Genomic DNA, 72,089 nt, shown 5'->3' with positions numbered 1-72,089 from the left:
AGGAAGATGTAGAGGAAGAAGATGTGGAGGAAGATATGGATAACGAAGATGTAGAGGAAGATGTGAATGAATAAATATAATACTCTTCATTATTTATGTAGATAAGTTCATACTGATAATAGTCTTTAATTTAATTGTTAAGAAATATAATACTTTTTATGTTTATTATAGATGTTAGACATCAACCCTAAAAAAGGAACATCCTCTGATAGAGGCCGTCCTAGGAAGCAGCAACCTTCCTCCACTACCTCACCACCATCCTCCACTATCTTACCATCATCGTCGACTATCCCACCACTATCATCTATTATCCCACCTTTCACCATTCATATGGCACCATACTGGACTCCACCACCTTCGATACTAGGTGTTTATTCACCACCTCCTGTTGGATCACCATCAGATGCCATATATTTACCACCTTTCTATTCTGGGGCTTCTATTCATCCTGTGGCTCCTATCCATCCTGTAGTACTTCTTATCTATCATAGACCACCTACTATCTATTCAGGATCATCTGCTGCCCATTCAGGATTACCTACTATTTATTCAAGATCACCTGCTATCCATTTAGGATCACCTACTGCCCATTCAGCATCTCCACCTGTTTATCCTACTGATCTTGAAGCTAGCTATTTTTAGGATACTGTAGAGGTACATTCTAACGATGGCATGCCAGTATTATACCTTGATGGAGATGGGTAAGTGATAACTTTAATTTAGAATATATTTGATCTATGCTGGTGTTATATCATAGTCACTTTAGCATGTTGAATATATTTGATCTATGCTGACTAATGTGGTTCATAATATTTAAAGGTTCTTGCCTTCTCACCTAGCTATGAATGCCATTGTTGAAATTATGAGGAGCCACTTTGATGAGTCTTGGGTATCATGAAAAAAAATACCTCCTACTGTTAGAGATATGTAGTTTGCTGAGTTCAAAGTACGTAAGTCATGATATTTACGTATTCAGTTTATGGTCCATATATTTTTTTATGTCATTTAATTTGTTTGTCTATATTCATTGTAGAGGAGGTATCGCTTCGTGCTACCGAATGATCAATGGGCGCAAAAAAATTTTGAGAAGTGTGGTGCAGCTCGATTGAAAAATTTGCTTGCTAATGCTCGTAAGAACATGGAGAGACTATCTTAAATTGGAGATGCTGTATAGGATAGATTGTGCCAACATTAAGGTACTGTACAATATCAGTAAAAATGTGAAAACGCTAAACAAAATCGTGCTTCTGATTATGGTGGGTTTGGCGTTTCTCTTCACATGGGTGGCTCCATCACCATCTCTTAGCATAGGCACAACATGATTAAGTCTAATTTTTTTTTTATTAATCATATTTGGATCATAGTTATAAATTATAGCAGTTTGTTTAAGAGTTAATATTTATATCTTTTGAAATATTGCTGACTGTGAAGACTAATGTTGTACTATCTCCATCTGAATTATTTATGCACACCCATCAAAAGAAAGATAAGAGTTGGGTGGATAGGAGATCACAACATATTAGCATAAATAACATATTATATATTATCTTAAATACTTACTTTATACAAACTGAGACAAATATGACAGGATGAATTTAGATGCAATATAGAGGAGGTACAATCTCAAAGAGCATCTGATCCTGGCCAACAACAGCCTCCACCATCAGAGTTGGATGTGTGGGTTCACACAGTTGGTGGAAAGAAAAAAAGAAGGAATTATGGCCTAGGATTAGAGTCTACTATATTGACAGGCCCATCATATGGATATGGCCAAGCTTCATCATGATCAAAATGGATGCAAAGTCAAGAACTCCGAGAGAAAGTGAGGAGATAGGTTGAAGCTGAATGGAATAGTCGGGGGGAGGCTGCTGAACGAGAAAGGGATGAACTTAGGAGGGTGGAACATAATGAAAAGAAGATTGATGCGAACAATAGATTACTGTATGAGTTGCTTGCAAAGATAAACTTTCAGGCATCTTCTAGTTTTTAGGCATCTCCTAGTTTTCAGCCATCTCCTTCGTAGCCACCTGCTTTCCAGCTATATCAGACTTATCAGGCACCAGTACCATAGGAGGAGGAGGAGGAGCAAGACAATGACTAGATTTATTTACTTGCTTTCTTAGATTTCTATTTTGTTCATGCTATTCTGAAGATTATTCTCAGGATGGATATTTTGTGAATATCTAATTATTATTATCTTTTAGCTTTTTGATCTGTTTTTAGCTGATAGTAGAGTTTTTTTATAATCAATCGCAAAAATACACTCTCTTATTACCTCACTGGCTTTATATATTATATTGGTATCTGTTATTTTTGCTACAGGTAATACTTTAGAAGGTCTATCGATTGAGTTGTCTAACAAAAAATTTAGGCTGCCTATGATTATGATACATTTGGCACGAGGTATACTAAACAATTGATATATTTTGCATGAGGTATGTTATGGCCTTTTTTTCTTCTTTCTATATAATGTCTTAAAATTGATGGGTGTCGATGGATCTTGGTTGCTATATTTCTATTATTGTCTTCTTATTTTTTCTGATGATGATCCATACTAAATGGATATTGAAAGGACTAGCTCCACAGATTGCTATGGCATCTTTTTTTTTATCCATATGATGTCTTAAAGCTGATGGATGCCGATGGATTTTGCTTGCTATATTTTTATGGTGTTCTTTTTATTTTCTATGATGATGATTCAAACTTAATTAATGGATATTGAAGGGAATGCTCCATGATTGCTATGGATTTTTTTTTTGTTTCCATATGATGTCTAAAACCTAATGGGTGCCGATGGATTTTGATTGCTATATTCTTATAGTTGCCTTCTTATTTTTCCTGATGATAATCCAAACTAAATAGATATTGAAGGAATTGGCTCTACTGATTGCTATGGGCTCTTTTTCTTATTCTCATATGACGTCTTAAACCAGATAAATGCTAATGGATTTTGCTTGCTACATTTTTATGCTTGTCTTCTTATTTTATCTGATGATGATCCAAACTTAATTAATAGATATTGAAAGGAGTGGCTGCATATTTTGCTATGGCCTCTTTTTTTTTTATTTTCATATAATGTGTTAAAGCTGATGGGTGCCTTTGGATTTTGCTTTTAGCTTATAGCAATAGAGTTCTTTATAATCAAAATTAAAAATGGCACTCTCTTATTACCTCACTGACTCTATATATCATGTTCATATCACTCCCATTATTGTAGGTAATACTTTGGAAGGTATGTCAGCTGAGTTGCCTAATAAATTTGAAGGCAGCCTATGATTATGATACATTTGACACGAGCTATGCTAAACAAGTGATACATTTGGCATGAGGTATACTATAGATTTTTTTTCTTGTTCCTATATGATATTTTAAAGCTGATGGGTGTCGATGGGTTTTGCTTGCTATATTGTTATGGTTGCCTTCTTATTTTTTTTGATGATGATCCAAACTTAATTAATGAATATTAAAAGAAATGGCTCCACAAATTGCTATGGGCTCTTTTTCTTATTCCCATCTGATGTCTAAAAGTTGATGGATGTCGATAGATTTTGACTGCTATATTCTTATGGTTGCTCTCTTATTTTCTCTAATGATGATCCAAACTAAATAGATATTAAAGGGACTAGCTCTACTGATTGCTATGACCTCTTTTTCTTCTTTTCATATGATATCTTAAATTTGATGGGTACTAATAAATTTTAATTACTATATTTTTATAATTGTCTTCTTTTTTTCTATGATGATGATTCACACTTTGGCCTATTATGGTTTTGTTACTTTCTGTTTCAAATCTATGTTATTTATCTTTAGTATTTGCAGGCTGTGTGATTGTTGCTCTTGTATTTTATATTCATCACGGTGGAATTTGAGTATGTTTTAGCCTTTTTCATATTGAACTCTGTTATTTAGGACATGTTGCTTGATTTTGTATGATGGATGCTTGACGATGTTGCTCGATTCTGTTATTTTTCAATAAATTTATAGATATTGTATCAAAAAAAATTAATATCTTTAGATTTTTTTTGTTGACTCAACTTTAGTGACTAATTTTACGATCGTTATTTTAATTAAAAAAATTTAAAAATAATTAGCGATCGATTTTCAAATAGATTTTAAATTTCTAATAAATCTAATGACCGAATTTGCAATCGGTATTTTAATTAAAATATTTAAAAATAATTAACGATTGATTTTATGATCAATTTTCTTAATAAAAATATTTTAATAAAATTAGTGATCGATTATCAAGTTGCTTTTAATTCAATAATTTTTAATAAACTTTAGCGATTGATTTTACAATCAATATTTTAATTAAAAAATTTTGAAAATAATTAGCAATCAATTTTACTATCAATTTTGTTAATAAAAAATATTTTAATAAAATTAGCGATCAATTTTGTGATAGATTTTTAAGTCAATTTTAATTTAATAATTTTTAATAAATATAGCAACCTATTTTGCAACTAATATTTTAATTAAAAAAATTATAAACATTTAGCGATTGACTTTGCAATCAATTTTCAATCTAATTTTAATTTAATAATTTTTAATAGATATAGCAATCGATTTTATAATCAATATTAAAAATAAAAATAGTATAATAAAATTTATGATCGATTTTGAGTTCGATTTTAAGTTAATATATTTTAATAAATTTAGCAACCAAGTTTACAAATGATTTTAAGAATTAAAATATTATAAAAATTATGTTACGATCGCTTTTGAGATCAATTTTTTCAATAAAAAATATTTTTAAACCACTACTGATCATTTTTTTTAAATTTTTGGTTGGTAGATCGGTTGCAAGTCTGAAAATAGTATTTTACTTTCGGTTGCTAAATCAGTCATAAAATTTTAAATATTTTTTTTTATCGATCACTAAATTGATCTTAAAGTTTTAATTATTTTTTTTTAGTTTTTGATTGCTAAATCGATCGTAAAATTTTACGATCGAAAAAATTGATCGTAAAATATTTGTGACCAAAGTTTTTGCAACCAACTTTAATTGATTGTAAAAAATATTAGCGATCGATTTTTGCTATTTAGCAACTGATTTTTCGATTGCTAAATTTTTATTTTCTTGTAGTGTTTAACATCCATCAAAATCCTTCCATAAAAATCATGCAAGACTCTTGAAATCAAATCTCCTTACAATATCAAATTTTTATCAAGGACCTCAATAACAACGACAAAGAAACTCCAACTCAGTTCAAAAATCTAAAATTTTGAATTACAATTTTACATCTATCCTAAAATCTCGATTACGATCTTTTATCTTGATCCAAAGATAGTAATCAAGAATTTTACTAGTAACCTCAACAATAATGGTAGAAAATTTTTTCGATTAACTTGGATATGTAATCTTTAAATTATAGTTTGATATATATACCATATAGTCTTCAATAGACATATATAAGATCTATCATTTAGATCCGAAGATGATAATTAAAGATTTCACTAAAACAAATATTCTACAATCTCATAATCAATTTCTTCCATAAAATATAGATTTTTTTGCTGCAACTATATTTTTTTTCTACATGCAAGCTTCATACATGATTTACATTCTAATATAAACTTCTAAAAAATATTCTAATCAAATATCATAAAATATATTCTTTGACCAACCTAAATCAACATTTTATCAACAAATCTTTATCTTGCCAATAAATAATTAATTTCAAAATTCAAAGTAATATCACAATATTCTCACATATCAAATTTGAGCTTGTAATTTAGTCAAACTATTAATGATCAAATTAATAATCGCAATGCACGATAAAATTTCATGATCGATACTTTTGTAATTCCTTTAGATCAAAATCTAATTAATCATAATATGATCCATAGAATATTCATAATATATCAAACCCTTTGAAGCATTATTCCTAAGTGATCTTTTCATTCATCTCAAGGTTTAGTCAAAAATCATAAAGATGACTTATACCGCAATCATTTAAGATCAATATCCTGAAGTCTCTAATGTCTATCCACCTATACTCATTTTATATCCAATTCTATGTGTGATAATTTATCAACTTATATTCTGATACTATATTAATACTCTGATATTATATAAATTATCGTATCTCCGAACCGAAATCATGAGCCAAAAGTAATGGTGCAACTACCGTAAACTTTTCATACATGAGTCTAATAAATATATATGGGTCCTATAAGAGGAGGGACCATATAACACATACTTAATCCCAAGAGAGAGAAAGAGACGTGTGCATAAGGAACATGACCCACATATAGGCACTGAACATTAAGATACGCATATATGACCAATGGCAATGCGAAAAGTTGCCCCATGGAAGTAAGGTTTGCATTGATCGATGTGATTTAAGGCAAGGAAAAGATGGCGAGATGACTGGGTTTACATAAGATGGGGAGAGAGGAAGGGAACCACATTGCAGAAAGTGGGATGTTGATGTCGCATGATAGGGTACTGATTAGATGTTGGTGGACTCTGACTCCCTTAGCAACTATACAAGATATAATGGGTGTGAGAATATAAATCATACTTTTTAAATGAAAAGAGAGGAAGTTGGACACTTTGACCAAAGATATAATTATAGTTTGAGAAGGAAAGATACCAACCAAAGATAAGACGGGAAGAAAGGCCCAGGTTTGGGTCATGGACAACATGCTAGATATAGAAGGCTTCACAGAGGGACCTACAATTGTCCGTCAACTTTGCAGAGTAGAGATTTTTTTGAGAGTAATTGGAAGGAATGAATAGCTTTGTGCTAGCTTTGCTTCTAATTAAGAAAAATTCTTGAGTTTCACCCATGCCGTATTTGTCAACATAGAATCAATAAGAGCATGGAGTTTTGGAGGCCAACCAAGATGAAGATAGACAACTAGACCTAGTAAAATGGCATTTGATAAGCAGGCGGACAATTGTTCATTTCTACTCCTAAGCTAGATAAAGGACAACTCGAGCTGACCGTCCGACCTTTTTTTAGTAAGGATCTCTCTTACATGCAATCTATTCTTCAAGATGAGCCACGCGAGTAGTTTAACTTTCTCTGGTATTGTCACCTTCCAGAGAGGTGTAATAAGAACAGTCAAGATTGTCATTATTGATGGATTTGTAGTAAAAATTATTTATACCTTATTTAAATATTCTGCTATACCTTCACATAGATAACTTATTCTAGCTCCCACATCTAAATATAGCATATTAGGCTGCCCTTCTCACTTGTGGCATACCTTGTGTCTATTAAATCTCATACTAAGACATTCAAAGCTGAAAAATATACACTAATTACTTATCAAAATTAGAAAAAAAAAATGCATTCATCATTAACCTTGTGTAAGCATTTTTGGACTTGATTTTGCTAGGACATTGTTACATTTATGATGCCACTGGGATTGGGATTGGCTAAAGGTTTTGAAAAAGGAAATGGAATCATTCAAAATGAAATTGAAGATCGAAACATTCCTAGGACCTTCGATATTCGGAGGAAATTAAGGTTGAATAATAAAAAGAAAAACTCATGGCTGGTTGGGACTTGGATATGGCAATCTGGTGAAATAATTTGGCCAAACTGGAAGAGAAAGGATATTCAAATCTTCACCTTCTTCTATCGAAATTATAATCAAGAAAATTAAGCCAGATTGGAAGGCTAAACTATCTAACGATATTTCTTTTTCTATAACAAATATATGCCGGAATTAGTTGCTTTTTTCTTCATCTTAATTGCAATGCCTAGATGAAATGAATGAATGACTCTAAAAAGGTCCTAAGAATCGTTTCTACCAAAGCATCGTCATGTAGACAGTGGCCTCCAATTAGGTATGCGATTCATCCCCTTCTGTAGTCATTGAAATGATTATTCGATTCAAGGCTGGCCCTGGGGCAGGTCGAACTGGGTGACCGCCCCAGGCCCCAGACCCTGCATTAATATTCATGGAATGCAAGGATAGTTTTCTATAATATTATAATAAGAAAAATAATTAAATAAATTAATAATGGGTTTTACACGTTGCTTAACGAATATATCTATAGAAAATTATTGCATGTAGATTAATTTTTCAATGATAATTAATGTTTAAAGTATATTAATTTTTAATAGAAAAGGCTTCATTTTTTTATTTTGCCCCAAGTTTAAAAAATGTCAGGCCGGCTCTGATTCGATTCATGCCTTTTTGTCATTTAAATGATGGTGGTTTGGTTTTTGTTTATATTATCTACTTATGATTTGGAATCGCACGAATTAAAGATGATGCGATCGCATTTCCATTAGGTTCTAAGCACGAAACTTACCACCGGGCCTCCTGCATGCCTTTTTCAACAAACTCAAAGCATGCCGTATCTTGTGCATGGTTCTTTCCCCCTCATTTAATATGATCAAAGAATATTATCTCTTTACCACCCAAAAGTTCCAAATATAATGCACATATTCTTTTCGATGATGTGACCATAATATTTAAAAAAAAAAAAAAAAAACCAAAAAATGCATAATTTCTTTTCCAATTTGAACTTCTTACTGCCTTACATATCTAGCAGAATCTGTCAGCATATTCTCTCCACCAACAATCTCTTATAGGATTAAAATGAGCTCGAGGACGTTAGATTCCTTTATAACGCTCATTTATTGAATTCAATTCAATTCATGGTCTTGCTGGAGGGAAAGAAACTCAACAGGACTCTGGTCTCTTCCTTCAAGCAATGAATGATAATGGAAGACAAATCCTAGTCATTTGAATTGTTGAGTTATTAACTAAGCTGCCAGAAGGAAATATTCTAAAAGAAATGCCAGAAGAAAAGCAAAATATAAAAAGTTAATAATCACTACTTGAGTCACTCTTCTAATTTGTAAAGCATTTCTCAACTCAGACATGTCTAGGAGAGCACATTCTACATTTTGGTGCTCCACAAAGGGAACCTTTGGCCTACCAAATAGAACTTTACCGTAAAGAAACACTCCAAAATAAATTAAACTAAGATTCTAATCCACCACTTTACCACCACGATTCGGTGGATTCAAACCTCATTTCCCAGACATTATGAGAAGGCAGCGTGGTGAGTCCACTAGCAACAGGCCATGCAATGGGGCGTGATTCACCTACAAAGGAAAGGAAGGAAGAAAATATAAGGAAAGAATGAAAGGACCATTCTTACGTACGCATTGAGTGGCTGCAAAAATATATATAAAAAACAATAAACTTGTTGCACTTAATTTTGTTGTCCAATTACCATTTGAAACGCCACTGCGGCCAAATGGAACTAAAACTTTTGGAACCCGTTCTCTGCGAGCATGAGAGGCCAGTTACCAGTGTGATGGCCAAGTGTTGAGATTCTCAGAGTATCCTTGCTTTCTGTTCTCTTTTGGATTAATATATAATACCCCAGTGCTCGTCCTTGTAACAACATTAACGGTAGTGATGTCTAAAAAAGGAGTCAAAAGGAAAGGTCGCAACCCCTGCATGTAGAGGGAATCACACATTGGACGGGTAAGATCTATATATATTTTATCTCGATCTGCAGTAGTTGTTGTATTCAAATAATTTTACAAAATTTTATTATCTTGATCTGCCATTAAGGGCCTTGCTCAAGTACTTGTATGCTTCTCTCACAACATTTAGTACAGGAGCAAGAAGGGCGCGTATCGCGCTATTGCTTGATTCTGGAACAATAATGAAGATATCATTGTTTTATGCGATTCAGTTTGTGAGACGTTTGGGGCAAAATTTCAACTCAGATCTTGTAAATTTAAAATTCACGGGATAGGATTTGTGGATCATTTCAATTTACAACAATAAATAGAGAAATCAGGGGCATGCTAGAATTTTTCAGCAATCTAGCTATTGGATTTTGAAATTTATCTATTAGATTGGATTTTTAGTGGTATTAATGTGTGAGGATCTGTATGGATGTGTATTTAATTTCATTTCGATGATTCACTAAAAAGATTTTGGATACTTATATAAGGTCAAGAAATTTGAATAATACCTCCAGCTTGTCTTTTTGAGTAAGGTTTTAGATTGTTACAAATAGTATCAGAAGAGATCTAGTCCATAACTTATGTGGAGTAGGAGATACTGCAGCATAGGTTTATAGGGGCTAACCATAGGACGGTCATGATATTTATGAATGGAAGTATGGATTGGAACCCTTAGTCTGATGAGATTATTAGGATTTAAATGGGGAGAGTATGTGAGGATCTATGTGGGTATGTATTTAGTCTCCCATCGATTATTCACTGAAAAGATTTTGGATACTTATACAGAATCAAAAAATCTAAATAATATCTTCCAACTAGTCTTTTTGGATGAGGTCCTCGATTGTTATAAATGATATCAGAGCAGATTTGACCCATAACTCATATGGATTAAGAGATATTGTAGCACAAATTTATTGGTCCAACCGTGGGCTAGTCATGATATTTATGAATGAATAAATGATCTTAAACCCTTAACCAAGCAAGGACGCCAGAGCTTAAATAAAGAGTAGATGAGGATCTATATGGACGTATATTTAGTCCCACATCAGTTATTCATTGGAAAGTATTTAGTCTCACATCAGTTATTCGTTGGAAAAATATTGGCTAGATTGGATGAGGTCCTAAATTATTACAAATCTAAAAATAAAAAAATATATTTTTCATTCAAAAATTTATACGGGCATAAAACCATGGGTTGTTACATACTGTTCACAAAGCATGGGGCGGCCGAGGCTATTATATAATCACCATAGTCGATCATTCGTTTATCATCCAAACAAACCATTTTCATGTATATTTCAATGCACGTATATAAAGTCAAAAAAATTGAGCTGTTGAGAATTTAAAAAAAAAAATCATGTATGTCCGGTGACATTTCATCATCATCATTTTATTTCATTTTTGAGTAGTGACGTAGCTGTCTCAAGCAAGTCCACTTTACGGCTCAATCCACACCATGATGGGATTCATTGTTGCTCCAATAGTAGGCTGAATCTTGATACACCTCGCATCTACAAGCTTTGGTTGCTCTAAGTTGTGATAAATATGCCATCAAATGTTGCCCTTTTTTTTTTTCCTGATCCAATTGCAAAAAAAGAAGTAGTTCTCATTAATCTGCTCAACTCGAACCTCTTAAAAAATAAAAAAATAGAGAGAGAAAAAAAAAAGATGAAAGTAGGGTGTAAGTTTGTTTTCATCAACGGTCATAATTGAGTTACGTCGCTTTTATTTATACTAATAATATCTGTCTTTCTATAATTCAGATTGACTTTCTCTTTTGATTAAAAAAAGATATGACTTTTTCCAAATAAGCATAATTAGTGAAAATAATCATGGGAATGCTAAAATCTTACAAGATATTGATCTTGGTTTTAATATTGACTTCATTTACAGTTACTTTGCCTAATCTTTTTTGGATTAAGAGATATGTCTAGTTAAAATCTTTTTCTAAAAAAAAAAATTTTTACTTTGATCAATCCATTTTAGACCTAAATAATAAAATTTGATCTCGATCGTCTAGTGCACCACACACTTAGGGATGGCACCATATTATAGGGCTCAAAAAATTATTCAATTTCAAAAAAAAAAAAAGAGAGCACCTCAATTGGATATTGTAATAGCCAGTTATAATGGCTTTCAAAAATTCAGTACATGATTTAGCTTCCAATATTGTGAATCTTACTCACGGTCCTGTCTAATCCTCTCGTCGTAGCTAAAATGATCCATATCGAGTATGATAATCATCCTATCTCGTTCTCTCATATAAATGTGTCTTCCTCTTTCTTGTAAGCAGCATGGTTTTATCGGTTGTAGGGGCACACTCAATATTATTTATTGCATTGGATGGCATGGTACCCTTGTTAACGCTATTCTCTCAGCCTTGCCATACTACTATAAATGTCTGTTTTCGAAATTACCAAGTTGGGTGGCAGTCATAGAAGCCTCTTGGGCTCCTTACCTATCGTGATGTAGTTCACTTCCTCCTCCATTTTAGCTCAAGTCTTTCTGATCCATTTTCCTTTCGTCTTTCCTTTGTATTTCTCATAGTGCTACAAAAAACACTTCACCTTTCTCCTTTAATGATAAATCTGGTGGAAACTTTCCAGTTTCCAGTTCCTCCATTTCTTCACTTGAAAAAAAAAAAAAGAAAGAAAGAAAGCCGAAATTGTTGGTTTGGAAATCTCTCATGTAATCTGAAGAGTATGGTTAAATTATGAGAAACTGGAGGGTCTCATATATACCAGGTCCCAGTTTCACCATGAATTGCAGAATAATCACTTTGATTGGATGGTATCAAAACCAATAGAAGCTCAATCAACCAGTGCTTTGGAGCTCGAAAAGGTAAATTTTAAAGGGATATGATTAGCACGGATGTAGCTTAGTTCATTATGACATGCCGTTTTGGGTATATTATACCCAAACATGGGCACGTTACGTACAATGGATTGGTTGATGAACACCCCGCTTGAGCCAATTGCCAGAGCAATCATGGCTTAAAGTTGTCTTCCTCTCATGCTTGGACGAGCTGGAAATTGTCAATTGTCTGTCGATTGGCTGGTTGGTCGCTCTGCCACCTTTTTTTTCCTTTTGTTTTTTGGGACTTGTTCCCCACTTCTTTGGCACCGAATTTGTAGAATTCCATGTTTGTTCCGGAGCAGAACACATGTTCACGCCAAATGGATTTCTTCACACAAGTTTCAGCAATGCGAAACTTTTTGTGCACCGGGTGTAAAAAATTTGATATGAAATACACCATCTCATCCGATTGATCTATATAATTATTATTTTTTAATATATATTTAATATTTATAGATCGATTTTTTTATTTAAAAATTTTATATGACAAAAATATTTCTAACTTTTGAAAAAATTATGATATTTTATATTCATATTATGACATTTTGTGTTCATAATTTTTTTTTAAAGAACAGAAGTATTTTCGTCATTCAAAATTTTCAAATAAAAAAATTGACCTACAGATATTAAATGTGTGTTGGAAGGTAGTTAGATAAAAATATTTCTCTCATATTATGTTACCTTAGGCTATATTATGACATCATGGACTATATTATGCAACAGGATGTTACAATTTTTTTAAAAAATAAAGATATTTTTGTCATATAAATTTTTTAAATGAAAAATCTACCTACATGCATTAAATGCATGTTGGAAAATGATGACTACGTGGATCAATCGAACGAAACGATGCACTCCATGTCGGATTTTCTACACTACCTACGGTGTGCAAAGAGTTTCTCTTTGGACAATGAATCAGCAATTGCACCTTCTTGGAGGAGGCTTTTGGTTTAGATCTTGAGATGTGTTTCCCTATATATATATATATATATATATATATATATATATATATATATTGATGGAGGTGTTTCCTTAAATATTTTGAGTTTGGATAGTTTTTCCCTACATTCCATAGATGTGACTAGTAACTTAGAGGCATGCCAAAACTTAATAATTACCTTAAGAACACACTTGGTTGGAGAGAGTTGGACTCTAAAATAGAAATGAAAATGAGTGCCTTCTATTGCAACCGATTGGTTCAAGATATTTTTATTTTCATTTCAATTTTAAAAAAAAACAAGAATCTCCCAATCCTCCAAAACTCCATCTTTACTCTTCTCTAATATTCAAATTTTATTTTGATTTCGATTCTAATGGAAATCATGAACCAAATATGTAAGGATATATGGTCACTCTGATTCCAATTACAATCTATTATGATTCCAATTTTGATTTCAGCAATCAAACTATTGCCACTAGTCTTCTGGTTGATATCGGATTGGTTGGAGAGAATACATAGGCAGGTGCTTGGTAGTGGCAGTCCGATCTATAAAATAAATTTCTAATTGGAGTTAGCTCGGATGGGATCCTCTGATCTTAAAGTCAAAAAATTAGGGAATAGATGGGAAGAATCATGTTGTTGGAAGAGAAGTGTTATATACCTCAAAGATCCCTTATAGGTATCCATTTATACATAGAGACTGAGGTGCCGTGAGGAGGAAAGAAAATTTGGCCATTATATTTATCTTATTGAGCGTGATATTTTCATTATTTTCTGTCTTATCTGGTGAGATGTTTATTATCTTCCATTTTATCTAGTAAGATGTGTTCATTATTTTCTTCCTTATTTGCTCATGATAGTTGTCATCTAGGATTTTCTCAATTGGTGTAAATAGGGCAACAACATCAAATATAATACCTTCCTAAAATGCCAATTTGAGTCGAAGATATCTTGGATCGGTTAGAACTAAGGTCAGATCGGACTCTAATGCTCCAATGAGTATGACAAAATGACGATAGATTTTCATATGTACTACGATCATAGGTTTTCGTATGTAGACATCTCAATGGTAAACGATGGCAACCTTATTTTATTGTAGGGCACATTAATTTCGCAGGATAAGATAATAGAAAACAATGTATAAATTACACCGCTTCTTTGTTTGTGTAGAAGAAAGTTGATGATAATAGATAGGGGTAAGCATGATCTAGTTTGGATCGGTTGCATGCTCAAATCTAAATCAAACCAGTCCTAAATGGTTTGGTATTTTTAGAAACTAAATCGAACCAATAGAAGATTGAAATCAAACCAAACCAACATGATTTAAACAGTCTGATTTGATTTGGTTTACCGGTTTATATTATTATTAATATTATTTTTTGTGATTCATGAAGACTTATTTTTTCTCATATAAGAGTACCATCAAGAGAATTTATCAAGTAAAATAATTTAAATTAATATAAGATATTATAACTCAACAAAATAAAATTCTTAGACAAACACCATCATTAAGGATTAAGATAAAGATCTTCAACACATTACAAAAAAAAAAAACAATCCAGTAAGTCACTTAGAGTTTAAGGCTAATTAATACAAAATCAAATTGATAAACAATACTATAAATCCAAAATTATTTTCTAATATATTAATACTCCAATATAAATAACATGCTAATCAAAATGACGTCGTTTTATTAAAGCTGGTACAGTTTGGTTTGAGAACGATTTTATTTACTGACAAACCTGAATCGATCCAAACTTTTATATATATATATATATATGTATATATATATATATATGTATGTATATATATATATATATATGTATGTATATATATATATATATATATCAAAAACCAACCAAACTAAACCAAATAAAATTTTAAATCAAACTGCACCTGCGGTTTGTTTCGATTTTACTAGTTTGATTGGTTCAGATTTGATTTTTGCTCACCCCTGATAATAGATACATGTCAGCGGTCTATCTTTACCACGGTGAAATTAAAATTTTCGCTCCAAAGACATGACACAAGTGCTATGATTTAGATGGCGACCATTGGAAATGGGCTTTCCAATCACATTAGGAAAAGCAAGGAATTCAAGTATTCCTCATGGGTCTACAAGACATCTGAGATGACCTGGACCCGACCAGATTGGCCACGTTAGATGAATCCAAAGTTGAAAAATCATCATGCATGTTTTTATTAGAGTAATAGGATATGTGGCTGCATCTCACTGTTCTCAAATTCCTTTGCCGGCCACCGGAGAGTGGATACGGGGATTGCTAAAGATTCTCTACCTTTGTCCGCGAATAATTGAGCACAAGAATAATAATGTGACGAATAGGAGTGTAAGCTTCCATTTATTTCAGGGTGGAAGCGCAGCTGGAGCCCAACCACATCGTACACCAGCAGGAAAGGAATTCGAATCCAAAGTTGAGTGCGGGTAAAAATAAATCTCCGTCTTAGTCAGCTTTTCTTTTCTTTTGTGTTTTTTTTCTCTTTTTTTTGCTCCAAAGACATCAAACAAAGAGAATATTTTTAACTAGAATGGAGAACTCGCCATGCAGTAGGAACAGGATGAATGATTGTGATGTTGAGATTAAAATTTCAAGAGTTTATATTAACTGATGGACTCATTCCCGCACTTCTGATTGGTAGTTTTTGTTGTTTTTTTCTTTCTTTTACAAGGGAAGAAGAGAGAGAGAGAGAGAGAGAGAGGTTAATGTTGGATAGGTTTGGTGTAAGTCTAAACTCGATGTGGGATGTAGAACTTACTGCTTGCTAATTGTAGAACTACTGTTCTTATCTTGGATCAGCTGAATCAAAGATATCCTCCAGCTTCTAGCTGTCTTGAGGATTGGTTAGCATAATTCCTACACGTAAATCAGTCTCCATCAAAATCAAGCAAAAGAGACTGATGACTTCCACTACAAAATTCACCTCAAACGGGCAACAATGATGGAATTGCTGAAAAACATCAAATCATGAGCCATTCAAAATTTATTTAAAGAACAGAAAGCTCAAGCATTATAGACAAACTTGATCAAATAATTTTTTTTAATTAAACTTCCTACTTTACATCAAGCAGCACCCCAAAAGTAGCCGCCTTCCTGTTAGCCTCATTGGCATCTTTCGTGCAAAAGAATCATTAATCTTCTTTTATGATGCGAACCATTGAATCACATTTTATAAATTTTTTTAAAGCGCAACGTTTGCTTCTTGAGTTATGCTGTGGATGGAGAGAGGAAAGCTTGTTATGTTTTGAAAGCTGTGCAAAATGCGATCAACAGTTGACATGGTGGAAAAGATCAATTACTTTTTGGCATGAAAGATACAATCCTAATATTTTGCTGTCCCTCTGCATGACAGTCAAATTGGGCTGAACGAAGGTTTTATTCCGTGGCACCCACCGCTTGGCCTGAGGCTGAAGTGAGCCTGGTTGAATTTTAGAAAACATGGATTTTGTAGCACCATCTTAAATTGTACGTATAAATACCGGACTGTTTGATAGTCATCAATATCTTCCAATCTAACTGATACCCAACTATATGATAGCTCTTTCAACTTCTAACCACATACAGGTTTCAGCACCCTATAGTTTAGAAGCAGAGCTGTCAACAGACCGAGTCCAGACCCGAGACCCATAGGTATTTACCCAACAGGTCTGGGTCTGGTACTAGTACCGGATCCATTTACTCAGATCCGAATCCGGACCTGATAAATCATAATGTAAACGGATAGGATCTAGATATTTAATATTTAGATCCGATAGACCCAAGATCTGAATAATATAATATATATATATATATATATATATATATATATATATATATATATATATATATATATATATATATTAAAAATATTTTGAGCTATTAAATTAGAGATCCAACGGCCTAAAATTTTCAAAGAGCAAAGAAGCCCTAGTCTGAGCCCTAAAATTTGCTCCCATCCCTCTCTCTGTCTCCCTCTCACCCTCTCTCTCTCTCTCAGTCTCTCTGTCTCTCAGTCTCCTCGACGGTGCCTCTCCCTTTCCTCCTCTCCCGCTCTGGGTGCCCTACCTCTCTCTCTCTACTGTGAGATCCGCTCACCGACGGCTAGACCCCAACACCAAAGCCGCGAATGGAGGAGATCCGCTCCGGAAGGAGATCCTCTCCCTCTCTCTGTCTCTCAATCTCCCTCTCCCCCTCTCTCTGCTCTGAGAGGAGATCCTCTCCCTCTCTCTCTCTCTCAGTCTCCCTCTCTCTGTCCCTCAGTATCTCGCTCTCCCTCTCCACCAAGATCCGATCTCTCCGACGGCGCTGAGCCCTCCCTCCTCTCTTGCTCCCGACTTCCTCTCCCTCTCCACCAAGATCCGATCTCCTCTCCATCTCTCCCCCTCCACCGCTGCCTTCCGCGGCTCCACCGCTCCATGCCCCCTCTCTCTGCGGCTCTACCTCGTATCATCTCCACCGCCATCCAGGCCGCCTCTCCCTCTCCACCGCTGCCCTCCATTGAAATCCAATCTTTCCATTACTGCCCTTCGCTATTTTGGCTTTCTCTCCCTCTCTGCCACTTGCTGAACCCCGACACTAAGGTCGCCTCAGCTTTAGGTATTTTTTTGAGACTTTGAATATGAATTTCGGATCCCAGAACCGGATCCGAATACCCAAGACCAATTAAGGTCCGGGTTTAGTACTTCAAAGCCAGATCTATCGGATATTCGAGTCCGAATTCGATACCAATAATTAAGATCGGATCCAAGTCTAGATATCCAGATTTCGATCCGAACCCGATCTATTAACAAGTCTACTTAGAAGCATCAAGATTGAGGTATCTAATGTTAACAAGCAAATTCAAAACAAGCAGATGGTTTGATAGCCATAAATTAAAGGAACAAAATACTGTTAATCACCTTCGGACAAAAATGATCACGTTGAATGGTGTGGCTCCAAGCCTATGCAGACTCCACTTTTGTTTACCACCAACTATCCTTTTACATTATTTGATGGATAAATATCATGAAAAAATTGATCAACTTTTCTATCGATCAATTTATCCATATTCTTACACTTTTCAAGATGGATAAGTTACTTTTACATGGATAACATTTACTCATTAAATTGAGAGAAAATTTTACCCACCTAGAAGATGGCTAAGTCATTGTTTCATCAACCAGAAAAATAGATATTTATTTTTATTTTTAAGATATCCCACCATCATTTCTAACTCAGTCATCCACTTTCTCCAAATCTATAAAGTATAAAGGATATTATGAAAAATATGGATAAATTTTAATAATTTATCCAGAAAAGAAGTAATGTAGAAGAATGTAGGTAACATAATTTGAAGCTATTTTTTCATACGTAAAAGAATATAGATAAATTATTTTTCTGTCTAATTGTTATTTAAAAAATATTTAACTAAAAATTATATATTTTTAGATAAATTTTTTATCCACAAAAGAATGGACCCTTAAAGAATTAGCAGCCCTCCTAAGGGCTTGTTTGGATAGTTGGATCTAAAATTTCAAAGAAATATGAGTTTGGACCAATACAACCATTTAAATAAAATTGGATTACGCTTGTCTTTATAAATAGCTAAAGAATCACTAAATTGGGCCTGCCCCAATCCTATAGGCAGACAAAAAAGACCACGGCATATCATTTTTTTCTCCCTATGGGATTTAGGCTAATCCATTGTGATGGTTCCCTGGGAATATCAAAACAAGTTGGACTAGACCTTAGTTAGATGATGTATTGACCCAACTCATGATTTCTATGAGATTTTAGGCCCAATCATCCAAATAGGCCCTAATTATGTATCTAGAGGAGAATATACTTATTCAAAAGCAGGCTTAAGTAGGATGCTCGATCATTTCAAATTGGGCCTAACTTTGAGCCTAGCTTAATATTTACATCGAGTTGGTCTAAGACCGATTATTTTTATAGCACATACAAAATTCTCTGAGCACTGCGGCCCCCCCCCCCAACATAGAAAACACACACCACCCAATTACATTGGATCACATAGCACAACTAATAATGTGGCAAATATTTAAGACTGCTTAGATTTTTTTTCTCAAATTTTTTTCCATAAAAATATCTTTTTCCTTAATAGAACAAAAAAAAGAATAATATATATTCCTTCCTGATGTCTTATATGACTTTTTATGAATGTACGTGACATCATGAATAATATATATGACTTTTTATATCTTTATATGATACCTGTTGGTTATTATGATTTTCTGATATCTTATATGACTTTTTATGAATATATATGACATCTTGAACCATATATATGACTTTCTGTAAATATATATGACATCTTGAATATTATATATGGCTTCTTGATGTCTTATATGATTTTCTATGATATATATGATATTCTAAATAATATATATGACTTTCTGATGACTTATATAACTTTCTGCCAATATATATGACATCCTAAATAATATATATGACTTCCTATGAATATAATAATCAACATGATATTATATAAAAATATAAAAAATTATATATATTATTCAGAATATCATATATACTCATAGAAAGTTATATAAGGTATCAAAATATAATAATATTATTCTATCTTTGTTATATGAAAGGAAAAAATATTTTCGTTGGAAAAAATATTTTCGTCAGAAAAAATTTAAGAAAAAAAATTGAGTAATATTAAATATTTGTCTCATTATTAATTGTGCTATGTGATCTAATCGACTGCTGTGGTGCGCTCCATCTCAAATTTTCTCCAATACCCCTGATGCACAAAGTATTTCTCTATACCACATATATTATGTGTTAAAAAAGTTTAGTAAGCTGAGCTGGATTTTGTAAGCTGAGCTCCTCTCTTGGCTAACACCCTTGGCTTCGTCCCCACATCTTCCACTGCCCCTTCCTGCAACATCCCTCTACCCCTCCACACCAATGCCCTCCTCCCCCCTTTCATGCCCGTTATTGCCACCACCTGCACAGGAATGACCCTGCCATCCCCATCCCCTTTCTCAGTTGACTCCGCCACTGCCACCCTCTACAACTGAGGCATCTACATAAATCTCATCGAGGTCTATAGCTATCACGGCTTTCACTTGGCTTAGGCCAAAATCAACATGGTCTACATTGTGCTCCACCCTGAAGGCATCCTCTGACCATAAGGCAAACTCTTTGTGCACCGCGGGTGGTATAGAAAATCCGACGTAAAGTGCACTATCTTGTCCGATTGGTCCACGTAGTCATCGCTTTCCAAGCACATTTAATACCTACAGATTGATTTTTTCGTTTAAAAATTTTATATGACGAAAATATCCATATTTTTTGATAAAATTATGACATCCTATATCCATATTATGACATCTTGCATCTGGAAAGCCATAATTTTTATCCACAGAATGTCATAATATAACGCAGGATGTCATAAAATGCACAAGATGTCATAATTTTTTTCAAAGAATAAAGATATTTTCGTCATTTAAAATTTTCAAACGAAAAAATCAATCTGCAGGTATTAAATGCGTGTTGAAAAGTGGTTGGACAAAAATATCCCTTCTATAATATGATATCCTCGACCATATTATGACATTCTGGACTATAATACGCCACAAGATGTCATAATTTTTTCAAAAGGCAGAAATATTTTCATCATATAAAATTTTTAAACGAAAAAGCCAACCTACTAAAATTAAATGTGCATTGGAAAGCGGTGACTATATGGACCAATTGGATAAGACGATGCGCTCCACATCGGATTTTCTACACCACCCATGGTGCACAAAGAATTTCTCGATCAACCACCCTGTTGCACCTACAACCCCAACATCAATCAGGCCATTGCACTTTTTGAGGCCCTACTGCCAGCAGTGGATCCTCTCCTCCATATCACTCCACCATTGGATATTGACTTAAAAAAAAAAAAGAAAAACCAAACACATAAATAGAAAGCCCCAAGCTCAATAAATAGCAGGCTCAAGCTTGGAAAGTCGGCCCGAAAGTCGAGGTCAAGCTTAATTTAATGACGTGGTAATTTCGACCGAGCCCCATGCAAACCCAGTCGAGGAGAACAACTCCCCACTTAAAACGAACATTCTTTTATTTTCCAACAGCTGATCATCAAGCTCCATCAGATCACTAAGGCTGCAAATACGTCAGGTTAACCCATGACTCGATCCAACCTAACCTGCTTAGACCCGATCTAATCCGTTTTAAAGGACCCACGGGGCCGGATTGGGTTCTAAAATTGGACCCGTTCAATATTTCGGATCAAGTTTGGATTTACTGAATTTGGACCCGACCTGATCCAACCCGACCCGTAAGGACTTTGGGGTTAATTTGGATCTTGAGATATTTTACCCGACCCAACCCGAATCTAATGCTAGACCCGAACTCACCTAAACTCGAACCCATCCTCGCATCCTGAGTCCGGAATCTATCTCTCATACCACCATACACTCTCTTAAAACAAAAGGATGCCCATGTCCTCTCCATCCCTAATATCTATTCTCTCTATCTCCCAGCCCCCAGGCTTCTTCCCCGCTCCTGATCAACCCCTCTCTTTGGTGTCGGCACGGCACAGCCATGCTCTGGCTCAAGGTCCCCAAGCCGGCATCGGCTGTGGCCGCCCAGGTGGTCTAGACCCCGATCAACGTCGTCAGCCAGCGCCTAATGGTCTAGGACGCCGGCGCCGTCACAAGGTACCTCAGTGGCGTGGATGCCTTCAAGAAGATCCTCTGGTCGGACAGCCTCTGCGGTCTCTACCAAGGCTTTGACATGTCGATCCTCACCTATACCCCCTCCAATGCCATCTGGTGGACATCCTACTCTACCTTCTAGCAGTTCACCTAGGGCGGGCTCCGCCGCCTTCATGCCATGGAAGGCGGGGGCAATAGGGGGTCGAGGCCGAACAATGGGACAGTGGTGGTGATGCAGGAGGTGAGTGCGGCGATGGTGGTGGTGGGTGGAGCGATGGCGGCGGTGACAATGCCTCTGGACACGATCAAGATGAGGTTGCAGATGATGGACTGCAGAGATGATGGTCGGATGACTGTAGGAGGGACGATGAAGAAGTTATTGAGGGAAGGGAGGTAGGGGGCATGCTACAGAGGGCTGGGGCCGAGGTGGGCGCCGATGTCAATGTCAGCGACCACCATGATCACCACCTACGAGTTTTTGAAACGATTTTCAACCAAGAAAAAGTCCATCTGAGAGGTATGAAAATGAAAAAAAAAATTATACATGAATCCGAACCGATCCAGATCCGAATCCAAACCGAACCCGCATTTCATAGATTGAAGCAAGGTTATACATAAATCCGACCCAACCTAAATGATCTGTTGGATCAAAAATTTAATCATGGACCTAATCAAACTCGATCCGATCTTTTATTGGGCTGAATTTAGATCCAATATTTAGACCCGATCAAAAAACCGATCGAATTGAGACCACTCATGATTCGATCCGACCCGACCCATTTACACCCTTACAGACCCGACCCATTTACACCCTTACAGATCACGCCTTCCACAACACATCTTCACATGCACCGCTGCTGTCCAACTCTCGTTCATGTAGCCCATTGCTTGCTTTCTCCCAAAATAGACTTTCAGCACAATATCGATTATACCCATCATGCAAACTACATATCATATGTTAGTCAACACAGAGAACTATCACTAGGTGAAGTGCTAGACATGCGCGGGCATAGGCTACCTCTCTTTCAATGTTTTCAATTTAAGGATTAAAAGAGTTCTTTAAATATTTTCGATACCCCTAAAATACAAAATCTAATACAAGACAAGGAAAATTTTGTGCTTAGAAAACAGGGTATCCGACAGATCTGCAAGCATCAAAGAGCAATCAAACCAAGTCCCATAAAGATAAATTATCCATACTGTCTCCTCTTTAAGGATACCAAAACACATACAGAACAAGCTAGCAGCTACAAAAATATCAAAAAGATGGCATAGACAATGATTTGCTCTGGGCCATCAATTCAAATGGTTCCAGTCCTTACCACTCAAAATAAAACTTGTAGAAGAATAATCTTTGGAGAGAGCAAAAAAAAAAATCTAGAAGGCATTAATATTAATTACCATGCTACGATTAAAGATTCGCTTAGATAAGGTCAGCAACATTAGATGGGAGCTCCTCGATCACCACGTTGTAAAACCTCTGAATATCAAACAACATCCTTTCATCGTCACGAGTGACAAAGTTGATCGCCACACCCTTCCTTCCGAAACGTCCACTTCGTCCAATTCGGTGAAGATAGTTCTCTGGTTGGGTTGGCAGATCATAATTTATGACCAGCGAGACTTGCTGAACATCAATACCACGAGCAAGGAGATCAGTGGTGATAAGAACACGGGAGGAACCAGATCGGAATTCACGCATTATAATGTCCCTAGTGTTCTGATCCATGTCTCCATGCGTGGCCGAGACTGTGTGATCCCTGCTCCTCATCTTGTCAGTGAGCCAGTCAACCTTGCGCCTGGTGTTCACAAAGATGACACTCTGAGTGATGGCCAGAGTCTCATAAAGATCACAGAGAGTCTCGAGCTTCCACTCTTCTCTCTCGATGTTGACATAAAACTGTTTAATACCCTCGAGGGTAAGCTCATCTCGCTTCACAAGGATCCTCACAGGTTTGTTCATGAACTTGCGAGTTATCTCAAGGGCCTCAGGAGGCATTGTGGCAGAGAAGACTCCAACCTGAATTTTGGAAGGAAGAAGTTGAAAGATGTCGTAGATCTGCAGTGAAAAGTCAACTGTTAAAACATAAAGAAGCAGAATCCCCTTGTAACCATCAAGTTAAGGACATCAGATTGAAGGACATCAAAGGTGAAGTAAACAACTGATCACATCACAAAAATATAATACGAATTCAGCTGCCAAAGCACACACTCAGGCATCATAAGTTGAAGGCGACATAATTTTACATAAGCCACTGATAATCTAGCAGCGGAAGCAACACATGTAGACTGAGCATTAACAACATAGTATTAAAGCAAATCATATCGTGGTTAAAGTACTGTGGGCTACCAACTTCCTATTGAGCCACAGGCAGCATAAGGTGTAGGCATTAAGAAATGTGGTCAACAAATCTTACAAGTCAGAAAAGAATCGCATGGAAAAGAATTCGGACTTTCTGTGCAACTACTGATTTGAGTGAAAGATAATACTGTTCAAATGTAAAAATTTCTTTAATTACCTCTTTCCAGTGATGAACAATATTAAAATATACAAGCATTCAACATAAACCTCAGAGGCCAGCATACCATCCCAACTATCAAAACCATGACCAGAAATCTAAATTTCCCAAATTTTGAGTATCTCCACCACCCATGCATAACTTCATGTTTCTATACATGAAATTACCACAGGTGTGAATGTGATTGAGATGAATCTAATATTGAAGCCGACATACTCCAAACATAATGATCTACAAGAAGACCTAGTCTGCATGCTGAGCAATGATGAATTCACAAGCTCCTATTATTTGAACTCATCCAATATATCCTTAATTGTCCACATGAAGAACCATATTTTTAATTTTGCAGTGCCTAGGACAAAGGCATGCATTTGACTTAGATTCACTTATGTAAGCAAATTATTTGATAAACAAATTGAACATTCAGAGTTATGGGAGTCAGCTGTTGAGAAAGCACTTTCCACCCATCAACTCACAAGATTGTTGCAATCTTAAAGTTGCAACATCATCGGCAATGAAAACATAATGCCAGTAAAGAAGTGAAAATACTCTAGAGCACCACAACAACTCAAGAGATGCTAACTATAACTGAGCACAAAATTGTGTACTCCAATAGTAACATACTACATAAATCAAAAAGATATAACGACATATATATATATATATAGGACAAGAAAAAAGGACCATATTCCAATTAAGAATTAGCAACCTTGGAATTTTCCTCATGCATCATTCGTTGTCTCAGTTAAATAAAAGCAAGAAACGTTCAGGGAAACACAAGAATGGTTGAAAAGGAATACACAAAGAGGGCACCTGGTCCTTGAAACCACGTGAAAGCATTTCATCTGCCTCATCCAGCACAAACATCCTAATGTAGTCAGGACGGAGTGATTGTCTTCGTAACATGTCGAACACACGACCTGGGGTACCAACAACAACATGAACCCCACTTGAAAGAATCCGTTGATCCTCACGAACACTGGTTCCTCCAACACAAGCATGAACTTTCACACCCAGGTAGTCACCAAGTGCTCGCATGACCTTCTCAATTTGCTGTGCTAGTTCTCGAGTTGGGGCAAGAACTAAAGCCTGGCATTCAACCAACCCATAATCAAGCTGCTGCAAAATTCCAGAACAGAAAGTTGCAGTTTTTCCTGTTCCTGATTGCGCTTGCTGTATTACATCAAGTCCCTTGCAGAAGGGAACGATTCCTCTCTGCTGAATTGCAGAGGGCTTTTCAAAACCTACAGATACACAACACTTATCAGTCCTAAAACCAAGTGTGTTATTAAATCCAAAGTATGAGATGTTAATTATATATGTCTCTACCATAAGCATAAATGCCCCTCAGAAGATTTTCTTGGAGCCCCATAGCATCAAAACTATCATAAACCTCATCGTATGATGTAAAGAAGTCCTGACCATCTGTTGACAGCCTACACTCACGGACACACAACAAACCCAAATGTGACTACAATAAGAAAACATTGTGAGAAGTAATTATGATTCGAATACACAAGTAGTCATGGGAAAGGGCAAAAGAACCCTATAGTAAAACAAAATACAAGGATTGTAAGAAAGAGGCAATACAGCTCAGTCATCTTGGCATCATATTGACGAGCATCAAATTGAGATCCTTCTGGTGCTGCTCCTGCCATGTCTGCAAACAAGAGGTAAAAACTAATAACCATTTCGTTTTGACAATGAAGCAAAGACAATTTCAAGAGCAGATTAAAAAAAAAAAAAAAAAACTAATTATGATTCTCATAAACAGCAATCCCAAATTTGCTTAAAGAAAAGCCTGGAGCAGAAGCATTAGGTCTCCATGATGCCAGATTATTACTATGGTGATCAAACAGAAGCACAATATATTGTTAGTATTCAACAGTATAAACAGAACAGGATCAACAAGTACAAAGAAAGAAGTGTCAAGCAACGTTATAAAGCAACTAATGTCAACACATACAATTTGCCTGGAAAACATTCGGTTGAGGAAAACAACTGGTAACAGGGCATGGCCAACTATAACCGATCAGATGAATACCAGGGTAACTTGATAGAAAAGGGACCGCAGGCACTGGGCTACAAAGCAGGGGGTAGCCCTCCCACAAAGACCACTATCCCCATAAATCCTGGTGAGTGTAGGATTCAGTCCCAGCATTTGGTGCAACTGCCAAAGAATTTACTCACTTGATAAACTGACACCTTGTTCCAAATTTGCTTGTGCTAACTTAATCAATCATTAATAGCAACAAGCTAAACAATCTGAGTGGCCCAAACATTGAACGTATAAATTGGAATTGTTGGCCTAAAGTATAGCAGGATGTCATAACATCAAACAAATATAGCATGAAGATGAAGTCAATACATTACAATACACATGATCCATTTCAGTTCATATATTTTTTCAGACGACTATACTTGTGTGTTGTTCATTTGAGTCCACGTCTCAGATAGTTTAAAGCGTATCATATCATGAGCACCACAATGATACCATGTTTTTCAATTTTTTGAAAAAATTGTTAACTTATGGTTCTCGATAATGAATTTTACCTGAAACCAAATTAGTTTTCAAAAGTGAGAAGGGTAGCAGCTCTATGGCAAAACGAATACAGAATAAGGGGTTGAAACAAGATATGCCATTTAAGAGAACACAAGAAAAGCATAATGCTTGCAAAAGAATAATGAACAATATCATAGGAAACAAAAAACTCTTGAATCTTGGGAAAAAAAATAGTCCAACTGCAAGCAAGCCATAAGATCCTTGAAATTACCCAACCAAATGAACAACAATTGGGCAATCAATTTAACATTGCAATCCACAAAGGCATAAAAAACATAACAAGTTAAAATGGGAACATACAAAAATAGCAAGTCAAAGTATAATTTATGAAGTACTGTCATTCTGTTTTAAACATTTCACTAGATCTAAGACTCCTTTCTTATAGTTATTAGATAGGAGATCTAGGGAAAAACCTAAGCAATTCAACAACAGCAAACTCTTGCCATGTTAAAATTGGGCTGGCTTTTTGGAGAAAACCCAAATAAGTTAAAAAAGGCTCCAAAAGACTGAGCATAATATTATGGCTAAAACCATGAAGTGCTGGTCAACATGGTACAACAAGCATGATATACATCATGCTAATGCCTTACCAACATGCAGCATAGTACCGGCTGCATGCTACCACTTGACATACAGTCATGCCAATACATCAAGCATGACAAGAATTAGCAATGACTTGTAGGGGTGAAAATAGTATAGATATTATCCATCCAGATCCGTTTTCATATCCGAATCAATCCGGATATGGATAGAAATTTGATGATCCGACTAATATCCATATCCGTATTCATATCCGTCAAAGAAAAATCGATATGCATATGGATAGACAACTATCTGATCCGTATCTAAATATTCGAATCTATATGTAATTCTATATAATTTTATATAGTACTTATTAATTTTTAAGAAAAATATACAACTATATAAACATGTTATTAACTTGATTTATCATCTATTTAATAATATCTTTGATTCTGTTGTCATAAAGTTTAATTATCTAAGTAATATATGTAATTATATCCATATTTTCAGTATCCGAATTGTATCTGTATCCATTTAAAACAAATATGAATACAAATTTTTACATCCGAATAATATCCGTATTTATATTCGTCAGACAAAACAAATATGGATATGAATATTGTGGCATCCGATCCATATCCAATCCAATTTCAGCCCTAATGACTTGACATAGCACAGCATGACACCATACATACAATCAGAGGCCAGCATGCCCCTGAATTGCAACACCTAAATCCTTCTTAAGAAGCAACATTTCATAAGCACCCCATGAATCTTCTCAATGAAGACATTCAGTTGTTGGCATGCAAAAAATGACTAATTTTTGGTTAATAGTGAGTGGCAGCTAGGAAGTTCGTCTTGGTACTTTTGTTGGTAGTAGGATTTTGAGGCAGTGACATAAAGATAAACCCAATCTAGGGCAGACAAACATCATCAACAAGCGCCTTAGCTCATCCAATCATGGGCTTAGGAGCTCAATGCTGCTTCCATAGTTCATGTGCTGCCTTCCCTGCAGTCCAATTTGATCTGTAAATCAAATCAGGATTCCATAAGTTGCCTCATATCACCCCCTCCCATTTTTTGGCATCCCCACTCACCAGATCTCATGAGTTGCCTTAGCCCCTCCTGCCTTCTAGAGAAGGCACATCACCCTTTTCGAAAAGCACCAGGGAGTGGGTTCATTAGTATTCAAGGTTCTGTTGCTCAAAAAATAATCAGTAGAAAACAGTGATATAGGATCGTGAATATTACAAGAAAATCTTTTGTTCTAATTATAAGAAAGAAACAGGAAAAAAAAAGGACACCAATTAACTAAATGGATTAGCATGCAAGTCTTCATTATTAGATATCTATATAACAAATGGTAAGGTTGTGTTATAAATCACAGACTGCTTTCTTACACTTCCATAAAATAATGATCCTCCTTTGCTTGATATAATGTTGCCTTTAAGAATAACTTTTTAAGTTCCTGAACAATATCATAATTATTATTGGATCACAAATTATTCCCGGCAACATTTATCTTCTTAATAAGGATTTATTTCATGTTAATTTTGTTCAGGTTTGCATATTCACTTTCAAGCATCAATGCTTCTCTTAGGACTGTCACTGCCTCTATGGTACAACATATGAGTGATCCATGAACAATTAACAGAGAACAAAATGAACTAAATGCAAGCCAGCAGAGCCAATACCGCATGATAGTACCATGCCAATGCCTTACTGGCAAAAGGGATTAGCATGCTATAAGTTGTATGCAGGTGTTTAGCACAAAATGGTGCCAATGCATGCCAAGCACTAGCACAACATTGTACCTACCATAAAAGAGCTACACCAGTACAATACCAGCACCCAGTACATCAATCCTTTAAGAACATAGCTATGCACATTAGGGGAAAAACTGCTTGATAAAGGATGTCTTTGAAAGAGATGACTAAAAATTATCAAATACCTAATCCCTCTCCTAGTTGATTATGTGCTTTTAGAAGACTTAATTCTCCATATCATGAAAAATTTGAATCTCATAATGTGAACAAGAATGGAGAGAAATTTTAAAAAAAAAAAAAAATTATTTGATGGCATCATTTACCAAAAATTTGGACTCTAAGTAACAAGGTTGATCACCGATTTCTTATATGGAAAGTCCAAGTTTCGAAAAGATGACATTCAATCAAAGTTCATACATATATAATTAAGAAATGAAAATGGAAGAAACTATTTGAAACAATCTACTTTTGAATTATGTAGTGATCAGTAAAATCATCTTAGCAAAACAAATTGTTACATGGAAATAAGTAATTCAAGATCAAAAACCATGAAATGAGTTTGGATCAACTTAGCTGATTTGAAATCCCATATATTGTTGGTACTGCCAATTTAGAAGAAAAAGGATAAAGCAAATGTAGATTTAAAAGGACAAGAAGCAATTCTCATATAACTACACCACCAAAATAACCATACAAAAACCAACCATAAGCTCAACAACTATCCCAAAAACAAACGGATTCCTCTCCCATCTCATAAGAAGAAAAACGGGTGATGGAGTTTCTTTTATTTATCTTTTTTTTTTAAAAAAAAGCTGCATCTGAAAAATTGATTGACTGAAAAAAAACCAAGCTGCCTCAGTTTTTTACCCCTTAGAGAGGCAGAAGGGTGGATGGAGCACCAGCTTATATTAATCAGTTCAGAAACTGCTCTTTGTTGATTAAAGGAACATAATAGATGCAGTAAAATATACTTATGTTTGCTAGAAGACATTATTGGTTAGGGCTAGCAATAGATCGGTCTTACCTCACTCTTGAGTCCATGCAGGAAAACCGAATCAGCATGTACTTGCATTGCAGTTTGTCTAATTACTTTTTGAAAATTCACAGTCAAATGATTGAACAACGGGGATCAATTTACTTATGATACTAAGTTGACATTCAAAAAAGTATCTAATGACTTATGAGTTCCCTGTTTATCAGAAAGATTGGTATTATGTGCTCATTATCAACCAATCACTTATTCACAAACCCTGTGTGGGGCTAATAGTTTTCATTTGCTCTCTCAGGGAAAAACCAAAAGAAAATGTAAAGATTGTATACATTGAGCTTTCTGTGCATGCCAAGATACACAAAATAATAGCCATGAAGAGGAAAGTGACAAAAAAATCAAATTCATCTTTTTACGTAAACAATTGTTACTTTAAACAAATATATTTCTATTTTATTTATAACAAATATCTTGCACAGATGAGTAGACAAATCCTGATTTGTCAAGTACAACCTCTAACACATGGCAAAATATGATTACTGAATCCATGACTGTACCTTACTGCCGTTAACCCTTTGAAAACAAACTCAGGCATATGTAATATTCCATAGATACAAACATTTGAATTCAAAGAGTCAAAACAAGAAATCAGGGGTTCCAGGGCTCAAGCATTGTGGAATATATTTTTTATCAATTAATATCAAAATATTTGATTAAAAAGTAAATGTCCAAACACAGAGAAGCAATGAACCTCTCTAGTTATCTCACCTATATGAATAATAACATACTCCTAGAATCCTCAGATAACCAATGATTTATAGATCTTTTGTATTGCAAATTTCATGAAGAATGTAATATGCCAACAAGTTGGAACTTAGGAAAACATGTTAACTACTCTTTTTGTTTTTTTCCCCCTGAGTAGCTGCAAGAGTGAAAAATAAAACTCTGCAAGAGTAAACGTAAAACTATCTAAATCAATTATTCACATATGGAGAAAAATCTCAAGAACAAGACCTAAAGAGTCTCATAAAATGCCTGAGAAATCAAAAATGAAAAGCAGGTGTAACAATGGATTTGGACACAAGGATAAAACAAATCTAACCTAGCTACCAAAAACAAGCAGAAGTTGCAAATCTCTAACATGGCGGAAAGATTTTTACTGAAATATGAAACGATACCGTTTTATCCCAATAAAGAAGGGACACATTAATAGTATTTCCCTTTTTTTAAAAAAAAGCCTTCCTGGAGCACATTATTTACCCCAAAAAAAAAAAAAAAATCTAATCTAGCAACCATGAATCCAGCATACCCAGCTAGATCCAACTTCCCCAAGAAAAGAACAGTTAAAGCGACGCTCCAAAAAAGAACCCCTTTTTCTAAATTGATGAAACCCTAGATCTATAAACAAACAAAACTGACCAGATCCACTCAATTCCAAATAGATCGAAGAAAAAATAAGAACAAAAACAGTAATCGACCCTAAATTTCCAAACACAACTATAAGTATCCAAACGACAGAACCAAAAAAAAAAAAAAAAAACAAAAAGAAAACACAATAAGACATCCAAATCCCACAACATACATCAGATTCAGAAATTTATGACGGTAGAAAAGGCAGCAACAAGATTCCATTTGCGTAAAAAGAACACAAAAGAGGATACAGACATCTAAAGATTCATAAGACGATCTATACTTCACCTGCTTGCGATAAAGAGAAGGGTCGGCTGCTGGTGGTGATTACTGGAGAGAGAGAAATCGAATCGAGAGGGCCGATCAACTGCTGAACCCGAGATCAAGCCTCGGATTCAACGGCGGCGGGAGGAGTTGTAACTGCTCTTGAAGGGAATCTTTTAAAGGGGGAGCTGGGAGAGCGGCGTTAGGCGAGTGCGACGCGGCTAGGGTTTCCCGCTCCCACTCACTGTGGGATTGGGCCGGCCCAGTTGTCCTACTTGGAATCTCGACCGGACCGGCCTGGTCCAGTTGGACATAATTGTTCCCGCTTTTTCTCCTTCCTCATGAGAAAGGAATTATATCCTGCACTGCATACACATGCCACTAATCATAGCTTCTAATTCTTATAGCGGTGTATCAAGAAGAGTACTGGATGAATAGAATTAAGGGAACGGGTGACCATACTTGAAGATAGATGAATAGAATTAAAGGAACGGGTGACTATACTTGAAGATGGATACGACACATGCCGTCTAGGATATAAATTTTTTATGAGATATTATACCATACAGCACGTGCGATGCACCATACCAACCATCTTACCCTTCTCGTTGGGCTTCATTCATTATATGCTCATTGAGATGATTAGCTCATTGGAAGGAAATGAGTTGATTGGTGTGGTGCACAACCACATTATGCATGTGGTGTAGGGTATAGCCCTTGGGGTAATATTTGCACAAGAAAGTTATTTGGCTGGCAGATGTGTTGCCCTCCTCTCACTAATGGCTCTGCCATGATACCTGCATTGCTCGTACCATGAAGCTGCGTTTGATTTGTGGCGCTTGTGTCACCATAGCACTCTAATTTCATGAGACCCACTTTACTCACATAATGCCAAATCAGCAGCTTTAATGGTGTAATGTTTCCATATCAGCTGTTAAACTGTTGCCACTAGGTTATATAACTAGTCACATCTATGGCATGTGTGTCTGGTGCATTTATCCTTTTCTCAATTAATTATATTTTCTGACCTTAATAAAATGATGTCGACAAGTATACCAAATGATAGCAGGTGTCACCTCCGAGTGTAATTCTCCTTTCCCTATTTTGCCTAACCAAATTTGAGAAGGTGTTTGTTTACTTGCACGTACCTCCAGCAAGTATTGCTGCAGTGGCCAAAGTCCTGTTATGTTTGATTCTTTAATACAAACAAACTCAGCAAGTGATTTTAATAAAACCATTTCAAATGCTGCAAAACCTCAAGATTAAAGCCAGGGTAAGTAAAAGCATTGAGATTGTTGAATTCAAGCATGGTGAAATTTCTCTATTTCCAACTCAGAATGGCTTACTAGCTGTCATATTTACGGTTCAAAAGTAGCAGTTCTCAGGATGCATATACAAATGCAAGAAAGATAAAAAACACTCACCTTTCCATCCAATAATCGCCTCTCAGACCATTCAGAAAAAGAGGAATCCAATCTCTCCTTCAAAGTTTCCCATCACACATAGGAAAACCAAGATATTTTATGAGGCAAACCATCGAGGGCCTTCCCAAAAAACAATTACATATCTAGCTTTATAATCTTCCTCGGGAGAGGAGTATCAGAGCAATACAGAGCTGATGGAAGAGTCAGCCACCACAGCCATATATCGCCTATTTAACAATATCCATAGTTCAAGTAAATATAAATTACCTGCTTAATCCTTCGTCTCTTGTTTGAAATTGTTTGAAATAAAAGAAGTTTAGTTACATTTTCTGCCCATACACAAGATAACATGGACATATTGTACTTTTTTTTTTCCTGCTAAAATGGATACGATGCACTTTACCAATGCATTTACCGACCAAGCTTTTGTGAGCACAGAAAAACATACACCTGCAGTAGCTCTGTAGCTTACAGTGTCTTACAACTAATCATCACCCAGGTAAAGAACTGGGTCCAAAACCCATAGAACAATTTGATGGTAAAACAGGCCCCTCGGATCACCCACACATCAAAATGTGAAAGTGATGCTTTTGATGTCATGCTAATGCGACCGCATCTTAATATACAATTTAAAGATTCACCAAATGATCTAACGAGCATTGGACCTAGTTTGTGTAATAAATAAAGAAATAATGAAACCAAGCTTTTTTTTAAAAAAAAGCAGAAAAATTACATTCCTCCCTTTCAGTGCAACCACAAAACTGGCAACAAAATCAAACAACAAGAAAAACTTGCAAAGATGAGCTAAAAATAAGTTTGCTTCACATCGCTGTCACACCAAATGGTCCCAACACATACCACTGGACGGTCGGATTAAGTTTGATAAGAATAGCACTAGAAAAACATAAAACCCTACAAATATAAATTAAATACTATATTAACACAAACTCATCATAGGAGGTCAGCAACATTAGATGGGAGCTCCTCAATCACCACGTTGTAAAACCTCTGAATATCGAACAACATCCTTTCATCATCACGAGTGACAAAGTTGATCGCCACACCCTTCCTTCCGAAACGTCCACTTCGTCCAATTCGGTGAAGATAGTTCTCTGGTTGGGTTGGCAGATCATAATTTATGACCAGCGAGACTTGCTGAACATCAATACCACGAGCAAGTAGATCAGTGGTGATGAGAACACGGGAGGAACCAGATCGGAATTCACGCATTATAATGTCCCTAGTGTTCTGATCCATGTCTCCATGCGTGGCCGAAACTGTGTGATCCCGGCTCCTCATCTTGTCAGTGAGCCAGTCAACCTTGCGCCTGGTGTTCACAAAGATGACACTCTGAGTGATGGCCAGAGTCTCATAAAGATCACAGAGAGTCTCGAGCTTCCACTCTTCTCTCTCAATGTTGACATAAAACTGTTTAATACCCTCAAGGGTGAGCTCATCTCGCTTCACAAGGATCCTCACAGGATTGTTCATGAACTTGCGAGTTATCTCAAGGGCCTCAGGAGGCATTGTAGCAGAGAAGACCCCAACCTGGACTTTAGAGGGAAGAAGTTGGAAGATGTCGTAGATCTGCAATGATAAATTGCTTGTAAGAATAACTTCATAACATCATGATCTACATTAAATGAACAGAGGTAAGCTATGAAGGAGGAGGAGGGGGGAATGCCAACTTCCTTCACAAACATACACTTATCAATCTGTGAATACACAATAAACAGCAGAGTTAGAGAGTATTAAAATTGAACATGCTCATAGCATCTTAGCACATGTCAAGCATCTTTCGGTAACAACACATATATACCATGCTAAGAATAAATATGTCAAGGAACTTCATATATCTTCATTCCAAGAACACCAAAACTTTAAATAGGAATTTGCATGGAAGGGGTAAATTCATGCCTTCTGCTTACGACAGAATATGCTTCTGAACACAAATCAGAACTCTACTCAAATGACATTACTAATACACCTATGGGTTTGCAGTAGATGAAGTCAAATGCAACAAATATTCTTTGCTTTTAATGCCTGAAGCTACAATATTTTATGGTGTAAGCATAAAGACGCAAATTATAGCACAATACATATCAAAGAGTTCGCTGAAGGAAAAAGATTAAGATTGCACTCATTAGCCCCAAAATTAAAGAAATCATAAAGAAAAGCACAGACTTAGCAAACATCAAGGAAAGGGCGAAAAGGAAACCTGGTCCTTGAAACCACGTGAAAGCATTTCATCTGCCTCATCCAGTACAAACATCCTAATGTAGTCAGGACGGAGTGATTGCCTTTGTAACATGTCGAACACACGACCTGGGGTACCAACAACAACATGAACCCCACTTGAAAGAATCCGTTGATCCTCACGAACACTGGTTCCTCCAAAACAAGCATGAACTTTCACACCCAGGTAGTCACCAAGTGCTCGCATGACCTTCTCAATTTGCTGTGCTAGTTCTCGAGTTGGGGCAAAAACTAAAGCCTGGCATTCAACCAACCCATAATCAAGCTGCTGCAAAATTCCAGAACAGAAAGTTGCAGTTTTTCCTGTTCCCGATTGCGCTTGCTGAATTACATCAAGTCCCTTGCAGAAGGGAACAATTCCTCTTTGTTGAATCGCAGAGGGCTTTTCAAAACCTAAGAAAACACATTACATTAAATGATAGGTATTCGTCCTCAAACTAAACACATCATTGAATCAAACTGGATAAATCACTGATAGGAATAATCAATACTATGGTTCTACCATAAGCATAAATCCCTCTGAGAAGATTTTCCTGGAGTCCCATAGCATCAAAACTATCGTAGACCTCATCATATGTTGTGAAGAAATCTTGTCCATCTGCTGTTAGCCTACACTCAACCATATACATTGCAAACAAACAACCATACTTAGAAACATGGCCAAATAAAGTTAAAACACAGCAGGTGCTAGGGCATGACATAAAAATAAAGGATATAAAGAGAGGAAAAATTAAAAGGAAGAAGTAATACAGCTCATTCATTTTGGTATCATATTGGCGTGCATCAAATTGAGATCCTTCTGGTACCTGTCCAGCCATGTCTGCAAACAAGAGTGGATAAGATAATGAGTAGAGAAATGATGGCCACTAACAACAAACTCTAAGGGGCAAAAAAAATCTAATTAAAAACTAAACATATCAAAAGATTAACCAAAGCTTGAATCTCCAATATGCTATATCATAAAATAACAAATATACAAAAAAGTTACTAGCAAAAATCAACATAACATACATCAGAAAGAACAGAAAAATATAATGCAGTACAAGAAATGTAAACTAAGATTTTAGAGAGATTAGTGCCCTGAACATGTAATCTGCGAGGGAGGAGAGATAAATGGGGGCTCTTCTTTCTTGGATGGATGTAAGTGTTGCAATTGTTCACAATTCAAGGTGACAAAAGGGAAGAAGCAAAAAAGAAGAAATAATACACAGTGAATGAAAGCTAAGAAATGATAGAGTGGAGGTAGCATAGAAGTTGCAACAGTTGCAAAAGCATCAAGGAGAACCAATAAAAATTGTATCTGCATGTACAATGAAGATCCAACATAGAAAAAAATGCACAAATTTGCATTAAGGTCAAGCAGCAGAGACCAAGCTTATTGATGGATATCACAAAAGGATTTGGCAAAGCTTGTGGCAGAATATGAGGCAATGCTAGATGATTATGGTACAACCAATTTAAGAAACACTGCACACATAAACTATTCACAACAGGAAGGAACCAGGTTTTTAACATAATAAAGCTTCATTAAAAGCATATGAAGATAAAAGGTGCATAGAGCACTGGTTTAAGTATAAAAATAGAATTAGGAAATGGGTCTTAACAGAAATGGATACAAAATACTGAAAAAACATAAATTGATCGAACGGAATAGGTGAAGGCATTTCAAGAATTTATACCAAAGCACTTGGGTTTGTGCTGTTGCAGAGAGAGCAAAATAAAGCTTAAACCCAGAGAAGAGTTTTCTTCCCTCCCATTTGAGAAAAGGGAAGATAATTCAGGGAAATAAAATTTGACAAAATTAAGGGCCTTTTCTTCCTCCCTAAAAAATCATTCTTCTCTGAAGGAGCGATTTTGAGAAAAGTCAATAAAAAGGAAAGTGTAGCAGGACAATTGAACCACATCCTAGTCATTTTTTCTACAATTTTGTCATCAATTTTCTAGATTCAACCAAAACATAAGAAAGGTCATTTTTTCCTTGCATTTTCTGGAACAAATTTACTTTCCTTTCTATTATTTTGGCAAACAAATCCTTAAGATTTTAGCAAGAGTCGCAGAAGAAAATATATCTATCAGTATTATTTATAGCTTTATTAGGTACAAGTGACAGTAAGTATAGTAGAAAAACATAAACAAACAGCTTCTACTATAAGCATCGTGCAGATGTAACAGCACTACGGCTTGTTTAATTCAAGAACTGGGAAAAAATGAACAATAACAATCACTTAACCTATAATTGTAGTGCCTAAACTATGTAAAGGTTGCCACAACATTTTTCCAAGCAACTATTCAGTAATGAGATTGAGAAACTTTTTTTTGTTTTTTTTCTTTCTTCTCTTCTTATTACTCTCTAAGTTTTCATAGGACCAATCAGATAAGAATAAAGAGATGAGTTTACATAGATAAATACCTACCTACCTACCTTTTAAAAGAGAGATACAGCATTAATTCATATGAGAAGGTATACATATATACATTTGTATGAGAAGGCATGCGTGCATACATACACGCCCTTTAACTGGAGATGCAACATTAATTTATACAAAAAGATATACACATGCATATATACATACATACATACATAATGGTACTTTTAAATGAAAATTGACATTATTGAAAAAGATCTATGCTGCATAAAATGCTCAGAAATTATTTTTAAAAAAAATCATGCAGTATTATGCTCGCTAGGCAAGAGTCTCTAAAACAAACGATTTTTTGTCCACAGCATAGATCATGATCAATAGTGTCAATTTTGATTTTGAGATATACAACATTAATTTGTACTAGAGAGTATGCATGCATATGCTTGCTTGATGCATCGGCAAGAGATTTCTAAAATAAATGATTTTTTGTCTCCAGGCAGTTTATACACCATAAATCATGATCCAGAGTCTTGATTTTGATTTTGAGAGATACAACATTAATTTGTACTAGAAGGTACACACATAGGCAAGAGATCTCTAAAATAAATGATTTTTTTTTCTCTAGGCATTTTATACAACATAGATAATGATCCATGGTGTCGATTTTGAGATACATAATAAACATACATATGTGCATGCATGCATGTATATTCATTTTGAGAGGTACGGCATTAATTTGCACCAGATAGTATTTAGGGCCAAATGTCATACATACATGCATACGCCACATATATGTGTGTATTGCATCTCAGCAAAATAATTTGCACTAGAAAGTATTTAGGGCCAAATGCCACACATACATAGCTGTCTGCGTTGCATCTCTCTGAAGTTATAGTCCAGGCTTATTACAAAACCAAATCATAAAAGAAAAAAAATGGACGTATTCAGTAAAAAATAACATTCTGATGGAAAAAAAGGAAAAATAATCTGATGCCCAACATAATAACATCAAAACAACTGCACAATAATTTCCCATCCCAAGTCCTGGATGTGCAAGTTCTAGATCCCCTGCACGCTGGAAAAGTATATTACGCAAACTGTTGATCAGGCCAATCAATTCCAACTCGAAGCAAATGGCTGATGACACACTTTATAATCATTTCCAAGAAAAGGAGGAGGAGAAAAAGCCGTGAAAAACGCAAAAGAGAACGGAAGTCAACACAAACAAATTATATCCTAAGACGTCCAAAACCAACCAATCCGACTAGATCCACCAGTTTCAGATATAAGGGACAGGGAAAAAGACTATAGATTTCATAAGATTCATGCAGATATACACAAAGGAAAAAAAGTAATAATAATAACCCTAGCACATCAAAAATAGGATGTTTAATACTCGGAAGCCAATAAGGCGGACCAGATCCAGCAGTTTCGAAATTAGATATAAGAAACAATATTTCTTCCAACTCGAGGGAGAGGAGGACAACTGAACGGAATCGATATCGATCCAATACGAAAAGTAATGGATGGTAGCAGCTTCCGACCAACTCCACTTACTTGCTCGATCGAGAAGGCGACGGAGACCACCTCCGAATCCGATTCGCTTGCTATTGAGGGAGAAGTGCGCTCCGATCGGCAGCTGAACCCGAGATCAAGCCTCGGATTCAACGGCAGTCAGAGAGGTGGAAGGCGGCTTTTCGAGAGATCAGAGAACAAAGGGCAATGAAAGGGGCGGGACCGGCGCTGGGCCCACTCTGTTTACCGGATCAACACCAGTCGCCGGGCCTGAGACCAACGAGAGATTATTCCCTACGCTTACGTACCAGGTTGTCGTTCATGGCACCAACCACAACCGCTATAAAATTCATCAAAATAAATATACTTTTCAGTTAAATCCGTAACTATTCTTGAAATATGGACTTCATAAAGTTCTTAAAGCGGTTGTGATTAGTGATAGCATAATACATATGGCATATGATTTCTTGACAGGATGGCAATGGATAAAATTTAGATAGGATATTATACTATTAGTCTTAAATTTGAATTTAATATTTTATATTTAAATTTTATTTAATAAATAAAAAAATTTAATTTTTATATCTAATAGATTTAAAGATATCCACGGATAACTCATTTCTCCATATCCAATCCATATTCATCTCATATCTAAAAAAAAATAAACAATCAAAATAATTTTATCCATATTATCAATCAAACAAAATTATCAATTCAACATAAAAATAATTTATAAATTAATTTATAAAAATCAAACATAGAAATAAAATTACAATTCAACATAAAATATATAAATAATCAAAATAATTTTATACATATTACCAACAAAATAAAATTATAAACATATATATTCGGATATGGATTCGGATATTATCCATACCCATAGGTTCGGATCGGATTCGAATTCGAATTTGAGTAGAAAACAGCATTACCATACTTTATCCATATCCGTGCTATAATTTTTGAATTTTTTCAAAATCCGATCAAATCCTATTTTTTGAATTTAATCGAATTTGGATAGAGCGCATATCCATCGAATCAGATCGATTTTATCATTCTTATTTCTAAGATTTCTCGAAATGGACAGTATTTCTCTCTCATACATTATTTTTTGAGTTTAATCAGGGATTTGATAAATGCATACCCTCTCACTCTTGACGATCCCGCCTCACTATTCCTGGCAGACCTATGATGCCACATCCTCTCCACTTCTGTACGATACTGCCGATTCTTCCATCCGCTCAATCCGACAACGCCCCCCTCCCTCATAGACTCCACGTGCGCTGCATGAGCCACGGTCTACTCCACTATCTCGCAACAATTTCCTGACGGTGGTCCACTACGAACGTTATGAACGTCGTATCAGTCTGTGATCGCTATAAAATGGATCCAGATACGTTATCATAAGCTCCATTTTATCTCAAAATCTGCTAATTTTCGTTCGACATATTCTTGTTGACAGACATCCATTCTTTGACAGAACTGACTTACGTCGAATCTGCAGAGCAACCCACCTCGGTTTAACTTCCTTTGCAGTCCACGCGACCGACTCCTCGACTCCAACTCTGACGCAACGAATTTGCACCAAAAGACACTAGAGACAATTTGTCATTCTTATTTCTCAAATTTCTCAAAATGGACACCATTCCTCAAATGACACCATTCCTCTCTCATACATGCACGCATGCACAAGAGAAAACGGTTATCTTATTTTTGAAATTATGGACACCATTTCTCTCATCATGCACACGCATGCACCAAGAGAAACTGTGTCATTCTTATTTCTCGATTCTCAAATGGACACCATTTCTCTCATAGCATGCATCAAGAGGAAACGGATCGGATTTCTCAATGAGCAAGAGATTATTTTATGTGAACAAGATCAAACGGTTAATGTACGGTGGATAACAACCTTACATGCAAGCGGCAAATGACTATTGAACAGCTGGTCCAAATACTAGCTTCACCAACTCAACTACTTGTGTGCAGTGGTGCAAGTATGCCCGCTATTGAACAGGTCTACTGATGTGGTCCAAATACTAGCTTCACCAACTCAACTGCTTGTGTGCAATCTGTAGATACGGTGCAAGTATGCCCGCTTGATCTTGATCCAGACCATCCATTACAATATGGAAACTGAATATACCTGTGCATGGCATCTTGAGTAGCTATTATCTTAATAATTGTCCATGATATAGCCTATTATGAACTGTAATTATAAAATTAACTCAACCATCAAATTACAAGTTCATTCTACATTGGACCATATGGAAATAAAATTATTCACATTCTTATTATGAGAAAAAATCATTCAAACATATTTAAATAGACACTGTTTACATATAGATCTTCATGTTGTTACATTCTACTTAGAAATAGACATAATCTAGCCTACTTTTGACAAATATATACATACATACGTAGCTATATGTGTATATAGTTATACTTAGTTATACTCTAATAAATCTCTATCCAAATTCAATTAGATTTAAATGAAATAATGGAAGTCCCACAATAATGATCCGAGCCATTGGATATTATCTATGATCTCTAATAGCTTACACACCAAAAGTAATAGAATTTTAAGATTCCAAGTGATTGAAAAATTGAAAAGTTTAAATAATATGGAACGATGGGCTAAAGATCTCTAAATTCACGTTTCTGTTGTGCAAGCAATTCAGAGATACTAAATTATATCCAACAGCTTCAATTATTGATATATAACATCTATTGTCCATTCTATATCTGGATTCAGATTGGAGTCAGTCCTCGAAGGGTGGGCTAGGTACAAAGATAAGGACCTAGGACATGCCATCTGAGTCAGTGGTCTCATCTTTTTACACTTGATTCACCAAATGTCATGACAAAACACATGAACATTATCAGGAGATCATTTCTTTTATAATAGTCGCTAATGATCTCCATGGTTTTGCCAACATACAGAACACCATTGAGATCCTGATAGGCATAATTTATTATTTTCAATGTTGTGTGCATACACTTCCTGGAACAAAACAAAGAGCCTTTTTAGGAGCAAGCGATTATACAACTTGTTCTGCAGAGCATAAATGCAATAGAAGAGCTATTCACAACTTATTCTTAAGGTAAGAAAAAATATTCAAAGCCCCAATAAGATTAATCCACTTATTTTGCCATAATAATAACAGACAAAAAAAAAACCAAATTCTTAATAAGAAACAAGTTTGTTGCCTTCTGGCATTATGAAATACTCATTCATGAAGTGTAGCAGAACTTCCCAGCCTCACCATAGTTGATCTCTAGCTGTTCAGCCTTCTCGATTTTAAAACCTCTAATTCGTATTTCCTCAGGGATGGAACTGTCCTTGTAATCGATGTGCTTGAGCGTCCAGCCATTGTTTTGAATATGGCCAGTCACTTTCACCTAAAGAAATTAAGACAGGTAAGGTTTCTATTTCAACACTCTCTAGATAACATTTCTTTTATTAAAAAAATACGGAAAAAATTCATATCCAAGCTTGGTACCAGCTGTTAATAGTTCCTTATTCTAATTTTGGTCACATTTACCAACAAAAGAACTAGCTTAGGCAACAATATAATAAAAGGGGCGGCTCAATGCATGAGACTCCCATCATTGTGGGATCTGAAGAGGGTCAGATGTACACAGCATTATACCCTCTTAGGCAGCAATATAAGCAAAAATAATAAATTTCAGGCTAGTACTGATTTCTGCAGCTAATCATTCATGAGCAATTATTTAAAGGAAAATTAGCCAGGTACCTCAGCTTCATCAATGGCATTCACAACAAGAGTACCATCCAAAGAAAGACCATCAAGGAAGACATTTTTGCCATTGATGACCATGGTAGATTTCCAGGATATGGAGCATCCCACGCTAACCTTTCTCTTCACATCTGCATATGTTAGTGCCCACTTAGGCCTCCATGTAATGCGTGGCCAAACTTCCACCTCTTGTCCATTGAATACATCAATCATAGGGTCTGCTATCTGAACGCCAGCCTGAGAAGCAAATAAAAAACTCATTAGGGTCGCTAAGCTTCTGTTCCAAGTTCAAAAGGACAAACAATATAATTAGCAATCCTGACAATAACATGATTGGTTTTGCAACTCCACTCACTCCAAATCAAAGTTACCCCACAAAACACCAATGGCTCAACCTTTGTTTTGCAGATGATCCCAAGAATGATATGTAGAATGCATAATTCAGAGCTTCAACAGCTATTCTTTGTCCAGCAACTCTTTAGAGTTTGACACCTTGAAACAGCTAGTAAGCTGATTTCCTTGTTCACATCAGAATTTTGTTTATTTCCACTACAGAAGGACATGATTTTCTCTGAATAGACTGCTGGCATTTGACACTAGGGAGCACAAAGTGGTGATGTCTGACAGTCTAAAATGCTTAGATCTCATGACTTACATTGAGATGCCAACCCCGTGCACATCTAGAAAAATTTGGAGGTAAAAAAAGAAAAAAAAAAACACAAAGGCCCTGAAGCTTCTCGATTAAAATTTAAAACATTCCAAGATATTGAGGCTAAAGGAGAAGCTTGTGACCTGCTACTAATTGGACAAGCCAAACACTTGAAACCTGAAGAGACATCAGGTGTCTGATGATGGTGGAGCTTGTCAGAGAAGCTCCTGCCTGGAAAATGACTAACATGAAATTTGGTGGTTGAGAGAGAGACATGTAGCAACTACTGGGCAGATATTATTTACAAATCATAGTTCTGGTGACAATTAGTTGTTGAATTTATGTGCTTAAGTTGCAGTGATTTAGAACATTGATCCAAATAGAGGTGCTCAGCAGTAGGCAGACAACAGCAGCTGGTGCGATTCTAGCAGCAATTCGGAATCAATATCATAGTTAAAAGTACCATCTTGTAGCTCTACATGTAACAATCGCATCCACAAAGTGAAAATCAACTGAAGGTCTTCTAATCTTACATAGAATATCTGTGATCATGCGACAGTAGTCTCAGGCCAATGGATGGGCTCTATTCCATGTTGAGAAAAAGAAACAGCAAGAATACAACATATCCTATATATATATTTGGTGGGTGGGGGACACTGCTAAATATGATAAAAGGCAATTTCTGTCTGAACTCTCATGTAGTGATTAGATAAAACAGATATACAAAAAGCATATAAACATGGATATGAGAGAGCTATTTTTTTTTCAGAAAAGCATGTACATAGTTCACAATCTAAAATAAAATAATGGGATTATGCTTTTTGTGTATTCTGTTGCACATATGACTAACAGTTAGAAATATATAATACGAACTTCATGCTTTAAATAATATACAGACATATGCAGATTGATCTAGAATTGCATCAGAAAATGCATGCCTAAGTTAACTCATCCCATAAGAAAAATGTATCCACCTTTCTCAAAATTAGGCTATTTGCCCTATATATAGCCATTTCTCCAGAAGTTGCACTGTGATAAGGATTTCCCTTCGGTACCTACAATCAAAAAGCACATCTTTATTACAACAAAACCTTAAACAGACTAGATTGAAAAAAGAGAAAAAAAATCAAAATCTATTCAAATGAATAAAATATGAGTAGACTGAAGTGTTTATTAAGGACTAAAAAGACAAGCAGAGCAGTACGTTGATCATCCACATATAAATACATATTTACAACTCTCTGATACTAACAAACATGAGTTGTCATATCTTCTTCTCACAAGCACAAAGGCATGCACAACAGTGCTTCTAGAAAATAAAGCACCATTATTTTTCTAGAATATCCACATTTGACACCTAAACCAAAATAAGTACAACTTATGGGCCTTTTTTTTTTGCTTGGGCTTTGTTCGCGGGAGGTGGTGGTGGTTTGGCGGCTGTTTCAATGCATCAATCAGTATTAGTTTTAAGAAAGCTCCTTAGCCAACAATTTCTGCCTGCATATAGATTGCTGATGCAGTTCCGTGTTTAACATTGGGCCATTGACATTTTCCCTCCCTATACAGACCTTTCCAAGTCTAAGCAAACCGCATACAAAGAATAAATCAAAATACACAACAAGGCTGGATTTCCTTCCCAGCAGCCATTCCTCCATGTTAACAGCAATTCCCCTCTTGCCAGGTTGCTTTGGCCAGGATATCAGCATCAACGTGTATGGTAGACTTTAGGTCAAGAGTAGGCCATCAAACATACTCAGATAGACCCTAGATCTGAAAAGTTGATCTCACCTTAAGGAGATACAGCTAGTTGTTTAACATCACATCAAGTTTGGTTGCACATATGCCAACAATTGAGTTGGATCTTTCCACCAATGCTGCCACACAATATAATATGCATAGAACAGATAGCAGGTTCTGCACAGAAAACCAGCAAAATAAAGAGCTAAGTATTGCATAGCATACCCGTGGCAATCATGGAAGGCATCATATTGTACAATCTCCAGTCATACCAATCATGTGCCAGGGGGCTTGTATCAAAAAACAACAGCTAACATTGAATTGTGCCAAGTGGCATGGACTTCACATGTGACAGAGCTATACTAAGTACAACAATGCCTGTATTTGATTGACATGGCACAATATCATATGGTATCATTTTATGCCAAACATCATTGATGATGGGCACATAAGGTACAACAGTATATACCTATAGACCAACGTACAGATAGTGTATGTAAGTACGTACCTTAAAGTACAGGCCAGTACTTTACCAGCATCTAAATCCTTACAAAATAATGTACAGAATTTCATCAGAGTGAACAATTAGTTTCAATATCAACAAAACTTCCCTTAAGCAGCTTTCTGAGGACATACATAGAGTTCATCATATCCTCATAACAGGATTTCATCTGACCATGGGGAGTTGGAACAGCAGCCTTAAGAAGCTGCCTTCTATTTGATCCAATAGGCTCTATAAACTGACAAAATGACATACTCATTGTGCTTAACCTCAGAGTATCAATATAGTGTCAGAAGCACCTTCTAAGACACATTAAATTGTTAAGACAGGGTAATTCTGACTCATTAATTATATAGTAAATCTGCAAGTTGTTTAAGTGAAGAACAGAAGAGAGTAACTTCGGCAAAGTTCAAAAAACATGTACCTTAGCAGCATCTTCAGGGTTATTCTTCACAGGTGCATATGCAAGCCATGTATCCATTACCTTACAAAACAAAAAAATGACAGAAATTCAGAAATTATTTGATTCAAAATGATAACAAAGAACAGAAATTCAGGTCTAAACTAAAAATCATAAGCATCATTTTTGGGGTGAAGGAGAGTACTTATACACTTGTAGTATGATAAGCAAGTGGAGAAAAAGGAAAAGAACATATAAAGTAAGAGACAAAAAGAGATTGATCCATTATATGATACTAAAAAACCTTTACTGATAACTCAGTTGCTTTAAACATATCCATGTAGAAGCATGCTGACAGCCCCCATAACTTCATTGTCATTGTGAAGTTTTCACTTAAAATTAGACCTGATATCCTCATAAACTTAAAAACTACCAAATGATTCAAACAACATAGAGTCAAAAACAATGATATAAGCCCAACCTACAGTATTATAGCTGCAGAGACAATCTCCAATTTTCTCGTCATTTTGAGCAAGTTCATTTTCTCTTTGGATTGCACCATCTATTGCTTAGGCATCTTTTGATACATAACATCAAATCCAGTTCTGGGAGTTCTATCTTGTAAACTTTGCCACTTCTTGTGAAAGCAAGGTATCCTGAACCAGTTTGCCACTTCTTGTGAAAGCAAGGTATCCTGAACCGGTATCGTCCACCGGCGGTATGGTTCGGTACGGTTTTATACCATACTGAACCGAGGCGAACCGACGAAGGCAAGCAGACCCGAACCGGAAGAAGAAAAAGAGAGAAAGAGAGAGAAATAGAGAGAGAGAAGAAGGAAGAAAGAAAAAGAGGGAGGGGAAGGAGCTGGTGGGGCTGCCGGACGGCTCCCGACTGGCCGCCGGAGGGCGCAGTTTACGCGCGCGGTGCCGCGGGAGTGAAACAGGGGCGACGCCCCTGTTTCACGAGTTTTTTTAAAAAAAATCTAGTTTTAAGTGAAGCCAGCAAATAGTTTGCCGGCGTTACGATTTTCGATTTTTTTTAAAAAAAATCCCTAAAGTCGGCAACTGGGTTATCGGCTTCATCAGTTTAAAACCAAAAAAAAAAACAAAAACAGACGATGGCCTGTTTCGAAAAAGAAGAAGAGGGCGGAGCCGCGGAGGGGGGCTCCGCCCGCTTGATTGCCCTCAGGCCATCAATGTCGGATCCCCGGCCACCGGAGGCCTCACAACAAAGGCGCCGTCCATCCGGTAAGTCCCCCCCCAGCGCTCTCTCTCTTTCTTTCTCGCTCTCTTGAAAGCCCTATCGAGCGATACGGAGCTCAAAAGCTCTCCGACGGCTGCAGCCGACCACCGCTGGTCTTCAGTGGCTCCCACGTCCCTCCCTCTCCTCCTCTCTCTCTCTTTCTCACTTTTTTTTCTTCCATACCGTCGGTATACCGAATTTACAGGCCGAATCGTGCCAGTTCCCCGCCGGTCCGGTATGATGGGGGTGTACCGATCGGTTCGACATAGTATGAGAAACCCTGTGTGAAAGAGACAGAAGATGAGTATATACTCTGCAAGAGTTATTACCTTGTATTCCAATGCTGGATCACAAATAGGCATGATAACAACTTGGAGAAAATAAAAGGAAAAGAAAGGAAAAAAAAAGCAAGAGACAGATGATGAAAGTGATGTGTTCGTATGGAACATGCCATAAAGTCATATTTCATAAATTAAATGCTTCTATAAAATACATTGGAACATATCAATTTCATTACCATGAAAGGAATAAAGACCCATACTGATAAACTTTAATCAGGTCTTGCTACTAGTCCAGAAATAGCTTCTTTACCTTCTTATTATGCCAAAATGATAGTTTATTCTTCTTTCTATAAAGGACTTCTCCAACTAAAGCTCCAAGAAAAGAAGGAAATTTCCTTGCCATGAAGTTCAATACAGATTTAACTTGTCTAAAATCACTTAAAACCTATTATTGATGTCACTTAATCAGAGGAGTCAAGTGGACATGAGGGTGGGCCATGGCTCTCCCTGGATCCACAAAAATCCCATGTTATGCCTAATAAGTTATGAAAACATCAATCCCTCTTGTAACAGTATGTGACCCCAACACCCCCCCCCCCCCCCGCATTGTACTTTCCACATGGCCACACCCATCACCTCCAAATTCCAATTACACTTTCCAAATGGCCACTCCCCTCCCATCGGGCCACCCTGCTCTGTTTCTCACATATTTTATGTTGGTTTATTCTTCAGCTTTCCTTTCTCTTCTCAATTCTCTATCAGTAAAAACTCAAAATAAACCCAAAAAGAAGCACAAAAAGCAATCTACTTAATCCACTCACAGATGGGTTGTGAAATTATCTACTCTCTCTGTTTTCAGATGGTAGTTTTTTTCTGGGCTTTTCTGTGAGGCTCTAAAGCTTTATTTAACTTAAAAACACTGTAATTTATCTGCATCTTCAGATATATCAGTTCCATGAGAGTTAAGAAAATCCATGGCCCAACACTAGTACTTCGAAAACTCTCTCTCATCCCTGCACACTAAGACTCCCTGCATCCTCTATCCCTCCCTTCCCATGACATCCAAAAGTGATTGGGGCTACCATCCTCCCTTTTCCTACTCTTGGGAATCTAGAATGTAAAACTAGCACATGTTGTAGACTTGACAGGGTGAGTTGTTATTTGTTAATTTTTATGTCATTATTGTGCCAAAACTAGATCTTTGTATGAGCTGTCCAGGAGGCATTTGATTGAAAAATGAGGATAATGTACGAAGATAAAGTGCTTCGGCAATTTTATCACTATCACTTTTATCAAGCTTCTCAATTACCTTGAACTTTTGGTAATAAAACATATCTGTATTCCATGTTATCAAAAGAAGAAAAGGAAAGAGCTCGTCTTCTTTGTCTCATTCCATTATCTATTGGCAGTTTTGTTTTATTTGGCACCACAGATTGATGTTTTATATGTTCTTTTTATTATTATAGCACAAACAAAAAATTATAAAAGAGGCTTCTATCTTGACACATTTGACTGTAAAAGGTTAAAGAATCTGACTGCCTCGCAAAGGATAATCATACATGAAATAGTGATGTTGCCCACCCTAGATGAAACCCTAGCTCTGCCCCTGTGACTCAAATATCAAAGTTAAAATGCTTCTAAACACTCAAAAACTACATGGTGAATTTAACTAAAGAAGTCCAGTGTGCTACACCATCAACATCAGGTGGGATGGATCACCCCACCAATCTAATTGCCAGAGCTTTCATTGATAAGGTTTTGCTCCTTTTCAGGCAGGCAAAAAAAAAAAAAAAAAAAGAGAACTGGAGGTGCAAAGATTTCCATGCAATAAAACACTATGCATTTGCTTACATGCACAACAGTCCGAAATAGAAAGAACTTATTATTAACCACACGTCCACACCTGCCTAAGGTTAGGAGGTAAATACATCCTTTTTGTAACATTATATAACATCATGTGAAATTGCAAGAAATATGAGCACCAGAAGCCCAACTATCAGATGGGGGTCCCCACATATGATGTGACAAAAAAGGCTCATGTCACCTTACCAGGACGTTTATGTTAGACAGCACCAGGCATAGCAGAGCACCTATCAGCCATGAGGGGCCCATGACCCAATAAAAGGTTCATGGTTGACTTAGGCACAACCCAACTCAAGTGACATAAGTTTAACCTAACACAAGCAAATGATCAATGATTTCATATATAATGGTTCAACATGCAGACTTGACAGGCTGCCTTGCCTTTCTGCACTAAAAGGACACCTTTAATCTTCTCAATGAAACAAACATGCAAGAGCAATACAAATAATGCAATGAATGACTTGAAAGCCACATCAAAAGATTTCAATCAATCACAGAATTAAAAGACCATCCTAATCATCAAAATTTGCTTCAAGATTTTGTACAAATATCTTAATTGCAGAGATCAATCATCTGCTACAAATTGGAAAGCATGTTACTCAGAATTAATGTCAAAAATGACATAAGCATATCAAGTATTAAACAATCTTTTAATTTAAATGGGAAGAAATGTTCAAGTAGGTTCTACTTACTGTAAATCCAACTTTTGCTGATGGTGGTAGTGTTTTTGGATAATCTTGCATCATACATTCCAATCGAGTTGAGGATTTAAATGCTGTCTTGCTAGAATCCTTGTATCTGAAGCAATAAAGAAGCACAAAGTATGTAACGATCTAACTCAAATTTAATATCTCTAAAAGAAGAGTACATGTGTGTGTCTGTTTATTCTCTGTGCTTCTCAAGCTATTTGCACCCTCTTATGCTATAAAACTATAAAAGTACCACATACTGAAATGATCAGTTGAGAGATGAAGTTATTCAATTCAACATCTCCTAACCTTTGCTAAAAGCAACCCACTGTAATTTTCCGCCGGTTTTGCAGATGTCCAAGCACGCATTGCATGTAATGGTATACTATATTCTTCTGTTGCAGCATGTACTAATATCATGACCCAATCATAATACCCAGTACATAAATTGGGCCATTGCCCTACAAAGTAGATGACATGTCATTGTTATCTTCACAACTTATATTATCTCCATAGCTTGGTATAGAACATCATCAGCCATGTATCGAAGTGACTAGCGAAGATCAAAGCATCACAACCATCTGCACCATTTGATTGACGCATCTCATTGTCCTCTTCATTCCCTTGACTCAAAGTGATGAGGTGAATTATCTAGTGTATCAGAATGGCCAGAAGGAACACAAAACATTTCATGTATAATCTCCCTCTTAGGTGATGTATAATGACAAAAATAAGATACCTAATCATCATGGCAGCATAAGGTATCAACTCCACTGGGACAGTAAGGTTTAACTCTAACAATCATATGCATGAGCATCATCTGTCATGTCTCTTTATACTTTCAAATGCTGAATTTTAGATTTTATCAAGCTAGCTTTCTGTCAGTTGATCTACCATTTATCAACCTCATAAACTGAAAGTTAGTTCATCCAAGATGAAGGTTTAGTTGGCATCATCTCTAAATGCTTCTGGCATACCAAACACTCAATACCTAGTCACTCAAAGCTTGACAGCTGAAGTCGACCAATTCTAGCCTTACAGCACTCTTCTGAAGTGTTATTTGGCTTTCACACAAAAATTATTATGCAACAAAACAAAGCTCAGTTCGAGTTATGAAGCTTCACCTAAGAGCATGTGACATGTCAGGGCACATCATTTAAGGGACCAAAAAACTATGTAGAAAGGCAATTAATGAGTGCCATATATTAAAGGGGCAAGCAAGAACATAAAAGGACCTAACAGTCCATATAAAAGTTGCAAAGAAGTTGAGAAGGCTCATGCCGATAAAACAGGCAGCCATTATTGGACAGATCTCAGGGAAGAATTTCTACAGACAATCCCAAGAAGTTGAGAAGTCTTCTCGACCATAACTATAGTCACGGTCACATTCATCCATGTAGTAATATATTGGAAGAGTTCATGGTGCAATGTTGTCATCAATAGAAATCAGTATAAAACACATTAATATAACAAACACAAATACACTTTAAAGTCAATTTTTAGCGTAAGAAAAAGGAAAGATTTGGACCAACATGAACATAACAAAAAAGGGGCATTACTTAGGGTTAACAAACTCTGCAATGGCACCTTGTGTTTTTGTAAGCTCCTCAACGTACGGTCCAAGTTCCAAAATCAGCTGCAATAGAAATATATGACTATATCATTCTGTTGTTGATGGTATTACACCTACTAAATTACAAAAAGCCTGATAGTTAAATTGATGAAGCTATATGTATCGGGCAATGCCACATTGCAAAGCATTCATGGAACCATAAAAAATTATGAGAAAAACAATCAATTATGTTTTAAGCAGAATCACTGGTGATCCGTGTGCTGTCAAAGAATGATTTAGATGTTGAGAGTTATTTAATGAGCATGAATGATAATAAATTTCTTCCATTAGGTAAATCACGTTACGTTAAAATTCCCAAATCCTACTTCACATCAATCATGACAACTTTGAATTGTATTTAACATCCAAAAATGATCAGATCCACTTCATAACCTACACTCTGAGATGCCATAAAGGTAAAAAGATTGCCAGTCGAGAAAATTCACCACAAAATTCTCCATTAGAAGTAGAAAATATGAAGATTTCAAAAGATTCCCAGATATCTTACATGTGAGTTTAGACTGAAATCTCTGAAATTCCGAAAACATAAACTTCAAGGTGAAAAGTGAAAACCATCGATTATACTTTGTACTTGAGACTTCTGTACCTAGCAACACCGTGTTTGAGAACAACACACGTATATCCGACTCTTTTATTTAATAGGACTTATGGGAGAGAATTGACTCTCAACCTCTATAACTTATAAAGTTTGCTGCAAAGGCACCGACATGAGAGCATGTGATATCTAAGTACAGCTTTATTAAATAGTGAAGTTGACTAAAGCATTAGGCAAAAATCTAAATAGTGGGCTGATCAAAACAAATCACATGCCAAGTTCACAATTACAACATTAACTTGGTAATTTCATTTATAAAATCCTGTTGTTAGTGTCCCTTAATCAAATGATAATGAAATATTCCTTTGCTAAACTACTGGTGCAGCTCAATTTGACTTTTATCTGTTCCATAGTTTCAGAGTGTCCTTTAATCTTCCATCATCTCTCTCAAACAACTCAAGCCTGGATCTTACATTCATCACTTAAATTTACAACAAAGGTCCCACCATCCATCATTCCCAATCTATCTTCATTTCATTGCATGACTGATCCTATTAAGTCACGTATCTTATTACTATATAATTCCAATTTAGTAGTTAAAGTTCAGTAACCCCTAAATGCAAGAGGTAAAGTTGTAAACCTCTGAATATGTTCAAGACAGCTAGTGCAAACACAATGTTATCTTCAACCAATTATAAGGTGCAAACTTTGAAGTCTCAAGTTTGGAAAGAACCCAAATATGCCTTACAGCCATACTTCAAGGGTAGCATGATAACCATATATGCAGTTGCATTGCATCATCACTAAACTTAAGCTAGTTCGTAATCACAAGCAAATTTGAGCAGCGATATTTAGGTTGAATATCCCTGCTAACACCAGGCATCACTGTCCTTGGCTTGTACATTCAGTTAAATAAATAAAATTTGGAATACTGGGTAAACCGGTAAAGAATGAACCCGGACATATGCAATACAAGCACTGAGAAGATCCTGCTATAAAATTAAGCTATTCATCAACAATAATGTCAACTTTCTGTGAGCACATATATGCACATATTCCAGACAAGTTAACCAAGTAGAGATATGGTTATTCAAAATTACTGCCAATGGGCAAAAGCGTGACAGGCCAATAAATATTAATCCCCATTCAAAACTTCAGGATGCTAGCCATATGGTGGTGCCAATGTGACCCTCGCTTATCCTTTCAGAAAATATAGAATTTTCCACCATAAGTCATAAAAATCATGCACAACAACACCACGTTGGAAAATTTAGTGACTAGCCTTGCTTAATTGGGTCTGACCCATGCAGATGACTTGCTGAGTGACCAAGTCAACTTGCAGAATTTTTATATTTTATGTTGTGCAAATCAATTTGTTATTTTTTCCATAGACAGAATGATTTGGAAAGTAAAATCTACATCGAAAAAAGAAAAAGAAGACTCATAAAAATCTCTGAGTACATCAGAATACCTGATTTATGTTCCCAGGGAAGGGAGAAAAGCCTGTTTCACAATTCACATCTCCATCAGCATGCCCAGTTGCTCGGAGTAATGGGTCAAGTTGATTGTACTCCACATTGATAACCATGGTCCTCCCTAAATCGAATTCACAATTCAGTTAGTAACAAGAGAATAAAAATAGTTTCTTCATGCACCAAAGAAGAGAACAGAAGATCCTAGGGCCTCTCATCGTACTTTGGCTTTGAAAAGAATCTAAGTAGGTTATTTGATTCAAATATACAAAATATCGCGCAGAGAGAGAGTGAGTGTGTCTAATTTTCTTTCAAGAATAATGTTATGCAGGCAATAGCTGTGAATAGCTTCTATAATCAATGATATATGCTAACGTGCTTGAAGGTTTATGATACTCTAGAAAAAGCATAGGAGCCTAGTCTCATATCCATGTGTGGACTGTACAAGCATTTGTATTATAATATTTATTCACAAGTGAGTCCTTATTTATGTCAAGGAGATAATTTAGACCATGTCCTTACATTATCCACCGTAAAATAACTACCAGGCTTTGCTTCCCCTGTCAGAATCAAAAAGCAGGCATCAAACCTAATCAAAGATAAACAAGCAGTGCGGCTATGCAATGAAGAATGTACCCACCCCCTTCCCCTTCCCCTTTTTCCTTACTGCAGCTAGCTCCCCCCTTGTCAAGTTCATCTAAAGTGTGGGTGTCAAAATCAGATGTTACAGGAAATGATGGAAATATATGAAGCTGCGAGAGTTTTTAATATTTGGTGGGGTAGAGGACCATGTAAGAGCTCTTCTTGAAGGCATTTTGTATGTTAAAATAATAATAATAATAATAACAATTGTTGCAACTTTACCCGACCCACCCCATCTAACCTGCCCTGTTTAACTCTACAGGCGCTGCCCCACCCCAACCCAAGGCAAGTATGAGGTAGGTACGACCGTACGAGTAACGAGCTACCCAATCCATTGCCATCCCTAGTCATGTCATGTCTAACTTCTGAGAACCACAGGCACTTCAGGATTTCTACAACTGTAGTCTTTAGCCAAGATGCTCTGCAATTTATCATTGAGTATTGTTAGATCCGATGTATGGAGGAGGGTCTAATAATGAAGAAGGCCTTGACAATGATCCTATGTTAAGATATAATGAAATTCAAATATGCAGGAAGTCAAGCAATGAGTGAAGGTGTACGCCAACGCCAGGAAGTCATCTAACATATACAATAAAAATAAGATACAATCCTCACGCACAACACTCGTATCTACAAATCAAAGAGTCATAGTGCCTCAGCAAGCATCCAAACTATTCATACCACTGCATCTAAATCCTATTCTTCAGGGCTAAAATAACAACAATTCAGGAAGTGAGCAGATTCTATATTTCATGTTGGTGAGCAGATCACAAATTTTGATACTTGTTATATTTTCATATTGCAAAAGAAATGAAAACACATTTTCAGACATGTCCATTCACATTAAAAACCATTTTTGGAAAAAAGTTCACTTTATATATCCAAAGTAAGAGGGCAGGATGCCATCATCATTTTACCATCACTATGCGTAAGCTTGGTTATTCCTCCAATAGCTTCTTTTGCTTTCCGAGGAACAGCAAGAGAATTAACATGGTACCCCTTGGTGGAACTTACACCCAATGCAGCTGGTATTGCCTAGGTAAGCAACACAAAAAGAAAAGAATGAAATTATATTACATTTCTCCAGCTTGAGGTAACAAGAATGTTCAACAAGAATAATCTAAGGAGCCGAACTGTGCAATGAGGAACACCTTAAAGAGTAATCCATTGGTGTCCTGAAAAAACAAAACCCACCTTCGACCTGCATTCTGCCTGAGGAAAGGAAAACATTGTAAGGGCATCATCAACATGCATAAACTCATCCTTCAATCTTAAAAGAGGGGAGCAGGAAGCTTAATCTAATGCAGCATTACTGCAATAGTTTGTCAAAATCCGTAACTTAAAGTAGTCCTAAATTAAGAAACAGGAATAGAACACAAAATATGTTATAGAATGCACCATCTGATTGTGATTACACAAATGATGCATACCATTCATTAAGCAGACCACTGGAATAAAGAAGTGCATGTACATCGCCATGGCCATGAGGCTTCGTCTGTCAACCAAACACAAATTAGTAAAGTACTGAAGTTCCCTACACTCTCTGGCCTCCAGAAGAAATTATATAAAGATAAGATTTCATGTTTTCCTAGGGCAGAGTGAACTGCAGAAAGAACATGCATATCACATACAAAATCACCTGAATTTTGTATTTATCTTTTGAATCTAATGCAAGCCTTGCATCATTATCATCTAAGCATGCCACTTTTTCCTGAAATGCATGTCCAAAATAGTCAATGGAGCATTCTAAAGCTTACACCACTAGAAACAAAATTCAGAATCAAGCATGATATTTGCCTGATAACCACCTGTTTAAGAAGTTTCACTTGTGAAGGCTTCATTCCAAAATAAGAATTTGATTCCAAAAGCTTTACAGTTGGTGCATGAGTGTCATCTGATGTCATTATCACCAAAGGAATCTCAGCTTGGCATTGACCTACAAGACCAGTAGCATTATCATCAATTGGAAAGGTGAGCTAAAAGAATAATGAGACATAATTGCACCACAGATACTATTTTCAAAGCCAATAAATGACAGTAGGCAAAAAAAAAAAAATATTTAATATGTGGAATGCCTAAAATTTATAAGAAATATTAACAAACAGAAAATCCATATATGTAAGCACGAAACTGAAATGAGGATAATAACTGATCAAAAAAAAGAATTAAAAAAATAATTAAATAAAGAACAGGAATGCAAGCTAATTCATGGATAAAATGGCTTCCAATAGCTAGGTATCTCTTAAAATATGAAGATCTTTTAACCTGAAAAAGATTTTGACAAAAGTTTAGATACTTGTATTTGCAATTCCTTTATTTCCACTCAAAGAAATCAGAACATATCAACCAAATGCTACTAAGAAAGATCGCTCAGTGATGTAGCATGTAAAGAATCAAAAAAAAAAATTGCACAAGATATTCGACACTTAGATAATCCAGCACTAAATAACAGAGTAGGTTAGTTTGGAAAAAATTGAAGTTGTCAGACTTGATGTCAACCAACAACGAAGAACATGTTCAAGACTGTTCTATTTGGAAGTAATATCTGTCAGATGGAGAAAAAGCACCGCAGGCTACAAACAACCATATTGAGATCACTTGAAACAAATCTAGAACACAGATATTAGACTTCTTTTGTATATTCAATTTAATATTCTTGATAGACTCGTGTAATGTTGCAGAGAAATGACAAACTTTCATATTCAAGTAGTGAACAGTTTGCACCACTTGATCTGGTAATGAATAATAAAGTCACACCAACAAAATTCCCATGCAACTAGTTCAGGCATGGTGGCAATTGCCAATGTAGGCCATATCTGAAATTTCTTGGATGACAGCATTACCATAGCATGCCAGCCTGATTTTAACTGGAACGCTGAGTTACATCATCACTTAAACAACAGGATGATTGTATTTGTACCACGTTATGGTTCTGTCTTTACTATTTCATGCATACCACACATTATTTACATGTTTTAGAAAAGTTTTCCCTCACAGACACGATACATCAGCTCAGTCTTTAGAAGAAACTATTTGCAGTACTCACATTCAGCATTTCATGTAACTTGACAGAAAGGCATACCAGAAATAGCAATGAAGAAGATTGGAAAACCCAGAGTTAAATTGCATTTGCTACTCAAGAGATCTCTTAGTAAAGATAATGATATTTCTTCAACTCTACAACAAGAAGGAAATGATCGTCAAAGAAAAAGAAATATGGAAGATGTTTTGTCAAGTAAAATGATCTTCAGAAATTAGGTATGCTCCTCTCTCCCTCATTTCCAATCATCTATTATTTCACATGCACATGAAACCAACATATGCAGGTACCGTGCATGCATATTCCTCCAGCAGGTATGGTGCTAGAGCTATTTTATGGATTGTGCTTTGAATAAATATATTTAACCTGAGCCTTGCCATATTACTTAGGGTCCATTTGAGTATTTCCACCTTGCACCAAGCCTGAACCTGGTGCTTGTGACATACCTAATATAACTTCGCATTGGACTTGAGCAAGACATAGGCCACAGTCAAACTTTCTTGTTAAGAGACATTATTATTACTAGTTTCTACATATCCTCATCATCCAACTTCTAAAATATTTACATTATTCACACCTTTTCATATTTAAATGACCATAATACCCTAGTTCACAAAAACTTTCTCTCTTCACGCCCTCTGGATAAGCACTCTAACTGATCTTCATCCCTTGTCCAACAATAAAATGTTGGGCTTTTTGCATATAACACCCTATGATATCACATGTTTGCACAAACACCGTCCTGTTCAAATTATCATAACAACATAGCAAAACCAATGATAATTGAAATAAAATACCAGAAATCACTTGAATTGGAAAGGTAAGCAGAACAAATGTGAGGATACTATAGAAGACAAAAAATCGTGTGCTCTAACATACTTGCAAGTTTGATGAAGAAAACCTGTTTGAAAAAATCAAACACTTGTACTGACCTAGTGCCAATTTACAATTAGCCTCCTGTAGAGCCAGGATAGACTCTATATAATGTTCGAGAAAGCATCTGCCTGTAGTAATTTCTGAAGGAAGAGCCAACTGCCAAAGAAAATCAGGCATTGTCAATGCATTAAATGAACACATGATTTCATAACTTCTCCTTAACAAATAGAAGGAACTCAAATATTAAGACTAAAATGTTGGAGGGAACATTGCTAACCCAGTATGATATGGGACCAAGCCTGGTGAACAAAGTATAACTCTTACCTTTATTCCCTTGTATCCAAGGCGTTCCCCTAGCCCACCTGCAACAAGGACAAATGCAGCCTTGTGTACCTCTCTAACACCAGCATCTTCCAACATGATAAAGTTGTCATCACCAAATGTAAGGACCTCTCCAGAAGGAACCTGCAAAAGCACTTCTTTCACCACCAAACTCATAATTCATCTATTTCCCGCCTTGTAAACACAACCCAATCTATTCAGTTTGACTGCTTTTGAAATTCTACATCATGAATTTCCAGGAATTAGCCTTGTGATTATCTATAGCGATAAAGAGTAGAAACAGCTCCAATCAACAATAATAACTTCGATATTCCCACTAATCAGAGCATATTTTCACTTGCTCAAATATCAGCAATATCCAAAAAATTTAAGTACTTCTAGTTTTGACACACTAATATCGAAAAGTCATTTGACAAGGAGATGCAATAGGAAAAAAAACTCACGTACTGGATACGTTACATGCTAAAACTAGTTTACCAAACAAATGCAAGTTAATATTGAAAAAATTCAGGACATTAAAATCATAACAGTTAAGAGTTACATTTGGCTTATTAAGAATAATATATAAGCCTATTTAAAAGTTGATTAAATCAAATTAAATCAGACTAATACATTTTCTTTCTCTGTAAACTGCAAAAACTAAATGGTTTTAAGTTATTGATTTATCAAAATGCTGTTGAAATATGCACATTGTTCAATGGAAAGAAAACATCACCTTAAGCAAGAAAAGATGTGCTAGCATGCCAGGTTTCAAATAAGTGTCTACAATGCCTGTAATGGGAACTTCTTCCAAAATCAAGTGTGTGTTTTCCCAGTAGCCAGTTGGAGCAGATATTTTACTCCCACAAGCAATAGTATCAACTACAAAAAACTGATAATGACTTGCAGACTCTTACAGGAATTCACTATCAAAATCTAAGTGCCAAACATATTTGGATAAACTTACTCTGTAGGGTTACAAGTTGTTTTGAGGAGACAAGGGTTCACTGATGCATGTATACATAGTGATAGTCCTTTATTAAGAATCTTGGCTTTACATCGAATATGTGAATGCTGTATAGACCATTTAAGCTTATATGGAAGAAATTTAAGTGCAAATACATTATTTCACATGCACAAAGTGTAAGCAAAGTGGACATCATAAGAAAACAGTATGACTACATGCATCTCCAAAGACATGGACTGCAATACCAGAAGCTGAAATTTACTCACAGAAGGAGTGAAACCATCATATGGATTTTTCCCAGCCTTTGAATCTGCTAGTAGCTTTCTTGCATTTTGAATGTATTGTACCAAACCACCAGGATAGCTTGAATTAAGAAGAGAAACCTAGAAAAGTACACAAAGGTTAACAATACAGGCATGAACAAGTTATGAACAAGCTTTAATTGCTGATAATGTAGAAAAGATAAATAAAATGACAAGTAACAGTGAAACAAAATTCCGTAATTAGTAATGAGCCTAGCAACTCATGCATCATCTCAGCTGTCCCATAACCAAAGCGAGAGGAGGTTATCATGTTAATGAAAAAAATGCTGCTTGGACTTCACAATTCTTGTCGAGAATATTACAATTTTTGGTCAGCTTGTCCCAGTTATATTTTCATATTTAGAGATGTTTAATCCATGACATCCCTTTGACACCCACCACAAACCTCACAACAAGATGTATTTTGGAAATTCAGAACTAGGACAATAAACTATGAAACTAACAGATAAAACGAGAAGCTATGGAAGCTGAGATAAGGTTGTTCTCACCACTGACAACATCTTCCAAATTGACAAGGCCTAACCCTACAATTATCCAAGAATTTCTCTTTGATTTCTCTACTTATATTCTTCTGCTTTTGCTCAGGCTGTGAGATCTTTCTTTTTTTCTTTTTGCCCTAATGTTTCACAAAATACTAGCATGTTTACGGGCAGCTTCTGATAAACATGGTTCAAATACAAAAAGTGCGCATGAATATAGAAATTAAATAATAACATGCCATATATTCTCTCAATTCAAAATTCAACTTTTAAATTTTGAATTCAAATTGTTGTTATAATCTTTTCCTTATTGCCTCAAGACCTACTAAAGCATTTATTGCCTCAAGACCTACTAAAGCATTAAATCAGGCATGATTCTACTGACCATGAGAATAATCGGCATTATAAAGATGGCCGACGATCTAATCATCCTCCAAGTGATGGCATCCTACCCTCTCCTAATGAGCATTTTTGTTTCTTTTCCTCACATGATCGTTCTTCACAGTCTACTCGACCAATCCGTCACATCTGTAATATGATTGGACATATTGCCACTAGTTTCTATCATCGCATGAGCTATGCATATCAAGATCAACTTTTAGAGAAATTTGCAGCTATGGCTGTCACTCCCGTATTCACTAATGATAATACTTGGTATTCTGATACTGATATTACTCATGATATCACCATAAATCTGAATAAGTTATTTGTTTCATCAAAATATGGTGATTCTAATTGTGTCCGAGTTGGCAACAAACAAGGTTAGTCTATCCGTCATATTGGTTCATCTTCCATCACTAGTCATAAAAATAAATTTCACTTATCTAATGTTCTTCATTATCCTCAAGCCTCTATAAATCTCTTATCTGTAAACAGTTTCTCTCATGATAATAACTACTATTTCTTGTTTGATGAACTTGGCTTTTTTCTCAAGCACAAAGAATCAAGAACAACGTTGTACCGCAAGACGACTGAAAATGGATTCTATCCTTTCCATTTTCTTACAAAAGATGCACAAGATCACTTACCCGCAGCCAATGTTAGCCGTCACAACTCTATTGACCTTTGGCATCATCATCTCGACCATCCATCTCATGATATTCAATCCTCTATTTGTCCTCTCTTTTAATTTCAAATAAGCCAAGACAAACCCTATGTTCATCTTGCTAAGTAGGATAAAGCAAACAATTATCATTTTGTTTATCTGTTTCAACTTCTCAATGTCCTCTAGAAATAATACGCTGTGATGTTTGGAGACCTTCCCCTACTCTTTTATATTCAAACTTTTCTTATCATATGTTATTTGTTGATGATTTTTGATGTTATTCATGGTTGTTTCTCATGCATTACAAATTTGATTTCTTTGATATTTTGTCTCTTTTAAAGCACAAGTTGAAAATTTATGTAATATTAAAATTCAAATCTTTCATTCCAATAGGGGTGGTGAATTCAAAAGCAATAATCTTAAGCATTTTCTATCTTTACATGACATAATGCACCTATTTCTTACCCTCATACTCTAGAACAAAATGGTATTGTCGAAAGAAAACATCATCATATAGTTGAAACCGAACTTACACTCTTTGCTCATGTATCTCTTGTTAGATGAGTGCCCTAAAAGCCAATTGTTGGCTGATACATTTTATATTTTCAGGACTTATCTTTGTGTTTGTAATACTTTTATCATTGATAAAGGGCATTTTTTATTTGCAATCATGTTTATGTGTCCATGATTTTTCTAAAAATTAACAAAAATGATTTTTGCATATTCTCAAGGTATTAAAAATTTGAGACATACATTAATTAGTGATTAGTTTCTAAATGCTCCCGATCAAAAATCGTCACGGAGGATAGTGATCAATCCATTTAAGATCGATGCACTGTTCGCCTCTCTTATAGGCAGATGAGTCTCAGGTTTGCAGTGTAGGGATACTGTGGTGAGAGTGCGGTGGTTGTTAAAGAACAACTTGCACTGAGCGTGACCAACATGAGAAATCACTTAATATCTACTCATTTGTCAGTGGTTATCTCGATACTGCAGTAGTGTGAGTGGTCCTTTGACCTGCGGTGTCATCGACTATTCGCAGTGAGGCTATTAAGTTTGACTGCACGTTCTCTTGATTCCTAGCCATTCAGATCCTTGCTGTGTATGTTGGCTATAGTAGGTTCAGATTCGCTGTTAGGAGTAGGATGCACCTAGAAGGAATCTATCAAACTTGATAGAAAAGAAGAAGTCCTATACGATTTGTGAGACTGAGTTCAAAAAATCTTTAGTCAAAGTAAGTGTGAATACTGGAAAAGAGTTTCCACGAAATTCACAAGTGAACTCGAGTAGCACCAATCTAGCATATGACTGACGATGGGGTCTGAAGAGTTCTCCATGACTTCCATCAAGTCGGAACTCTCGATAGAAGGATTGAATCATACGATAACTATACCTAGGAGTTCACACTTTCATTCTACTGGATTGCCGCTGCATACTGTTAAGTGTTACTGATAAATTGTGGGACTCATCGAGCATCGTCTTGATGATCGATGACCCTCGAAGAGCAGAATTGAAATTGTTCCAACTCATCGAAAGAAGTTTCGATGATATTGTGATGAAAATCATAATATATCTCACTACCAGATAGAGTGAAACCTATGAAGTCGCACATTAAGAGATTTAATCTTGAATTAACTAATTGGACTTATGAAGCTCTAATTGAATTATGATTTAGTGAAATCCTATTGGGTTTAAGAAAACCATGCTAGCATATGGTTAAACCCAATTTTTCTTTGAACTTTGATTCCTTATTAGATAAAGATTGGATCAAATCCATAGCTTTGAACCTAATCTAAATCTATTTTGATTTGGATTTAGTGGGGGACCTATTTATGGGCCCAAAAGGATTGGATCAAGCCAATTAGTTGGCAAACTAATCTCCTCATTTTCTCTCTTGTTATTTTCTCATATGGTGTGAAATTATTGGAAAGAAGAGAGGAGGTGCAAGCCTCCTTTTTGGGAAGTCCAAGGGATGCAAACCCTTGGGTTGGCGTGAGAATGAAAGAGGGGCCCACACCCTCTTTTGCCATGGCATGAAAGGAGAGAGGGGCTATGCCCCCTATCTTGTGTGCCAAAACCCTAGAGGTGAAGACCTTTCCAATTGGATCTGATTTTCTTAAAAAAAAATCAGATTAAAAAGATAAAAATCCTTATGAGATAAGGACTAATCTTTTTAGATTGATTGAAGATTGATTTGGAATCAAGAAAAGATCTATATAAAAGATGGTCTCTTAGGGTTTTAAAATTATTGAAGTTAGAAATTAGATCACCTCCCTCTCTCCTTCTCCACACCATCTCCTCTTCCTCCTCTTTCCAATGCCCAAAGGTTGGGCGTCCCATCTTCCCACATGCCTGAGTTGAGGGTGATTTTTTCTACAGCAAGGAATAGGGAGAAAGGCTGCAGTTCAAGCGTTAAGATCGCGGTCAAAGATCAAGAGTTGATCAAAGATTCAAAAGGCTAAGATTCATCTTGGAGAAAATGGATCTACAACGAGAAGAAAGATTCAAGATTGATCCGATGGATACCTGTAGAGGCCGAACACGTGTGCGGCTCAAAAACCTTCAGATCCAAGATCATCGATTGCGGTGTATTTCAACCCGTGCAAGGTATTGAGATCTGATCTCAATTTAATTTTTAATTTTCAGATTATATGCATGTTTTAGATCCAGGACTCGAATAGATGTAGATTAGATCTATAGTATGTGGGGTTAAAGGGTTTAACTTAGATCTGTTTTCGCTGCTGTTTCAAAATGTTTGAAAATCGATGCATGCTAGTCTATCCGATTTTCTAATAGTGGTATCAGAGCCATTGATTCTTTAAGTCATGTATAATCTGATTTTTATATTAGATCTGAAAGTTTAGATGACTTAATATCGATCTTGTGCTGGTATAAGGTTGTTCTGGTATAGAGTTTACCTCTATATTGAAAAGATTGCTCTAGCACAAGATTGATCGATTTTGAAAACTATTTTCGAAACATTTAAATCAATATTTTAGATCTGAAAATTGATGCATATGATATGTCTTTATTCATGTTAGATCTGAAATTAGAATGATTAAATATTCGCATCGGACCGGTATAAGATTGTCCTGGTATAGAGTTTACCCCCTATATTGAAAAAATTATCTTAGTTTAATGCGAACCATTTTTTGAAAAATATTTTTCAAGTATTTTAATCATTGTTTTAGATCTTGTTATGCATATATTTAATATGTATAAATTTAATTTTCGATCTGAAAATTAATATATATGTGATATATGTTTATAGTTTAAATCTAAAACTTGATATATGTGATATATAACATTAGATTTAGATCTGAAACTCTTTCAAGATCATAAGCCACCAATACATGCAATGAAACATAATCTAAAAAATATTTTAGAATCTGCAAATTATGTTATTGCATGTGGGTATAGGTTAAACAAATTAGGTTTAGTGATCAAACTACAATTAAGATCAATTGATTAGATCAGGCTAGAACCTGTTATCGATTTTGAGCAGTTGATTGAACCTAATCAATTGTTGGTTAGAATTAGGTCAAAGAGGCTCAAAGTCGGTTTTAGTTGTAGTTGGTCGCATCGATTAATATTTTGATGTGAATTGATTAACTTAATATCTAATTTGGCTCAGTGGTTAGGACCCATTTTAATAGATTAACCTGATCGATTCTAATCGACCAATTTGATGTCAAGGCAAGTATCTAAATGATGGTTATTTAATTGGTTCGTTGTCTGACCTGATCAATTCGTTGGTGTCTAAAGAAAGCAACAGGGAGACCCCATTCATTTTAACTTATCTGGTCATTTTGGAAGATTTAGTTTCGTACTAGGCTACTTGTTGACTCGAATTCATCCATGCCGACTAGGATGGTCAGACATATGGATGTGCTGATCTGAACTTGATCAGTCAAATATCATATCTGCTGATTTAGAAGAGATTTAAACCTAAATCTCCTCACTAAATATTAAGTCTAGAGGTCTTCCATCATTGTAGAGATGTGGGTGCCTTCCTGACGTTGATCGTTCTCGACTGGTTACAGTGGTTCGGTTGCATCGGGAAGGTACAACCACTTTATTGGTATTTGATGCCCTGGGTAGAGATGGGGTTGGCCCAATAACTGTTAAGTGAGGGTCCAATGATGACTTTGCGCCCACTGAGACTTAACTAAAAAATATTTCAATAACTATTAGATGAGGCCACAGAACTTACAGACCAAACCCGCTGCATCTTGCTTAGTAAGCAATGGACAAGGTGTTGTCCACTCGTTGGTCTATGCTCACCAATAACTGTTAGGTGAGGTGCGTATGGATCAGTGGGACCGTAGTACCCACTAGAAATCGATCGCGTATAGGTTTCTATTTCTCCATCCGAGTATAGAAGATTCGAAAAAATAATGAAAATCTTGTTTATTTTTTTAAAAAAAGTTTCTAAAATAAATATTTAATAAGTACAAACATCTAACTAAAAACTGTTCTCTCTGCAAATAACCATGTCAAGTTCCAATCCTTTAGCTCGTATTCTTGACACAAATAGATTGACCGGAACAAACAACAAAGACTGACTCTGAAATTTGAGAATCGTTCTTAATTCTGAGAAACTAACTCATGTCTTAGATCAGGATGCGCTTGTGTAACCAACTCGTCCATCCCTTGATCGACGAGCCGTACTTGAAAAGTGGATAGATGAGCACAATAAGGCTAAGTGTTACATTCTAGCATCCATATCCAATGATCTTCAGCGCCAACATGAAAACATGAGGACTGCCAAAGAGATGCTGACTCATCTGCAAGAGTTGTACGGTGAGCAGAATCGCACGGCTCGCTTTGAGATCTCTTGAAGATTATTCAGAGTGAAAATACGTGATGGACAGTCCATCAATGATCATTGTTTGACAATGATCAAAGACATCGAAAGCTTCAGAAGCTCGAGATGAATATGGACAAGAAATTGCAGATGGATTTGATCCTCCAGTCTCTTCCTGATTCTCCAGTCTCTTCCTGATTCGTATGGACAGTTCATTATGAACTACTATATGAATAAGATTGATAGCATTTTGCCCGAATTACTGAACATGTTGGTAACAACTGAGGCATCTTGAAAGGTTCAAAGAATACGGTTCTGACTGTAGAGAGGGATTTTTCTAAGAGAAAGTCTTCTTTCAAGAAAAAAAGAAGCCTGCGAAAAAACAAAAGAACGAGGCCAAGACCAAAAAGCAGGTTTCGAAGAAGACTGACGACAAAGAAAAGTGTTTCCATTGCAATGTCGAAGGCCACTGAAGAAGGAACTGTTCGGCATACCTGGAGACTGTGAAGAACAGAAAGAATGATGGGCCTTCTGAAGGTACGTCTGACTTGCTCATAATTAAAACTAATCTAACGATTTCCTCTTCTTCTAGTTGGGTTCTATATTCTGGTTCAAGTGCTCATTTGTGCACTTCTATGCAGGGTCTTAAAGAAGTTAGAGGGCTGAGGGAAGGCGAGATCACTCTCCGGGTCGGCAATGGAGCAAGGATTACTACTGTGGTTATCGGGACCTACCCTCTGCGATTACCATTAGGAATTAGTTTAATTTTGAAAGACTGCTATTATGTACCTGTAGCCAATGAGAATTTAATTTCTATATCTATGATGGCACAGGATAACTATAATTTTTATTTCAATAAAGATATGTGTGCAATTTATTTTGAAAATAAAGTTGTTGCACGTGCTTTCTTGATTGACGGTCTTTATCATTTGCATATGAATGTGTGTTAACATTAACGAGCAAACTATGAATACCGTAGGGTCTAAGAGATTTAAAGATAGGATTAGCCAAAAGTATCTATGGCACCTTAGGCTAGGCCATATAGAAGAAGACAGACTCAACAAACTAGAAAAAGATGGTCTTCTCGGACTATTGACTTTCGATTCTTATCCAGTTTGTGAGTCATATCTTCAAGAAAAAATGGTTAAGCTACCCTTTGTGGGATAAGAGAAAAGAGCCACTGAGATATTAGCTCTGGTACATACTAACGTGTGCAGTTCATTCGATGTACAAATCAGAGATGGCTATATCTACTTCATAACTTTTACCGATGATTATCCGCGGTATGATTGTATATTTGATGCATCGTAAGTCGGAAGCCTTTGAAAAGTTCATAGAGTTCAAACATGAAGTAGAAAAATAGATCGAAAAATCCATAAGGGTTCTTCGATTAGATCGAGGAGGAATACCTTAGTGAAAAATTTCGGACATATCTCAAGGATAATGGCATAATCTCACAGTAGACACCTCTAGGGATGTCTCATCTCAACAGATATTCGAAAGGAGGAATTGGACCCTATTAAATATGGTCCGATCCATGATGAGCTTCACAGACCTTCCTATCTTTCTCTAGGGATATGAACTAGTTTCTGTAATTCATCTTTTGAATCGGATTCTCTCTAAATCCGTTCCTATCACTCCATATGAATTATGACATGATAAGAAGCCACTCTTGGATATCTCAAGATTTGGGATGTCCGGCCCATGTCAAGCGACAGCAGATGGACAAGTTAGAGGCTAGATCTTTTAGGGCTCACTTTATAGGGTATCCTAAGAAAACTATGGAATATTACTTCTATCTTTCTGAGGATCATAATGTGATTGTGAGCCGTCATGCCGTCTTCTTGAAAAAAGAATTTATCCAAGATGAAGGCAGTGGTAGGAGGATTGAGCTCGAAGAGATCTCTGAAGAGCATCGAGTCCAAAAACCTGAATCCAGTAGTGAGTGAGTGGATGTGGTACCTCCTCCACCTCGTAGATCAAGTAGGATCTCCAGTCCTTTTGCAAAGTACTTGGGTATACTTACAAAGGATTTAGAGAAAACGTTCCTTATGGGAGATAAGGACATTAGGAATGATCCCAAGACCTACGATGAGATAATATTAGATATTGACTCCGAGAAATGGATGAAAGCGATGAAGTCAGAAATTCACTCCATGCATTCCAATCAGGTTTGGTCCTTAGTAGATCCACCTAAAGGTGTTGTATCTATTGGATGTAAATGAATTTATAAAAAGAAAATTAGATCAGATGGTAAGATAGAGACCTATAAGACAAGGCTAGTTGTGAAAGATTACAGTCAACGCATAGGCATTGACTATCATGAAATTTTTTCGTCTGTGGCTATGCTGAAATCTATCCGCACTCTGCTTGCAATTGCAGCTTTTCATGATTATGAAATTTGACAGATGAATGTGAAAACTACCTTCTTAAATAGATATCTTGAGAAGATATCTATATGGAGCAGCCTTTGAGTTTCACACCTAGTGATAGTGATCACATGGCCTGCAAGCTGCAAAGTCCATATATAGACTCAAGCAAGCATCTCAGAGTTGGAACACTCATTTTAATGATGTGATCAAAACGTTTGATTTCATCAAAAACGAAGAGGAGCCGTATACAAAAAGATCAGTGAAAGTACTGTTACATTTCTCGTATTATACGTGAATGACATCCTCCTGATTGAGAATGACATTCCCATACTGACATCGATCAAAATATGATTGTCAAAAAAATTCGTCATGAAAGATCTAAGAAAAACTTCTTACATTCTTGATATAAAGATCTATAGAGATAGATCTAAGAGAATGATAGCACTCTTCAGCAAATGTACATAGAGGAGGTGCTGAAGAAGTTCAGCATGAAAAACTCCAAGAGGGATCTCTTGCCCCTTAGACATGGCATTCATCTCTCCAAGAAGATATGTCCTGACACACCTGAAGAGATCCAGCGTATGAGCAAGATCCCTTATACTTCTGCAATAGAGAGTCTCATATATGCCATGTTATGTACACGACCTGATATAGCCCTTGCCGTGAGTGTCATGAGCAAATATCAGACAAATCCAGATGAAGAATACTAGATTGCTGTAAAGAACATCCTTGAATACTTGAGAAGGACTAAGGATTTGTTCTCGATCTTTGGTGGAGGATCAGAGCTAAAAGTGGAGAAATAGACCGATTCAGACTTTATGACTGATGTCGATAATAAAAAATCTACATCGAGATGTATTTTCTTGTGTAATGATAGTGTGATTAGTTGAAAAAATTTCAAACAACCGATCATTATAGATTCAACCATGGAAACCAAGTACATCACCTCTGAAACTGCTAAAAAAATTTTTTGGTTCAAGAAGTTTGTTGCAGAGCTGAGTGTGATGCCATCATATGTCATTGCACTACACTGCGACAACAACGGCAACATAGCCCTAGCTAAGGAGCCCAGGTCTCATCAGAAATCCAAGCATATAGAGTGACGATTCCACACCATACGCGAATACCTCGAGAAGAAGTTCGTCGAGGTGCAGAGAGTCGACTCCACACAAAACGTGACGGATCCGCTGACCAAGCCTCTCAACCAGTAGAAGATCGAAGCTCACCTTGAAAAAATGGGTGTCAGGTATATAGCCAAATGGCTTTAGGTCAAGTGAGAGTTTGTTAGATGAGTGCCCTAAAAGCCAATTGTTGGCTGAAATATTTTGTATTTCGAGAGCTTATCTTTAGACTTGTAATATTTTTATTATTAATAAAAAATATTTTTTATTTTTAATCATGTTTATGTATCCATGATTTATCCTAAAAATTAACAAAGATGATTTTTTGTATATTCTCAAGGTGTTGAGAATTTAAAACATACATTAATTAGTGGTTAGTTTCTAAATACTCCCAATCAAAGGATCGTCACAGAGGACAGTGATCAATCTATTTAAGATCGGTACACTGTTCACCTCTCTTATGAGTAGATAAGTCTTGAGTCTGCAGTATAGGGACATTGGGGTGAGAGTACGAATGGTTGTTATTGAACAACTTACACTAAATATGACCAACACGAGAAACCACTTAGATGTCTACTCACTCGTCAGTAGTTATCTCGATGCTGCAGCAGTGTCATCGGCTATTCACAGCGAGGCTACTGAGTTTGACTACATGTTTCCTTGGTCCCTAGCCATTCAGATCTTTGCTTGTATATTGACTACAATAGGTTCAGATTTGTTGTTAGAAGTAGGATGCACCTAGAAAGAATCTATCGACCTTGGTAGAAAAGGAGAAGTCCTATGCGATTTACGAGACTGAGTTCAAAAATCTTTGATCAAAGCAAGTGTGAATACTAAAAAGAATTTCTACAGGATTCACAAATGAATTCAAGTCGAGCCAATCTAGCATATGACTGACGATGGGATCTGACGAGTTCTCCATGACCTCCGTCAAATCGAGACTCTCGATAGAAGGACTAAATCATACATAACTACACCTAAGGGTTCACACTTTCATTCTACTAAGTTGCCACTACATACTGCTAGGTGTCACTGATAGATTGTGGGACTCATCGAGTGTCGTCTTGATGATCGATGATCCTCGAAGGACAGAATTGAAATTGTTCCAATCCATCGAAAGAGTTTCGATGATATTATGATGGAAATCATAACATATCTCACTACCAGATAGAATGAAATCTATGGGGTCACACATTAAGGGATTTAATCTTGAATTAACCAATTGGACTTATAAAGTTCTAATTGGATTAAGATTTAGTGAAATCATATTGGGTTTGAGAAAATCATGCTAGCATATGGTTAAACCCAATTCTTCTCTAGACTTCGATTTCTTATTAGATAAGAATTGGATCAAAGTCCATAGCCTTGAATCTAATCTAAATCCATTTTGATTTGGATTTAGTGGGGCACCTATTTATGGGTCCAAAAGGATTGGATCAAACCAATTAGTTGGCAAACTAATCTCCTCATTTTCTCTCTTGTTATTTTCTTATATGACGTAAAATTATTGAAAAGAAGAGAGGAGGCGCAAGCCTCTCCTTTTGGAAAGTCCAAGGGGCGCAAACCCTTAAAGTTGGCGTAAGAATGAAAGAGGGGCCCGCCCCCTCTTTTGTCATGGCGTAGAAGGAGAGAGAGAGGGGCTACGCCCCCTCTCTTGTGTGTCAAAATTCTAGAGGGGCATCAAGAGTTGGCACCCCAACTACTTGTCATGTTTTGATAAGGGTGCCCCATCTACTTGCCAAAAGAGGTGAAGATCTTTCCAATTGGGTCTGGTTTTCTTGAAAAAAATCAAATTAAAAAGATAAAAATCTTTGTGAAATAAG

General features: G+C 36.1%; 3 protein-coding genes and 1 pseudogene across 3 annotated transcripts; 1 reads left to right on the top strand and 3 right to left on the bottom strand.

Moving 5' to 3' along the window:
- Positions 1-21,806: 21,806 nt before the first annotated feature.
- LOC105049358 (uncharacterized) lies at positions 21,807-22,433 on the top strand (annotated as a pseudogene).
- Positions 22,434-23,099: 666 nt separating this feature from the next.
- LOC105049303 (eukaryotic initiation factor 4A-2) lies at positions 23,100-32,207 on the bottom strand. The gene is made up of 5 exons (XM_010928911.4): positions 31,976-32,207; positions 26,029-26,098; positions 25,768-25,874; positions 25,252-25,682; positions 23,100-23,978 (listed from the first exon to the last, which is right to left on the bottom strand). The coding sequence occupies exons 2-5, from the start codon at positions 26,094-26,096 to the stop codon at positions 23,343-23,345; spliced, it is 1,242 nt and encodes a 413-aa protein (XP_010927213.1). The 5' UTR covers positions 26,097-26,098; positions 31,976-32,207; the 3' UTR covers positions 23,100-23,342.
- A 1,968-nt stretch (positions 32,208-34,175) lies between these two features.
- Positions 34,176-39,736, bottom strand: LOC105049302 (eukaryotic initiation factor 4A-15). The gene is made up of 5 exons (XM_010928910.4): positions 39,552-39,736; positions 36,382-36,451; positions 36,134-36,240; positions 35,594-36,024; positions 34,176-34,962 (listed from the first exon to the last, which is right to left on the bottom strand). Exons 2-5 carry the CDS (start codon positions 36,447-36,449, stop codon positions 34,327-34,329), a joined length of 1,242 nt encoding a protein of 413 aa, XP_010927212.2. The 5' UTR covers positions 36,450-36,451; positions 39,552-39,736; the 3' UTR covers positions 34,176-34,326.
- Positions 39,737-42,459: 2,723 nt separating this feature from the next.
- On the bottom strand, positions 42,460-60,519 carry LOC105049301 (UDP-sugar pyrophosphorylase). Its single transcript, XM_073260856.1, has 15 exons — positions 60,386-60,519; positions 59,156-59,296; positions 58,888-58,987; positions 56,724-56,851; positions 56,555-56,626; positions 56,346-56,410; positions 56,067-56,127; positions 55,833-55,950; positions 54,273-54,397; positions 52,193-52,269; positions 50,637-50,742; positions 46,583-46,642; positions 44,894-44,974; positions 43,268-43,507; positions 42,460-42,911 (listed from the first exon to the last, which is right to left on the bottom strand). The coding sequence occupies exons 2-15, from the start codon at positions 59,249-59,251 to the stop codon at positions 42,744-42,746; spliced, it is 1,497 nt and encodes a 498-aa protein (XP_073116957.1). The 5' UTR covers positions 59,252-59,296; positions 60,386-60,519; the 3' UTR covers positions 42,460-42,743.
- Between the last annotated feature and the right edge of the window lie 11,570 nt (positions 60,520-72,089).

The sequence above is a fragment of the Elaeis guineensis genome, chromosome 7 (genome assembly GCF_000442705.2).
Source record: "Elaeis guineensis isolate ETL-2024a chromosome 7, EG11, whole genome shotgun sequence".
In the NCBI taxonomy this organism is placed as follows: domain Eukaryota; kingdom Viridiplantae; phylum Streptophyta; class Magnoliopsida; order Arecales; family Arecaceae; genus Elaeis; species Elaeis guineensis.
The sequence above is the reverse complement of the archived record's forward strand: the minus strand, read 5'-3'. Positions and strand labels throughout refer to the sequence as shown.

What these genes read in the sequence shown, in the direction of transcription:
- LOC105049302 (XM_010928910.4), bottom strand. Translation starts at nt 36,449, where the DNA reads ATGGCTGGACAGGTACCAGAAGGATCTCAATTTGATGCACGCCAATAT. An exon ending in CAGAGGGATTTATGCTTATG is followed by an intron (nt 36,025 to 36,133) that starts GTAGAACCATAG and finishes GTGTTTTCTTAG; the next exon opens with GTTTTGAAAAGCCCTCTGCG. An exon ending in CACGTGGTTTCAAGGACCAG is followed by an intron (nt 34,963 to 35,593) that starts GTTTCCTTTTCG and finishes TTATCATTGCAG; the next exon opens with ATCTACGACATCTTCCAACT.
- LOC105049301 (XM_073260856.1), bottom strand. Translation starts at nt 59,251, where the DNA reads ATGTTGGAAGATGCTGGTGTTAGAGAGGTACACAAGGCTGCATTTGTC. An exon ending in TCCCTGGGAACATAAATCAG is followed by an intron (nt 52,270 to 54,272) that starts GTATTCTGATGT and finishes TTTCTATTGCAG; the next exon opens with CTGATTTTGGAACTTGGACC. An exon ending in ACCCTGAAGATGCTGCTAAG is followed by an intron (nt 44,975 to 46,582) that starts GTACATGTTTTT and finishes TTTTGATTGTAG; the next exon opens with GTACCGAAGGGAAATCCTTA.
- LOC105049303 (XM_010928911.4), bottom strand. Translation starts at nt 26,096, where the DNA reads ATGGCAGGAGCAGCACCAGAAGGATCTCAATTTGATGCTCGTCAATAT. An exon ending in GATGCCAAGATGACTGAGCT is followed by an intron (nt 25,875 to 26,028) that starts GTATTGCCTCTT and finishes CCGTGAGTGTAG; the next exon opens with GCTGTCAACAGATGGTCAGG. An exon ending in GAGGGGCATTTATGCTTATG is followed by an intron (nt 25,683 to 25,767) that starts GTAGAGACATAT and finishes GTGTATCTGTAG; the next exon opens with GTTTTGAAAAGCCCTCTGCA.